Here is a 62,926-nt window from a genome sequence, read left to right on the forward strand (position 1 = left end):
TCGTTACACATTCTGGAGTAAATGAGCAAGGCATGGTGCTGGAAAGGGCTGGAAGGCAACCCACACCCTGACTAATCTGGTCAGAGTGGGGACTAGCAGGCTTGACTTTATGTCCCTGAAGTAAAGGCAGCATTTTGGCTGCTTTTGCATCAACCACCCATGATGCTTTGTTACTAATATTAATATTAATAAACTTTCCCTGGTTATACACTCAGCAGTAGGGGAAAGAAATGAAAAGTCATCACGTTGAGCAACTGGAAACATTCACCTTGTACAGTTTAAGTGATGAGGGGCTGTTCTAGCATGAGTGGAACGCTGGCTGTCTCATTCACTGGTCTGATCGGTCTAGATATTTTAGATGGTGAACTACAGATAGTTTGAACAGAAGACTCATCCAGGTCACAAAAGAAGCCAGAGAAAGCTCTGCAGACCTCAGTCGGAGTCAGAGTTCCTGATTCAACAATGAGACAGAAAATGGGCAAAACTGCATTCATGGGAGAGTTCCAGGACCAAGACCACCGCTGACCAAACTCAACACAAAGATTAGGCTGACCTTTTCCAAGAAAAACGTGATGATGCCCAGAATGTTTGGGAAATTAGCCTGTGGAGAGACACTTTTCAAACACTGGATGAATTCTGGGCCTCTCTTCTTTACACTTTTCAAGCATAAAGGGGCCTGATTCAAGTCCTACCTCAGCATCTAAATTGGGTTTAATTTCAAACTCCAAAAGCTTTATGTTTTTTTTTTTTTTTGTCTTTTTTAGCCAATTAAAAGTGGACTTGCTGGTGTGGTTCCTGATGCCTAATCTAAGTACACATGAGCTTAAGGTCATGAACTGATGGTCAGACATTCTCCTTCATGCATTTTGTGCTGGAGCAGAATTCATGGTTCCACCAGTTAGGACAGGTGTCAAACTCAAGGCCCGCGGGCCGAATCTGGCCCGTCAAGGCAATTTATCTGGCCCTCAAGGGACAAAAAAGGCGTTATGTCATAAAGTAGAGGGATATATCCTTTTAAAGTGTATAAAGTGGCAAACTGTGCCTCCTGTAGCGAATGCTGATTTTTTTTTTTTTAATTGTGTAGTAACACCACCACCAACACTCAGACCAGTGGCTGTTAGCTTCATGGAGCAATTCCTTTTTCAGATCGTCACATAGCTATATTCCCTTAATAAATGCCATCATAATCTGAAAGACTTTTGTATTTACTCAGGCCATCAATGTGTGACATAAAATTTGTTTGATGGTCAGAAACAATTAAGTGTGACTTAAAATAAATCTGTAAGGGGACAAATCCCATTTTATGCCATTGCATATATTTTATAAATGAGAATTACATTTTTTTTCATCTCTCATGTTTTCCTGAGGATTAGTTTAACGATACGATTCCCAACGAGTAATGACCAGAACCCCACACAACAGAAATGACAACACACCTCTGGACGTCTGGTTTTAATGGCAGTGATAGAAACACACAGTGTCGTGACACAACCACGGCTTTCTGACAACATCCTCCGTGACTTACGATGGGTGCGTGACAGGACGAACGTTTCCATTTCACTAGATGTTGCAGTTGAACTTGCAGAAAGAACGTCCAGATGATTTATTCTGGACAGGAAAACATCCCAGAACAACACTGTTTTACAAAACATGTCCTACACATAGGCTACACCTTATTCCATTCAAGCACACCCAGAACAGAATGTTCTTCATTGTAAACACATTATTCTGCCGTCTGATGGAGGTAATTTGATCCCATTCAATCGGACCGTCCGACTGAATGGGGAAAACCAGACCTGAGAAGCAAAACACAGATGAAAGAGTGGACAGGCGTTGAGCAACATGTCAAACGCACAACCTAAAATCATACAATTAAGTGTTTTTTTGTAGCTGTATGACATTAAAATCACATAAATATAAACCCATTTCTCTCAGATTCGTGCTGCCCTCGCTCCTCCCAGAACTCCGTATGGGTCGCTAGGTAGCAGCACTGACTTATTTTTAATATAGTGCATTTTCCTGATGTATGCGGGTTTGTCACCCAGGCAGCCGACAAAACCTTCAAGCTAAAACCTGACCTGACATCAGGATGGATTTTAATAACGCGGGCCTGACCCATTGCTAATCCAGGGAAGCCCAGAGTCACAGCTGAGGCTGTTTGAGAGCGCTCACCCTGGCTACACCAGCAGGAGTCAAAGACCCTTTTAACCCCCCCTCCCAATCGAACCACACTTACACACGCACACACCAACGAATGCCCTGGGATTCAAACCGGGGAATAAAGAAACTGCCCGCCCGTTCAGCTCAAGTCCGACAAGAGAAATAAAAAAACAGAAGTAAAAGAAACATTGCATAACGGTCCACGGGCCCCTTGTGTGTTCTCACCATCTTCCCGTTTGATCATTTCTTTACCAGTGTAGATATTTTCAGCATCACTTAATGGCACCACCAGTCTCTGGCCCTCAAACAAAAACAGATAGAGAACCACAGAAAGAAGAACAAACCTCCAACGCTGGCAGTCACTGCATAAATAAGCTCTGATTTAAAGTTAGCATGAGGCTAACACCTGGCCAGGTTCAGCTCCCTGTAATCAGACTAATTTGTTTGATGAATGACTCCAATATTGTTTCTTAAGTGGAACATGAAAACAAAAAAGGTGTTTCGGCGCAAAAATATACATATATATCTTTGAGATTTTCCTAATCTTGGCAGATTTTTTCTGATTCTTAACGCTATCGACGTAGTGTTAGACATGGCGATCATTTAAAACTCGCACCGGCTGTTCAGATCAGAGGTTCAGGCCAAAAGTGCTGCTTTTCCCTCCCCTAAAACCATCCTAGTGCGAAGTACACGAGAAATATTAAAGGAAATAATTAGTATTCCTGAAGTTTAAATGTGCTTGTATACATTTCATAGCGTTGCATACGTTTGATGGCTCAAACAAACTATGCTTACAGGTAGGTCTGAAAAGATGAGAATATTGTTAAAATGTTTAATGTTTATTGTCACTAATGTCAAAGTGAAACTCATATATGATAATGGACTCTGTACACAGAGAGTGGAACATTTCAAAGCCTTGGCTTTCTGTAATTTCGATGGTTATGGCTTACAGGAGGAAAACCCAACATTCAGCGTCTCAGAAAACTAAAATATTACTTAAGATCATTTAAAAAAAAAAAAAAGACATTTTGAACTGAGATGTTTGGGCCTTGCATGAATTACTGCCTTAATGCAGCGTGGGACGGAGGCGAGCTGAGGTTCTGCTGAGGTTCTGCTGAGGTTCTGCTGAGGTGTGACTGAAGCCCAGGCTTCTTCTTGACCACTCTACCCAGGTTCTCCATGGGGTTCTGTTCAGGCCAATCAAGAACAGGAACACCATGCTCACCGAACCAGCTTTTGGTACCTTTGGCAGTTTGGACTTCAGAGAAGCCAGTGGACCAGAACCAGCAAGTGACATGGCACCCCAAACCATCACTGGCTGTGGAAGCGTCCCACTACCAAGAACTGAAAGGTTTGAAACATTTCACTCTATATGCAATGAGTGAAATAACATTTGAGTTCCACTTTGTAAAGCAAGGGACAAAAAACACGACATTCCAGTTCGTTGAGATGTGCGCGTGCTGAAGCAGCGGCTGCGGGGGACGACACGATGAGACGAAAACATTCATCAGAACGTAGAATGGAGCGCAGTAAAGGTCGTCCTGTAGGCAGAACGGGCCCCGGGTCGAGCAGAACCACATTCCCCAGTCAGCTCCAGCTTTTGTTCAAACGTGCCTACAGGTTGAGCTCAGAAGGCTGAACATGAAAACTGCTTTCTGCTCTTCTGTTTTTTGTTTTTCTTGCTGCTTTGTCCCAATGAATAAAGACCCGATTGGGACGAATTCACTTTGCTCTAAAGTCTCTGAGTAATCACTCTAAGATCCTAAGTAGTCTTTTGATAGAAATAAATCTGTTGTTCTTTTGAGCTCTAATTGTGCCAAGATAAAGGATTATTTTTTTTCATTATAACATTCATCAAGGCACATAAAATTCTTAACGTCAAAAAAAAAAAAAATGATTTTTAGTCTTTAAGATGCCTAGTTGTTATTTTAATAAAATCCTCTAAGCTCTACCAATTGGTCAGCTTTTGTTAAAAAAATAAACACTGTATTTTAAAAAAAAATAAAATAAAATAGAATATTGTGGCTGGCTCTGGGCCACGTAATAACTACGACTGCAGGCATTGTTTCAGCTGCTGCAGGATCTCGGTGCCGCTGCTCCACACCACCACTTTGGCCGCGGCAGAGCTGTCGGCCTTCTGAGCCTTCAGCCTGGCCAGCAGTTTCTCCAGGGTGAAGCCCTTCCTGGGCATCACGGCGTCCTGCCCCCTCAGGCACAGAGAGGGGCACAGGTCGTTGCCGCCGTCTCCCACGTAGAAGACGCGCCCGTACTCCACGCCCGCCTCGGCCCTCTCGGACAGGTACCCCTCCAGGACCTTCCTCTTGCACATGTTCACGGGGCATTTGTGGCAGTTGTGAGAATGGTGGTGCTGCAGCTCCAGGTGGCCGGACTCGTTGATGCTGGCCGGGTTGGAGAACACCCGGTCCACGGCGGCCCGCAGGCCCGCCCCCTTCAGGACCCAGTCTATGAACAGGGTGTTGGAGTCGGAGACGACGATGCAGTCGACGGCGCTTTTGCTCTCCGCTATGAATGTGAGCAGGTCCCTCATGCCCGGGGTGAAGGGAATCGTCTCCATCACGCCGCGGATCCTGTCGGGCGAGATCCCCTGGTCTCCTGTTGGGTCCGAGGAAAAACATCAGTGGGATGAAACGCTAGAAAGCAGACCATGTGAAAACTCTGAGTTAGCTCATCCTGAGCTCTTGAAAAGAGAACTAAATCCAAGACTGAGTTCCATTTCCTAGGGCACCCTCGAACCCTAGCCTCGTCCCTTAGTGCGAGTAAAGCATCCTTCTGAGAAATGGGACACTCCTTCTAAAAGCTGATCGGTTCTTGCTGATTCCCACAACTCAGCACCCACCACTTCGTAGGGGGGGGGGGGGCAATCATTTCACCCGTCTGCCATGTTGGATTTTTGCAGTGCGGGTTATCGCCGGAGATTTTCAAGTAAAGAAAGAAAAAACAACTAAACTGTCGGCCAGGGGACGTTTTGCACCAACGATGGAAGCTTTCAGCCCCGCCAGCTGTCTGCTGTAAGGAAAGGTGGTTATGCGACTCCAGGAAATAACTACCAGCAGCAGATTCTAATGTCTTTCAGTGCAATCAGGGGTCACAATCTTCTATATTTGTTTAGCCAACAGGCCCAAATAAAGGACAGATCCAAATTATTGGGAATGGGGCTCAATGAGAGCTTTCAGAAAAATTTAAGATCGATGTGTGGATTGATCATTTCTATGACGGTTTATCTCTATATGTCAAGAAATGGGACGGCTTAAGTGTATGGGTGTGAACTGGCTTTACCAGTATGACACAGAACAGGGAGGGGCGGAATAGCAACGTGTGTGGGTGAAATGTGAATATGAATTGGTAAAAAAAAAAAAAAAAAAAAAAAAAAAAAAAAAAAAAATATGGAACCTTCTCTCATCTGTCAATCATAGAGCAGATATCAGTAAACCTGTTTTTTAAGCTCCTTGAGAAAATCCAAAAATCCAGCCCCAAACGCATCCTACTGACAAATAAATTCACCCCAAAATATATTGAAATTCATTGATTTTGGTTTTGAAGTATTAGCGATTTGATAACAAAAAGAAATATATCACTGGGTGCAAGTTGTTCCAAAATACTACATCAGAGGTATGCTAATCATTCCACTCATTTTCAAGTATGCTGATAATTGGTCTGCCTTCAGGGAGGCTTACAACTATACATGAAAATACATCAAACTAAACACATCAGTTTTTCTTACTCTGGCATTATACTGTCAACAGAGAAATAATAATCAGATTGGTTTGTTGTTGTGAAAGTAAAACATTTGACCTTTTCATGTTTAATAATGATTAACCATGGGATAAGAGCGATGTCAAACATACGTTACCTCTCAAATGTATTCATGCCACTTCAACTTTCACAGCTCCACATGCAGCAAAACAAATGAATGCTTAGCTGGGAAGTGGAAGGAAATATAAAAACGGGGCTTTCAAAAATGTTCATATAGAAAAAATCTGAAAAAAAGGAACCACTAAAATAGGCAACAATGATGCCATAAAAATTATAATTTCTATATTATCATCATTATATTGGATGTGAAACCAGAAACACAGGGTTTAACAGCTGGGGGTAAGTTAACTTGGAGTTTATGGAGAGTCAGTTTGTTGAAGCACCTCTTTGGAGGACCCTCTGAGCACAAGAAGGACAAGATGGGACATAAAAAAGTAGTAAATTCTAACCCATGTAGGCCATCACTCTGCCCATGTACTCAGTCCAGTGACCGTCTCTGTATGAGGCCTTGACGGAGGCGGGAAGAGTCTGATCTGGAAGGCAGCTAAAGGCAGGAATAATAAAGATCACCAGTTAATAAACAGCCACCTGCACTGATCATAAAACACTTTATGTTTATACCCTGATTCCCTACACATCATTTATACAAAAACTTTTATGACATACTTGAGGACCCAGATGTCGCTGTTGTCGTCCACCACAGTGTGGTCAAAATCAAAGACCATCAGCAGCTTCATTTTAACCAGCAACAACCTGCCTTGGGGAAAAACAGAACACGTTAAGGACGCGTTTATTGTTGCGGCTAATTTATTTTCGCCGATTGGAATAAACAGGGTGACTCGATCAAACACATTCATTGCTCTCTATGAATCACTGAAACGGTCGGGACCGATCGGACAACCACGTTTAAATAAATCATGCACATGTCTCGCATATTTTTGTTTTGTTTTGTTTTTGTTTTTTTACTCGCGAGTAAAAGCTCCGTTTGAGTTGTGCTATCTTTAATACTACCAGTTATTTACCCGGAAGGCTGACCTGTGTCGGAACTTTAAATCTGCCTTAGAAATACGTGAAATAAATGACACAAACCTGTGGGCCGAGCTGTGTTCTGGCCGACTTTACAGAAACGGTGACAGAAAATAAAAGTGAAAGGACATCGGAACGAACCCTTATCTTCCTGACATCAATCCGCCGGCCGGGGATCTGTCCGTGTTCAACTTGCTCGCGCTGTGCGGTAGTTCCTCGGTTTCCTGCTAATTACCGCCCCCTGGTGGTTCATCGAAAAGTTGAATACCCTCTGAACAGAAATTCTCTTTTGGCTTTAACCTTGTTGATGTATTTCAATAGTGTTGCTGTTTTAGAAAATCACACTTAAAATTATCACCTTCAATATAATATAGCTATACTACTACTACTACTACTACAAATAATAATAATAATAATAATAATAATAATAATAATAATAATAATAATAATAATAATAATAATAATAATAATAATAATAATAATAATAATAATAATAATAATAATGTGCTGATTAACATTTTAGATAACGGTAACAAGTCAACAAAACGCGTTGCAGCCATGTGGCCTCTGGGTGGCAGTATCGAGCGCTCAGCGCAAACGACGCAGGGAAGAAGAACCTTCCTGACGCGTTAGTTCCTGGTGGCATTAAAAACATTTATTTTTCACGGTTTGCCTTCGCAGTTAATCGCTCTCTGTCGCAATCCCGTTACGAGTTGGGTGTTCTTCGTTCTTCGGAGCAGTATGTTGAGAGGGTTCGGGACGTGGCTGGGTCTGGAGAAGACGCCAGAGGAGAGGGGCAGAGAAGAAGAAGAGCAGGAAGAGAAGGTGGTGGAAGCCCAAAACGAGGTAAACAAACAGCAAGCAGCTGAGCAGGAGGATGGGACAGCAGAGACGAAAGAGGAGACCCCTGACCACGGCCAAGGACTCGGTGGTGAGGAGCAGAGGGTCTGTTTGTTGTTTTCTTCTGGTTGAAGCTTCTGATCCATGTCAGCAGGTGTAGCTGCGGCGGCAGAGGGTTACATCCACTCTTCATGCTTATAAAAGATGGATGCCATGTTTACTGTGGGCTTTCAGTGATTTCTTTGAACGTTTTTGTCCAAGGGGGAAAATACACATGCAACTAAAACCATTTTGAAACCAGCGACTGTGTGCTGAAGGTTTAATCTTTTGGATGATTTCTTATCAAAGCAGATTGATAAGAAAAAGTGAACAGGAAAAGTGGACAGAAACTCAAGCCATTTTTAAAAGATCTGCTGAATCCAAGGCGATCAATGCAAAATCAGCCCTAGGTAAGCGCAAATTATTAAAATGTGTCACCAGTTTGCCACGACCTGATGGGAAGAGCTCCCCCTGGGATCAAAGGAAGTGGCTAAAGCAGGGATCCACACACTGGGAGCAGGAGGCGCTGGAGGCGGCCACATGGGGCAAACCAGGGGACTTCTGGGAAAACGGTGTAAACTTAGAGGGAACCAAAGGTTGAACTCAGACGAGAACGATGTTTGGCCAAGTTCAGATGAGCCTTTCAGACTAAAAGTAGTTTTGCCATCTGTCAGCACGGTGTCGGCAGCGTCATGCTTGGTGATGTCAGGGAAGCTGTTGCCGGGTGCATTCAAAAGAGGAAAGATCCCAAAACGCAGGTCCAACCCGGCTTTGGTCTGAATAAAGCAGGCTGAGGGTAAGCACCTCGGACAGCTTCCCCAGCTTCCTCTGGCTGGGGCCAGAATCAAAGGACACGTCTCAAGCAGTGATCATTTCTTTCATGCTTTTCAGTTCTACATAATTAAAACAACATTTTCATACAAATAAGATGATGGTCGAAACCCTTTTAAGGATCATTCCCTTTAGTTTTGACCCGTCGGATTATCGTAGATTACAATCTAGAGCTGACCAGGGGTTGTTCAGGGTCGGTTAAAAGCAGCGAAACAGGCCTTCGCTCGGCATCTCCGGAGTTTCAGGCGGCACGGCCAACGGGGGGATAAAGGCTTGCGGCAAATGTGGACGGCGTTAATAAAAAAAGCTGCTTGGGTGACGATCCGCCGGTCTATGAACCTTTTATAAGCTCACATTTTGCAGCTGCACAGGTAATTCAGCTGCTGGGGGGTCAGATTAAAGGCTGCTGGAGCATTAAGGAGACTTACAGCAACCAAAGTCTGCAGACGGGCTTGGAGGACCCTCCAAGTGCAAATCCACACAGAGGGTCATGATTAAGCCAATCGAGCCTTTCCAGAGGAGCTGTCGCTTACGTGTGCAGGAGAAAGGCTGGAGGCACGCAGGGAGGTGGAGGAGCCTCTGGTTAGGAACCGAGTGGGACGCTCACGCAACAAAATGAGAAATATCACAGCTAGACCACAAGGACCATTCAAATGAATCATTAAAAGTCCAAGATGAAGGGCCTTCCTGCCCATAGTGAGTGGATGTGACCTTTGACTGCCCGAATTCTCTTCTTTTATGTATTCAAAACTAACAAAAAAGCCATATGTCTTTGTTTCAGTCCGTTTAGGGAGGCGTGTCACTGTGGGGGTTCTGTTCTGCTGTAACCACTCTGTCCTCTCTTCTGCTGCGTCACCTTCCAGGCTTCATCTACAGTTTTGCCTCCAGCGCCACCAAGAAGCTGTCGGAGTCTGTGGCGGAGACGGCCCAGAGCATCAGGAAGAGCGTGGAGGAGGGGAAGATCGACGGCATCATAGACAAGGCACTCTGCCCTTCTCGGCTCATCGCAGCGTCTTCTTTAGCGTTCAGGACACGTTTCGTCTTCAAGGGCGGCGTTCAGCTTATCGTTTGTTCCGGCAGGGCTGACGGGCCCGCTGACGCGTTGCCCTTGAAGCGATCGGTCTGCTCCTGATTTAATTGTCGACTCGTTTGTGTGTGTGTTTTTTCTTTCGCAGACTATTCTGGGGGACTTTCAGAAGGAGCAACAGAGGTTTGTCCAGGAGAAGAAGGCCAAAAGATCAGGTAAAAAGATCTCAGCCAAATCCTGCAGACACTGTTCATCTCCTTCAGTTTGTTTTACTTTATTTAAGAAACCCCCTCAAAGGTTTAGCTTTTTTGTACAATGGAAGGAAAATGATGTATAAAATGCTTTTACAAATACCAATCTGAAAAGTGTGGAGTGCTCCTACCAGCCCGTCCGCCTAGAGACGGAAACTTTTTGCCCGTTTCTCTCAGCCAAGCAGCTTAGGCTCGGTCAGACGGGACTGAGAGCCTCTGTGAACATCCGTCTTCCTGTCTTGCCACTGCTCCTCAGTTGGACTTAGGCCTGGGCTTTGACTAGGCCATTCTAGCACATACATATACTTTGAAATCACTTTTCTCAATGTATGCAATATTGATCACACAGACCTGCTTGGAAGCAGTATTTATATTTTGAGGTGTAATGGTTGGATGGCCCCTCGGTGCCCTTGAGGGCCAAACCTCACATAACTCTAGGTGGCAGACACACTTGAGCCCACAGAGAATCGTGATGATGAAGGGAAAAAAAGATAAGCTTGAGGGAAATATTTGCCACTTTAAATCTCTCCATCGTGGGTCCGGGTTGATGCATGCTGGGGGTTTCCTCCAGGATTGTCCCACATTAAGCTCCCACTCATCCCGTCCACTCAGACTGCTTTCCTAGTCTATGCTAGGAAGAGAGCATCCCATGGTACGATGCTGCCACTACCGTGTTTTACCGCGGGGAGAATGAATTCACAATGATGTGCCATGTTAGTCGTCTTCCACACACAACGTTTTCTACCGGCTGATAAGTTCAAACTGCTAAATATCCGCTGAGTCCATCTAGGCGGCGCCCCGGCAGCCCATTGGTCGGTGCGTGCAGCAGAGACGAGGCTCCTGGGTGCTGACCGGGCGTGTTGCTGTCTGTGCAGAAGCAGCGGTGCCTCCCTGGGTGGGCTACAACGAGGAGGAGACCATCCAGCAGCAGATCCTGGCTCTGTCCGCTGTAAGTGGCTCCTCTCGCCGTTCCGGCACCGCGCCGTTATCAGTCCGGTCCGCACTGAATCTGACCCGCGGGTCCTCTGGTGTCCAGGACAAGCGGAACTTCCTGCGGGACCCTCCGGCCGGTGTCCAGTTCCACTTCGACATGGAGCAGATGTACCCCCTGGCTGCCACCATGCTGGAGGAGGACCAGCTTCTGAACCGCATGCGCTTCGACCTGGTCCCCAAGCAGTAAGAGCGCCTCCGGGGGGTTCTGGGCCGATCTGGCCAGACGAGCGGCTGTCGGGTCCGAGCAGCCGCCAGAGCATGTGAATACGTGCATGTAAGGTGGTGTGGCTGTTTTGACAGGGTGAAGGAGGAGGTGTTCTGGAGGAACTACTTCTACAGGGTGTCTCTGATCAAACAGTCGGCTCAGCTCACGGCGCTGGCCGCCCACCAGCAGCAGCAGCAGAAGGACGCCGAAGAGGGCGGGGCCAGCGTCTCCCCCGACGACAGCGTCTTAAAAGGTCCGAGTCTAGTTCCCTCACTACCTACGTGCTTGACTTTGTGTTTTTAATGACCAGAAATGTTTTAATCTTAACTTCCTGGTTAGTTAATGAAAGCCTGCAGGAGCCTGAGGGTTACTAGGCTGCCTGGAAAACTCTGGAACTGGCTTTAAGTGTTTTTCCAGGTCTGGATTAGTGTGAAACATCTTGAATAATATCTGCTTTTTTTCGTCTTTGTTCCCAAATCCACCCATCCATCCACAGATTTTTCTAGTTTCTGGGTTTGTAGGTTTACATTTTTAAATAGCTCTAAGAATCCAGCCAGAGTTCTGCCTGAGGCTCAGCCCGGGCTGTAAACACGTATCCAAACATTAGTGCGCTGTAAAGGATTTACGAACCAATGTGACTGTGGATTTGAAGTTTATGGAGAGCCGCAAGTGGCTCTTTGGACCTTCCACAGTGGCTCTTAATCTCTAATGCTACAAATTGTGGTATTTAAATGTAATAATGATAATAAATGCAGATTTTAGCAGTTTTTTTCTTGGAATAATTGCTTTTAATTTTTAAAACAGAATTATGCTAAAAGTGCTAGTAATATTTAATTTTAAATCGATGTTTTTTATTATGTTGGAAACTATGATTATTATTTTTTTTTACATCATTATCTACAAATATCAACCTCCCCGTCCATCCTATTTTGTCAAACCTCAAAATAGACATAAAGGACGTTTCTTTAACGATGACAACATATTTCCTACAGTAGATCTTTATAAAAAATTACAACTTGTCTTTTTTCAAAAGGCCAGGCAACATTTGCGGCTCTGAACGAGTTTAATTCAAGTGGACTGTAAGCAAAATGGCTCTTTAGACTGTAAAGGCTGCAGACCCCTGGTATAGAGGAACGGTGAGAGTGCTGCGGCGTCGCGGTTCAGAGTTGAACCCAAAAGCTGCAGACGGTCAGAAAGACTCCGAGTAATCCTGAGAAGCAGCTGAACCCAAACCTAATGTAGAAAGGGCTCCAAATGGGCCTGGGTACAACGCATAGAAAGTCAGGGGACTAAACGGTGACTCCGGTTTGTGATCCGGTAACCTGACCACGGCTGTGCTGCTTTGCAGACAACGTCAGACCCAAGACGCCTCCAGTCTCCATCGGCGACATGCAGAAGGTAAACGCGCCCCGCGGCCCTGAGCCCGTTTGAAAATGTAGCGAAGCGAGCGGCGGTTAAGTGTCTGCCGGCCCGTCTGCGCCCACCTCAGGCCCCTCAGGAGGAGGAGGAGGAGATTTCAACCAGCCCTGGAGTCTCGGAGTTCGTCAGCGACGCCTTCGACTCGACGGAGATCAACCACGAGGACCTGAGGAAAGAGATGGAGCAGCTGGTGCTGGACAAGAAGGACAGCCCCCCCTCTGCCGACGGTCAGCTTCCCCGTCACCTCTGTGTGTCGCGTGCGTCAAATGAAACTAGAAAGTTTGGTGTGTGTGCGGCTGCTGATGTCTCCCTCCTTGGCTTTTTTCCCCCGCAGATGAGCCAGCAGACTGGGAAAAAGAGCTGCAGCAGGAGCTCCAGGAGTACGAGGTGGTGACCGGGTCGGACAGCAAGGACGACCAGTGGGACCAGGAGATCGAGAAGATGCTGCAGGCGGAGGACAGCTAGGAGACGGCGCCGGACGCACTGTGGCGCAGAGGCAGGGAGCGGTGACGCGCCAGAGCCACAAAGTCCTCTCTCCTTACGCAGTCAAGCTGATCCAGCTGTAGCAGCAGCAGTGTGTCTGCTGGAGGCGGGGGGGGGGGGGGGGGGGGGGTATATTAATGAAGTACTACTTTCTCAATCAGTTTCATCTTCTCCTTTTCCTCCAGCCTCTGTCTTTCCATGGGTACATCCTCTAGGGGGAGCTGTCGTACAGCTTCCATCAGCCTCGTACAGCGGGCCCATTTCACGGCAGGCATTACCACTGAGAGTGGGACATGGAGCAACCGTACAGGGCCATGAATCACAGCCGCTCCCCGCTTACAGGAAGCCGTGCAGCTTTGCACGGCTGCAGAAGTAGAACAGAGTCGTCGTTATCAGACCCGCTCGTTCAAGTCCGAGTGTCTGCCGTGAAATCGGCCTGCTAGCTCGTACAGTCGTGTGTTGCACAGTAAAGGCGGTCTGATGTAAAATGAAAGGCTATGTATGTAAATAAAGACAGCTGGAACACTAGACTGCAAGTTAGCTTTTCTTGGTTGTGAAATAATGTTTTCTCGCCTCACAAGTTGCATTCAGTGTGTCTCTGTGGCTGGAAAACTGTACTTTCTGCTGTGATTTTTCTTACTTTCTTTGCATTCTTTAATAAACAGTAATGTTATTTTAGACCAAACCGCCTCAGACTTATGCTGGGGGAAAACAAATCTGCATTAGAACTTTTTGTGCTGACAATCCATAAATATCTGGACAGAGACAACTTGTTTTCTCGTTTTTGTTTCTGTGCGTCACATTTTACACGGAGCGACCCAGGTGCAGCTGAAGCGCAGACTTTCAGCTTTAATTTAGTGCATCGAACAAGAAGAATCCGAGGAACCAAAGCATTTTTTTTTTTTTTTTTTACACGAGACCTTCATCTTAAAGTAGTTGGACAAATGAAAGAACTGAAGATTTTTAATGCTTGGTTGAAAAAGCCTTTGCTGTCAAAACCATCCTGCAGTCTTGAACTCATGGACATCACCAGATGCTGGGTTTCCTCCTCTTCCTCGTTTATTTTTGGGTCTAAAGTTAATTTTAAGACGATTTTTTTTTTTTTTTATGGCAAAGTCCAGTCGATGCCTTGCTGGAGGCTTATGAGTGGTTTGCGCCTTGCAGTGAACCCTCATGCAGTCTTCCCTTTAGGGTAGACCTGGCTATCAACAGGCCTACCTCCTGGGGAGTGCTGTCCTGGTAGGCCGGTGTGAAGGGGGGGGGTTCTCTTCACCATGTGAATGATTTGGAGATCATTTTATTATTAATAAACATTTATTTATACAGGTAGTCTCATTGAGACACAGGTTCTCATTCACAAAGGGAGTCCTGCATCATCCACCACCGTCTTATTTATTTAGTTACTTGCATTGCTGAGTTCCCCAGTCCTCGCTGTTTTTCTCGGGATGCACCAAACTGCAGACGTTGCCACTCCTAATATCGGGACGATTTCTCGCATGGCTTTTTCTGTTTTCACGGCAACTTGCGTCTCTCCACAGCAGACTCTTCCAAATGCAAGCGCCACACCTCAGATCAACTCCTTTTATCTCTGTAATTGATGACGACGTAACGAAGGAGTTGTCCACATCTGCCCATGAAGTGGCCGGTGAATCAATTGTCCCATTACTTTTCTCCCTTTAAGAACAGGCTGGCAAATATCCTCGAGGCCCGGTGTCTTGCAACGTTTCCCTGGTCCGGTTAACCGAGTACCGGCTGAATTAGCTCCTCAGCATGCAGTCACGTCCCAGAGTCCTGCTGATGAACTGATCATTTGACCCAGGCGTGCTGGACCAGGGACACATCTACAGGTAGCAGGACACTGGCTTAGGGTGTCCTGCTACCTGTAGATGTGTCCCTGGTGGCTCAGGCCTGGAGTCTGACACCCTCAAACTCTTCATCCAGTTTGACTGTGGATGCCCTCAAATGAGAGCTGAGAGTCTGCACATTATGTCCACGTCCGTTATATAACTATATAATTGGAATATGTTTCAGTAAAAAAGCTAAACTTATGTCAGTTTCCAAATATATATGGACCAGACTGTATAAATGGCAGAACAGTGTTGTGAATGAGGCTAGCAGCTAATTGTCAGCTAACCTGTAGCGTGTGGCGTTCCTCCATCGTCAACCCTGCCACACAACAAGGGAAGTTACTTTACATATGAGCATCGTAAAGGTTTCCTCCCCGTTTAATTGTTTCCCAGTTTGTCACACCACCACAGTATGTTTCATTGGCGGTTTTATCTGATAGACTAACACAAAGTGGTCCATATTTCATGCTTTTCGAATCGTTTCTGTGACTAAAACATGTGAAAGGTGTGTGCCCTGCATTAATGGTGTGTTTTACAGCCAAAGGTAGCCAGAGAAACAAAAAAAAACATTTTTCGCACAAACCTGGCAGGGTTTTTTCTACGCCGTGTATGTATGTACAGATATATGTACATGCTTACAGATATGTATGAATGCAAAAATAACAACTCCCTCGTACACACTGGCCCTCATCTTACATTCTCACCGTAAAAAGGTTTTTTTTGGTTACAGATTGTTGTTCCGCTTGTCTGCCTGTTTTTGTTTGTTTGCTTGCTTTTTAACACAATGCGAGCGTCGGAAATCCAAAGTCCCTTGTTTTTACCCACAAACTCGACAGTTAATGTCAATTCTGATTTTGATTCTGGTTTTAATTCTGTGAACAGTGTTTGCAAAGCAGCCAGCGTTGTCTGCAGTCATTAGCAGACAACGCTGATTAGCATTAGCACATCTTGCCATTGGGTCTCCGTTGTAATGGCGTCTGGACTTTGACTGGGCCATTCTAACACGTCCATCTGCTGCGGCTGTATGATCTGGGCTGTTGTCCTGCTGACCTCCACACCAGTCTCAGTTGTACGTCCTCTCCCAGGTTTACTTCCAGGGATGCCCTGAAACCAGACCGGCCTAGCTTCCCCGTCGCCGCTGAGGAAAATCCTTCCCATGACGCTGCCGACCTGTTGTGGGCCGGTTTTCAGTGGACATGCTCGTCCGTGTTGGTTTTGCAGATGATGGATTTCACATTTCTCTGTCAGGTGTTCAAAGCGTGTTGCATTCAATTCTCCACAACTTGTGGTGTTCCTTGGTCTCCACGATATGCCTCTTTCACTACTCTCTGAGAAAACCTTAAGGCCTTTACAGAACACCTGTTTTTTCCCCTGAGGTTACACGTGTGGACTCTAGCTGCTGACTTCTGGAGGATAATGCTTGTGCTAGATTTTATTTTGGAGTAACAGAAAAACCGAAGCCACAAAAACAAAACAACAAACGCTCTTTCCAAATTACTGTCAAAAGTGTTTCAAATCAAATTTTCTTCTGCGATCATGTATTACTTTTTGTCGGCCCACAGCAAAAAAGTCCATTAAAACGTGTGAATGCCTTCGGAAGGCACAGCAGATAGCAATTTATGGTACAGGACGATGAAAGTATTTTGGGATGTCCTAACTCTAGTCTGTTTGTGTAAAAAGCTCAAATTAGAATTTCACACAAAACGCCTTTGTTATTCGAAAATGTGTCACCTCTGGTTTCATTCCTGGGGGAGATAAGAACTAATGGGGTAACATCCGAAGGCAAATCAAACACGTAATTCTTGACCAACAAGTTACACGCATCACGAAAAGGAAAGACTTATGACTAATATGAGAAGGGAAGCGACCACAAAGGGAACACAGACATGATTTATCTTTTTCAGCCGTCAGCAGTTATACCGCAAACACCCACAAGAGGATCAGGAGTCAAAGCCCTGCTTTTTTTAACCCTATGGTGGAAAATAGAGCATTTTAACACAATTATTCCTGGGACCTCTAACTGTTTAACAAAAGTAGGTCTTTCCTTAAAAACCTTCTTTGAGTGAGTTGCTAAATACATTTTATATATCCTTGATAAAAATGTGAAACACAAAAAAGAGAGCTCAGGGACCCTGATTCCACAAAACAGAACATTTGTGAAAACCAATGTTTCACTTTTTTTTCTTATATGAATCCAGCAAGAATCAATTGAACTTTATGCCAATCATTTGTCAGGACGTTTTAAAGAGCTGCACAGAGCATTGGACTTTAGCCAGCATTCGTAGTTATTCCTCGGCATCCCGTGTCACCACACGTCTGAGCCTGTTGGACTCTCGGCGCTCCATTCAACTCCACCGCTGAGAGGGAAGTCTTTGGAGCGAGGGAGTGAGTCAGCCGGCGGGGGAATGACAGAGCGCTTGTTTAGGTTGTAGAAAGTCTGTAATCGTGGTAAATGAGACCCACACAGCTCTGCTGGTCCCCTCCAAGCAGGCAGCCAGACCTGCCTCAGCATGTTCTTTGCATTCTACACGGGAAGGCCGGGAAAAAGATGCCATCTTGTCTCTCTGTGCTGCACAAAAAGTACAACGGAATGAAAGAAAGAAAAACGACAGGGGATCGAAATCTCATTTACAAGAAACGATCAATGCAGGGATCAATACGGCCCAGCCTGTGAGAGGTGAGCCATGCTCTCTCCTTCCTCCTGGGTTTGACGAGGATCAGACGCAGGTAGCTGGATGAATAGACGTTTGAACTGGGGGGGGGGTGGGGAACTCCCTCTTTGTGTTGTTCCTCATTCTTCTCCTGGCACAGTCTCCTGCTTCAGCATCACAGCCGGAGTCCACCAGCTGCTCTCCTGGAGAATGAGCGTTGGTCGCCATGGTGACAAAGCCCAGCAGACGAGGACCCATGTGTGTGCTTTTATTGCCTGGGTGTGATGTTGTTTTAACAGGGATTTAATAATGCATAGAGGCAGACCTGTGTGTGTGTGTGTGTGTGTGTGCTTGTGTGTGTGTCACAGTCTATTCCTACGTCTGCATTCCAGACAAAGAAACAGAATTAAAGAGGCACACGTCAGTGCTTTTCTCAGTAGATATGTCTGAAATTTACACCCTGTGTTGGTAATAATCCAAGTCATCCACAAAAACAATTCTAATCAAGTGTAATAAAGTGGAATTACAAAGGGAATCAGTGTTGAACATGTGAAGAAGAAGAAAAAAAAAGAAACAGAAAGGCATAAAAAGCTAGGAAACGAGTTGAGATTTCTCTGTGTTTAGAAAGCAGCCCCACCCTCTGTTAGTCTGACAATCTGCTTGTTCAGTCCTAAATAAGGGGGCTACAAAAAGGTCTGTCATTATCACCCAGGAAGCATCTCACTATGGATAAAACATAATAATACTTAGTAAGGAGCACATATGTAGTGCTTCCCTACCAACCACTAGTGCGCTCTCAAGCTCTCCCCATCCTTGTTGGTGCAAACCAAATGGGTGGTCCTGGTTGTGCTTTCTAAATGTCTGAGTGAGCACCATTTGTGCCCCGATCCATAAGTGCAAAGAACAGGAATTTTACCAGAAACTGATGGATCTCACAAAATCTCTGACAGAGGGATCAAGGGCTAAACCATAAGAGAGTGAAGAGGCAAGGAACCCTTCAAGCCTCAGAAAGTTCTGGAATAAGACTAAGTTGTTTTTCAATGAAAACAATAAGCAATGAACAGAAGCCTCCATCCCTGCTGACTGCCGTAGACTCCACTGCCAAAGAAAGTTCACGTTAAAGATTGCTGCAGAATATTCAGACAAGCCAGTGAAATGCAGGGTGCGTAGTCTGGTTATATGATGGATATCACTGCATTCACAATCTTTGTCAGAGGACTAAACATCAACCCAAAGATAGCACACTAGCAGCAAGAAATGTAACAGAATCTGAAGATGAAACCAGGGTGACTTTTTTTTAACAAGACAATGACCCAAACCACAGCCTAGATTTGAGAAAAAAAAAAAAAAAAAAAAAAGCTACGATAAGATCACTGGTTCTTCATACAGATAGTTATCAATCATTTATTGACCAGTTTGTATTTATGTTTCTACAGGTCTGAATTTCTTTGGTTTTAACTGAAATTCTGTGGACAGCAGTAACTATATATATATATATATATATATATATATATATATATATATATATATATATTTCTGCATTAGGTATATGTAATATGTTTTCTTTGGGCCGTGCTTGTGGTGCAGCAGGTAGAGCGACCTATATACAGAGGCCTTAGTCCTCGCCGTGGTCGACCCGGGTTCAAATCCGACCCGCGGTCCTTTGCCGCATGTCTCTCCCCCTCTTCCACCCCCCCTTCCTGTCAGCCTACTTTCATAAACAGCGAGCCACTAGAGCCGCAAAAAATCCCCCCCAAAAAAAATAATTAAAAAAAAGGGGGCCATTAGTTAGGACAACGGCTGGTTGCAACTTTGAAAGGTTGTTCTGCTGCAAACTAAGAATCACAGGTGCACAGAAAATAAAAGAGAAAAAGAGAAGATGACATGAAAGGCTTGAGGGATTTTATGAGTAAATATTTTTTTAAACTGAGGATGAGTCAGGAACAGGTCTAGGAACTTAATTGCAGATGAATGATGCCCATCCAGAGCCAGGTAAGAAACAATGTGTTTATCAATGTGATTTTAAAGTATAGCATCCGCTTGCTAGTGTAAGGGGGAAAACACGTTTTCTTTTACAGAAACACTTAAGCTTAGCGCCCAAAGAGCAGAAAGCAGAGAGATGGCAGAGGTCCAGGTACAATCTGAAAAACAGAGCGAGCAGGAGAGCCAGCTGAGACGGGGAGCTGGGGGGGGGGGGGGGGAAGGGGAACGCAGCGCGTTCAAACAAATTTTTGTTCTGTACGCACTCTGTGCATACAAAATGACAAATAAAGTTGTCTAGGTCTAAGTGTTTGAGGAGGAGACAGAGAGAGCCATCCCTAGCGATAACAGAGACAGTGCAGGTGGAGGGGCTTACTGCCTGATCGGATAGTCTGAGCATAGTGGATCAGAGACAGAACACAGCGTTAATTTCAATGATCCCGCGTTATGGCCAACAAAAATGAGTGATTCTGATTGAATGAATGTTTGCCTTTCTCAGAGATGGCAAATTAACCGCCAGCAGATTCAGAGGGCAGATAATTCCCAAAGTATCTAACATATTCTACCTCCTGCAATGAAAGGGAAACAATTGTTAGGGACTGGCTAATATACAGCAGGTAAGAAAAAAGCCATATTTTGGCTGCAGTGCTGCTTTTTCTCTTATGAAGAAAAGATTAACTAGTGCACTAAATTCAATAGATGGGTTGAAAATATCCAATATAAAATACACACTGAGCTATATAATACACTGGAGTGCTGATTTTGCCGAAAAACTGAAGTCACTGGCCGCCATCTTGCTACTCCCTACTCTCACAGAATCCCATATGATTTGGTTGCAACAACAAGCAGTTTTCTGGCTGTGTGAAAATGTTTCACAGGTAATTCTACAGTCAGTGGATGTACTAACACTATCAACTACTAGGAAATTAGGTGCTGAAATATTTTACATGTTATTCATATTAAATATATATATATGTATATATAAGTATGTGTATATGTATATATGTATATATATGTATACACATATGTAAATATATGTTTTTGTATATTGTTATTTATATATTTATAAATGTTAAACATATATATTTAAATGAATAAAATGCAAAATATTTCAGCACATGACTGTCTCAGTACTTGATATTTTTAGAACATAACATAAAACTATATGGCATTTGACATTTTAAAAGTTTTAAGCCCCCCCTGAACATGAGAAAATCCTCGTTATTCGATGCTGTAGCGCACATATTCCCTAGTTACTGAGGGGAAATAGGGAGTACCAATATGGCGGCTGGTGGCTTCAAAGCGACTCGTTCAAACAGATGGTGATTAGCACTCCAGTGTATAATATAGCTCAGTGAAAATACAGAGATTTCCAGGGCATGAAGTATACAGTTGACTTTTTTTGGTGTGTGTGTGTGGTGTGTTGTGGTGTGGTGGTGGTGGGGGGGGGGGGGGGGGGGGGGGGGGGGGGGGGGCAAAAAGACGTCGTCCCGGGCCCTAGCAAAGCTGACAGCTGGCAGCCGGCAAATGTATGTATTGGCAGGTTTACCACTTCCTGTAGGTTAACTAAGCTTGGTTTATTTAACCATCTTCTTAGTATACACCCCCTGGTCTAAATTCTGCCTGCACTTGGTTGTGTACAATTTTAAAGTACATAGCACTGACCTTACTTGGAGAAGGAAAACTGAAAGCTTACAAAAAGGTTATATTTTCTGTCTAAACTTGGTCTAAATGTCTCCTGCACTTGGTTGTTTATATTATTTTAAGTGAATTTGACCTTCAAAGTTTACCAAAATTCAAAAAATGTCATTCAAACTGCATTTGCTTTGTTTTACTTTTTACTTATACTTTTCATTACATTACTTGAGTACATCTATTTTAACAGTAATTTTAATACTTAAGTACAGGACATTTCAGATACTTTAAGACTTTTACTCAAGTAACACTTCAGTCAGTGACTTGGACTTTTACCAAAGTCATATTTTGGAGAGTTACCTATACTTTTACTTGACTCTGAGATTTCAGTACTTTGTACAACACTGATATATATACCAGTTAATACGGCCCTCTGGGTGTAAAAAAGGGAAACACGGGGGAGACTGGGAATGCCCAGAAATATTACAATGCAAAGTGCTGCGCAGTCAAGTGGAACTCATCCACACAATGAGGTTATGTTTGAGGCTTTGCATGGCTGCTAAAGGGTGACGAGAGCTTGCAAAGCACCAGTCTCTGTTTTTCTGAAGTCCAGTGACTGCTGAATGTTGCAGATATTTGTAACTGAAACGTGTCACCTTGTGAATCCATCACTTTCTGTGTTGTTTGAGCTGTGAATTCCCCCTCATGAAAATTCCCCCAAGTGTTTTTAAGCTCAGTCATTTCACTTTTTCCCACACCTCAGATAGTCAGACCCACTTAAGAAGGTGAGAAAAAAATAATAAATACACACACACAAACACACACACACACACACACACACACACACACACACACACACACATATATATATATATATATATATATATATATATATATATATATATATATATATATATATATATATATATATATTAATACTACTACTTAAGGCAACCAGCCTTAAGTAGTAGTATTAATAAAAAGCAACTGGAGCATAATTTCATCTCAACATGTAAAACAACTATTCTATGGAGGCCCATGGAGGTGCCGAGATCTGCAGCTCAGCTGAGTGAATCTTGTGAAAGGTGAAAGCTAACTCTGCTCATAGCCCTGAACATAGGAGCATGGTAAAGGCAGCATCATGTGGAGGGGATACTTTGCCTTAAGCTGGTCAGAGTTGATATAAAGATGCGTGGCAATTATGGAGAAGAATGGACAGACAGTTTAGTCTGTACATGAGTCTGTAGAAATCCATGCAGATGATGAATCACCTTAAAATCATCTATAATTTTCACTCCTCTTTCCTTTGAAATCTTCCTTAAATGATAAAAGCAGTTCTGACCTAGTGTTTTACCATGATATTCAAAAGATAAGGAACTGTCAAAAATGACACCCAGGTTTCAGAGACCACTTTTCACAGTTGGAGTTAAGGAAGCTCTATGCTGTCTGATTATATGAATTTTATCACCAGAGGAGTTATTAAGGGTTTCTTATTTGTTTTCATTTAGCTGGAGATAGTTGCTGTACAGCCACATTCTGATTACTGCGTTCAGACAGCTTGTTCATTTTAGATGGTGGAAAAGAGCAACACAACTGGATATCATCAGCATATAGATGGTAAGAAACATTTTTATGACTTTTCAGGAAGAGAATCAGACTCACAACTGAACCCCGAGGTACTCCACAAAACAGTGGAGCACTTTCTGAGTAAACCTCGTTCATAAAAAGAGTAAAAGGCCTTTCTGATAAGTATAAAGTGAACCAGTTTAACACAGTGCCAGCAATGCCAAACAAGTCTCTCAGTCTGTGAATAAGAACGGTGTCAAAAGCTGATGTCAAGTCCACTAAAACCAGCACAGAGTAGTGACCAGAGTCTGTTGCCATCAGCATGTCACTGCTCATTTTCCATAATCCCAACTCTGTAAAATGACATTTTCTAAAACCAGATTGGAAAGTATCAATAATGCCCTTTCCGTCCAAATAGCAGTTTAGTTGTTCTGCTACAACCTTTTCAAGGATCTTTGATAAAAATGGTAGCTTCAAGAGTGTGACTTTTTGAGCAGTGGGCAGACAACAGCTTTTTTGAAATCACTAGGCACAGACCCAGAAGAAAGAAGAAGAAGAAGAGTTCGTCAGTTTCACATCAATAGAGCCAATGAAGTTAAATGACGTCATACAAAAATGACGCTGGGAGGACATCAGGTGGGCTAGAAGACAGTTTCATTTGCCCCAGCAGAGCTGTTATGCCTTGCAGTGAAACTGGGGTAAAAGAGGCCCATGATGGAGGAGCATCCAGACATGGGGATGATACAGGATACTGGGAGGAGCTGGAACATTAAAATATGTGACAACATGTGAAGAGGTAACCTGACGCCGCCAGATAGATTTGCTTCGCATATCCATCTGGAAACCTTCCGTTGAAGTAATTTTGGGAAGGGGCGAAAATACTGGTTAGCTGATTGGCCTATGTTGGTGATAGACAAGCCAAATAAACCAATCAGATCAACGAAGCATATGACGTACTCGTCAACATGCTTTGTCGTCGCTCTGTTACGAGCGACAACGAAAACACAACCACAAGCCAAGCTACTCTTGCTGCTGCAGGTAAAGGCTCGTTAGCTCAGCAAAGAAATACTCTGTAATTCCGATAAAGCTTGCTCGATAGCCACGCTAACGCTAGTTTCATCGGCTGAAGCCGCCATGTTCTTTAGACTGAACTGTCGCGCTTCTGGTTGCGTCACACCTCAACCCGCCTCAAAGCCAACGCTGATTGGACGTTCGTTTGGTGAACGGCTCCAAATTTTCTTTAACGGAGAGTAGCCAGACTGATCTGCGAGTGAAACCTTGAAAGCTCGCGAGATCAGGATGGTCTCACGAGGCTAGTGGAGAGGTTCCTGCGGTAGAAGCACTTTTTCAAGACAATTTATAGTCGTTTATCTTTCTTTCTTTTAACCCTCATGACATCTACCTAAAATTCAGATTTTGAAATGAAACAGACCAATTTCATTTTGGGGAATGAAACCACTCTGCGTCTTTTTGATCTATTCCATTACATTCAGATGGATAAATATCCATCTCGGTTTCTTTATTATCTTGTGTTGCAGCTTTAGGTGTGGTGTTTCTACCAATTTCCTGTTTCATTTGCCTATTTTTGATTTAATTAGATCTTTTGTTCCTGTTTTATTTTTTCTTCCCACGACTGTTCCTCATCTGGTATTTCCCTTTCTGACATATAGCAGAAACCAGATATTTTCATGCTGTACACTGTGTAAAAAGAAACATTACCTTTTTGTTTCCATCTCATGGCTTACCTTAAATCAGACTAAACCTTCCCTGTTTTATGTCAGTTAGGACTACCGAAAGGATTTCAACTTTCTAAATGCCAAATCAATGAGATGCAGAATTTGTGGGAAACACTTTCTTTTCCAGAATTTCCTTTGGTATTTGGAATAAGTGTCTTTCTGCTTTGGTCAAAGGATTTGGCCATTCCATAATTTTCTAACAATAGTTTCCAGGAATTTTGGCCCTTGCATCCTGTCTAAACTGGTCTGATTGAGTCTTGGTTTGTGGGTTCTTTACACAGAAATGTTCTATGTGATCAACACTTCATGATGGCTACACCAAAACATTCACTGGTATTGTCCTTAAACTGCTAATCTGACAGTATGCTTGGGGTGGTGTTCATTTGGAAGACCAGATGAGGCGGTGCTCGGCCCTGTTCTCAGTTAGCTTGAGCAGTCTGCTCTCCTCCATCCTGGTGATCCCCATCATCACCAAGATGGAGGGGTCCAGGTACCAGGTACCCTAGATGAAGTAAATACCCCTCTGGGGTACCGGTACCTGGACCTGGGTGTATAGGATGTGTGTGGTGAGTGTAGGTGTGTGTACAGAGTCATATTCCCGTATATGATTATGAGCGTTTGCATGTGGTGGCATTGGGGTGGGATCGTGTGAATGTGACTGCATGCCTGTGATTATGTGACTGTCTTTTTGTCGGGTTGGGTTTTGGGCTGCCCCCTCTCCTAGGACATCTCAGGTCTCCACTAAGTGTAGAGCCCATCACCTGAGAGGGGGGAGGGGGATCCGGTCTCCCTGATGTCTGTCTCGGCGCTCTAAGTGGTCCCTCACGACCACTATTGAGCATTTTTCTTATTGATGAACCATACATATACAAGCACACTCTCACAAACACCAATAAGTGGTTGGATCCAGGCGCTCACAGGTTACAGCAGTAATGCAGTAATCAAAAGACGAAATGTGCTACCCTATGTGGACAATGGCGTGCCATCAGTTAACTTTACAAAGTATTGTTCTCTTGACAAATTACTAACAATGATATGATGAACGGAAGCTGGCCGCTTTTGTTGGCAAGGCAAAAAAAAGGATTGAGTCGACACTTTCGCCGGGCTTCATGAAGCAGTAGGTCAACAGGAAGGATTTTGGCTTCTCTTAATCTGAAGCGCTTTTCTCCACAGGCTTAAAATGATAAGGAGCATCACGCACCTCAGAGATGAGGGCACAAAATAGTTCACGACATTATGATTACAGGAAACTCAAACAGACTCGGCAGTCGGACAACCAGGGCGACTGGAATAGATGTTTGTGCGCATAAAGTTTATCACCTAAAACATTTTTTCACTTTTTCCGTACCGTTGACATTTCCTGCTCCCCTTTTCACTGTAAAATCTCTGGATATGTCCAAAGAGCTGCAAGTTAATTAAACAGTAAGTGTGATCTTCAAACTTCAAACCTCTTTCACATTTACCCTCAATAATTAGCAGCATGTTTCAAGCTCTATCTCAGTTTCTGAGGTAAATGAGCGACATTTGTCTGCAGCTGTGGTTTGATTATCTTGCAGTGGTTTAACTTCCCCTCCGTCTGCTACGCGTCTGGCACGCAACTTTTCAGGGCCAGAAAACATGCAGTTGTGAGAAACTCTTGGGGAGACGATAAAACAGACTTTCAGCTGTTTCAATTCACTACTACTATGTTGTCCGCAGTCTTTGCAAAGCTCGCTTACCCAAAGGATTCTGGTGACAGGTGGTAGGAGGGAGTTTGCCAAAAGACAAGCATATCGGAGAAACAACGCTGGAAACAAAGAACTGGTGCAGAAATGACAACATCTTCCTGACTGGTGTCATAATGTTAGTTTTTTTTTTTCTTAAATGACATTATTCAGTCACTTGCCTCTGTAACAAATTATAGCTTTTAACTCCCTGGGTAGGGTTCCTGCTTGTCAGGTCTCTAATCTACCGACTCTCAGTGGACATTTCTACTGATTTACTCCTTCTCACTGATCAAACCAGTATAAATCTTCATCTTATGAGCTCAAATTAGAGCTGAACACATTGCTGTCACTACTTTCTACTGGTTTAGCTAAAATGCTATGCGCTGATACCCAAGTTTGATGTTTTGAATTAAATGTCATCACTCTAAAGCACATTTTAGCTGTCTTTTTCCAGCTCCAAGCACAATTACTGAGGAAAAGTCTTAACAGTTGTTTAATATGCCTTTAAAAGAAGTATTTTCTTACTTCACATAATACAAAAATAAATAATATCAAGTAAAATGGTTTGTTCTTGAATGGTGACAGCATTTCTTTTTAATTATGAGGAACAAACATGATTCATAATTTTAAAAGAAACAATTTCCGACAAGTTAATAAAAACAATTTTTGACACAGTTGTGAAAAAAGTGATTTTCTTTTAACTGTCTTGTGTCCATAAGAAGGAGCCTTATTCGCTAAATAGTCTGATGCAAGGCCTGGTTATGTGGGCGACTCTGAACACATTTTGCACATTTCTTGAAGTTAAACTGGTCAACAACAGATTTAATCATGGTCATCTTGGTCAAACACTTTCATTTTAGACCACAGGGCATCTCTCCAAAAAATGAAAACATACGTCTTTATACCTGAATGAATTTGTACACTGTGAGCTGGCTTTTTTTTTTTGCTGATTTTTGTTATGACCTTTTCCTCTGAGTGGACTTTCGGCCCATCTCAGCGCAACAATTGTTTATTTGCGGCTAATGATTGATTTTTTTTTTTTTTTTAACGCGGCAAAACTCGTGTCCTTCCTGAGTGATACGACAGCTGAACGGTCCTCATCCTGTTTTTACTTGCGTATCATTCTCTGAACCGATGAAACTGTCATCGTCAGGTTTCTGGCAATTGTGACAAGATATGCTATTTTGATTGATTGCCATTTTTTTTTCACACGATAACTCACAAGGAAGCAGTGGGGTGAGGTGTGCCTTCTGATACATCTACAGGTGTGTCTCAGTTTTACAGGAACCTTACAAAGCCGTGAAATCTTCCTCCGGCCTTACCCTAATTCTTTAAAGGCACAGTCATCTTAATGGGAACTTCTGAATTTGAAGAGATTATGGATAAAACAATTGGGATTTATTCTGGAATTTAGTATACATAGATAACTGTCCTAGTCCGAACTGATCTAAAACAGGAAAAGGTTTCGTCTGATTTAATATCAGACAGTGAGAAGAAACGGTCATGTCTAACTTTTTATACGATGCAGGTAACCATCTGGTTTCACATACAGAAGTGTCAGGAAGAAGAAGCTACGTGCCAAAACAATGGTATGCCTTCTCCTTTCAATATCATTCATTTCTAACTATTGTAAAAAAAAAACTATTATTTTATATCTTGTTATATTTGACATTATACTTTAATAAGCCGCAGTTCATTGTAAAGTATTCACACATTGCGACCATAGACTTTGCTGTATTTTGTTAGGATTTTATTTGATGGATCAAAATTGTGAAAATGCAGCATTTGGATTCAAGCCCCTTTACTCTGATACCCCTCAATAGTATCCATTGACGTCTTCAGAAACCACACAGTTATAAGCTGAATGAATATTCTTGCAACGCACCGTAAACTGCTGTGTGAAGATTGAGCGAATCTGCTTGTTGGATAAGCAGCTGGTCGCGCTGTTGCCTTGCATCAAGCTGGTCCTGGGATCGACTCCCATGCTCAGGTAAGTCTGCTTGGCGTTTGCAGGTTTTCCCTGTGTGTGGGTGCCCTCCCGGTGCTCCGGCTTTCTCCCACAAAAGGTTAGGTTATTGGTTTCTCTAGATTGCTCTTGGGAGTGAAAGCATGCATAGACATGCTGTTTGTGTCTCTGTTATGCCCCTGGTGACCTGTCCAGGTTGTAGCCAGTCCTTTGCCCTAGGACTGCTGGAGACCAGTGGCTGAGTTTTTAGGGTTCCAATCCCGCAGAGTGGCTATGGTTGTTCAGACATCTAGCTATGTCAAAAAGGTCAACGTAAACTGCCAAAAGACAGATTTATATATTGTTTTTGGAAAAAACTGATTATCGATTAGCAATTATAATATCAATTTTGTTTCATAACACAATCATTTAATTTAGGGACACAATCAATGAAGCATATTATACATATTTGATATATGATGAACCATGTATTATTTACGAATAACTTTTATTTGGCTAAGTATTATGGACATGACCATAAACTACTTTTGATAGAAAAAGTACTTAATATATGTATTTGATTAAACAATAGAATTCCTTCTACCGTCATGGTCATCTGAAAATATTTTGGGAATTGTGAGATGAAATATGGATTTCTAATTATTTTTTGTCCACAGGTCATTATTGGCTTATATTGTATGAACACCATTTTATTTTATTTATTTATTGTTAAAAACTGATTAGATTCAGGGACACAATAAAAATGTTAAAAATGATTCCCCATACAGACATGTCTGAGAATAGTCTATTTTTTTTTTTTTTTTTTTTTTTTTTTTTTTTTTTTTTAGGGTTGAAATTTTGCAGCTGGCTCAGTACTTGTTGTTAACAATGTTTGGTTGGGGAAAGTACTTAATCCAGGTACTTGAAATATGACATATATCCTTCCCTCTACAGTGATGGTCATCAGATAATATTTTGGGAATTTTCTGATGAAATATGGATTTTAATACTTTTTTAATTAAAGGTCATTATTGGCTGTTGTATAAACAATACTTTGAAAAATCTTAAGATATAGGCACAAAACAAACAATGGACATGACTATCTGAGAATGATTTGGGAACATAATAAATTATGGATATTTGGTGAATTTCATAAACTCCCTAAGTACTTTGGAAGTCAATGGTTGACAGTTTTTGATCAGAAGTATTTCATCCAGGACTGTGTTAAAAAGCATATATATTTCCTCTTGCAGAATTTTTAACTATCAAAATTTGTAAGAACATTTTGATAATTTTATGATGAACCACATATGTTTTATGATTTTTTTTCTTTTAATTTGCCTATTAAAGTGGGTGGTATTGCAATTAAGAAAATGTTGTATAGTTTACATTGGCAATAGGTGTTGTGTTACCTGTGTTTTTTTAATTTTCAAAACTGAAAATTACATTTAGCCAGTATACATGATTTGTAATTAAATTCAATATGAAAACAATGAATAAGCAGTTTTGATTACGGTTTAAAAAGTAATTATCATTTGCTTATGCTCTTTCTTGAGCAGCAGGGTTGAAAACCACTGCTCCAAGCTGGACTAGCAGTAGCGCAACATGAACGTGCCTGTTTATAGAGACAACGAGAAAAGATTCTTGTAAACTGCTCTGCGTCTTCAGTAGATGTATGGACTTCCCCCTTCTTTTGATACTACAATCCCTTCTAAAAACAGGTGCGTTCCTGGTGGTTAAACTATACAGTTTTCTGATGGCGTATATAGCCACTTGTGAAACTTCTCATCACTATTTCTTTTTTTTCTTCTCACGGGAATATGCTTTTTTTGCACGTGTTGATTAAAAAAAACAACGAAAGAGTCTAAGATGTAGTGTGAAAGGCCTGTTAGCAAGCCTATTAGCAGTAGCTATGATTTCACCATGTATGGATGCAATGCAACCACATTAGGCATCAGGACAAGGCCAAAAAAGTATTAAAAGTTAAAAGCGAAGTTGAAAGGCCAAGATACAATAAACTAGGGTGAAACTTATTTGGAATTGCAAGCCATGTGACAGATGTGGGCTGTTAAAGAACTGTGGCTAAAATGACAAACCACTGATAATGATTTTCAGAAGAAACCGACTCTTGTGATGCAACAGCCAGCAGGCAAATATCACCCACACAGCCCAGGAGCGACACTACTCCACATACCTGAGGTAAACGGGATGGTTCAGTGAGTGTTTGTTGCCCACAGCCTTGCCGGTGAATTTAAAACTTCTTCACGTTGTGTCATATATTCAATATGTAGAAATATATCAATTGTTTGTAGCATGAACGAGTGATTTTGAGATGCCATACTTCACTGAAGACAGGTGGGAGCTTCTAATGTGCACCTATTACATATAAGAAATTGACTGGATTTTAGAACGGAGCTCAGATTTCTGACTTTCCATGAGGCTTTTGACCATATTTGGTGATTTTCACAGGTAAAACCCAACAAAGGGGCCAGTGAATGTAATGGGACAGGTTACGATTTGCTGATGACAAACATGAGGAAACATCCTCTGCTCTGAGCCTCACCCTGTTATTGCCAAGCCCCTCATAGATCATCCATTAAGAGTTCATACTCGCGATGTGTTTTCAGGTCTCTCGTTGAGCTGGATGATAAGATAACAAACATCTGTAGATGTGAGACTGGTTGCTTTGTCTCCTATGGCTGTAGCTTATCTGTTCTGCTTCTCATGTTCACTGTTCTCTGAAAGCGAGAGAATAGTGAACATGACTGTTTCATAGTACAATCTGAAACTTCGGCGGGTTTTATTTGAATTTATGAAAGAGACCAACACAATGTTGCTCATCATTTCCAAATGGAGGGGAAATTATATTTTGCAGATGACAATCTGAAAAATGTTACATGTGTACATACTAAGGGCACCTATGAGTCAATAATATGTTGTATATCCCATTTTTACTGCAGTTCCATCTCATTAGAGACGTTTTAGGATAAGGGAATTTGTGTCCATTTTTTCGCTGTCCAAAACAGCTCAAACTCAGTCAGATTGAACAGAAGCTGTCTGTTACCTTCTAGTCCCAGAGATCCTCAATTTTATTTAGGTTTAGCCTTTGACTGGACAACTCTAACACACGAATAAGCTTTGATATATATATATATATATATATATATATATATATATATATATATATATATATATATATATATATATATATATATATATATGATTTTATCTTTCCTAAGATTGCGCTTATCTTGTCTGAGATGTCTGATGTTTCTCCAGGCATCTGTTGGAGCCACTTCTCCAGAGTGGGGGTTACCACCCTGAGTGCTCCGTTGCCAATGGGCACTACTGTTGTCTTCACCTTTCAGGCTCTTTCTAGATCTTTTCTGAGCCCTTGGTATTTCTCCAGTTTGTTGTGCTCTTTTTTCCTGATGTTTCCATCACTCAGGATGGCCACATTGATCACAACAGCTGTCCTCTGCTGCTTACCAGTGCTCATAATATCTGGTTGGTTGGCCATTACCATTTTGTCTGAGTGTATCTGGAAGTCCCATAGAATCTTAGCTCTATCATTCTCCACCACCTTGGGAGGTGACCTTCATCTTGACCTGGGATCTCCAGTTTGTATTCTGAACAGATGTTTCTGTACACTATACCAACCACTTGGTTATGGCGTTCCATGTATTCCTTCCCTGCTAGTATCTAACACCCTGCTGTGAGATGCTGGATGGTTTCTGGGGCCTCTCTGCATAGCCTGCACCTGGAATCTTGCCTGGTATGGTAGATCTGGGCCTCTATTACTGTGGTGCTCAAGACCTGCTCCTGTGCTGCTATGATCAGTGCTTCAGTGCTGTCCTTCAGCACAGCCCTCTCTAGCCATTGGTAGGATTTGGTCATATCAGCCACTTCAGCTATCTGTCAGTGGTACATCCCATGCAGGGGTTTTTCCTCCCACGATGGTTTGTCTGAGACATTCACTGAGCACTTTATCCCTTGGGGCCGTCTTCCTGATATATTCTTGGAGCTTGGATGCTTCATCTTCGATTGTGGCTCTGATGCTCACTAGGCCTTTGCCTCCTTCTTTGCACTTAGTTTATAGCCTGTGGATAAAGGATTTGTGGTGGAATCCAACATGCATGGAGGACCACTTAACATCGGTGGTCTGGAATTTCTCCTTTGGCCAACTTATTATCCCAGCAGGGTTATAGCTAGGGTTGGGAATTGATAGGATTTTCACAATTCCGATTCCCTTATCGCTTCTGTGAAACGATTCGATTCCTTATCGATTCTCTTATCGATTCCAATTTGGGGAAAATTTTTTAACCTCTTAAACAAAAATAGACATGGTATTAAGCGTTTAAATTTAAAGTAATACTAATTTAACATTTTAGAGACATAAAAAGACAACAAATAAACATTAGAGTACGATTTATAGGTTGGGTTCTGCAATGTTATAAGATGAGTATAAAACTCATCTTTAGAACCAATCTCTGCTCAAAATGGTGATCAGCACCGCCTAATCTACTGCCAGCAGTTATCATCAGTAGTGTTGCACCGATACCGATACCAGTATCGGCTGGGGCCCCGATACCGCACTAAAATGGTGGTATCGGTATCGGCGAGTACCAACAAATAGGGCACCGATACCATTTTGATGTTTATATGTCACTTGAACGCAGCTCTCTTTCTCCCTACACTCACTAGTTCTACTGGATTCACTTTGTATTAGTCTTTTTCCTGCTTTAATAAGGTATCAGCTTGAAAAAGCCATGATAGCAATTATTTTACATCCAAGTAGTATGCTGTTCTTGATATATACACACACACATAAATTTCAAAGTAATGGTATCGGTATCGGTATCGGCCGATACTGCACAGCCAGGTATCGGGTATCGGTATCGGGGCCAAAAAATGGCATTGGCGCAACACTAATCATCAGTTATTGCAACCGTAAACTGCAGAAAATACGGGCAGAGGTTCTCCTTCTGAGTTTACTCTGCTCCTGTCAGGATGAGCTGCAGTGCGTTACGAGTCGGAGGGATATTTCAGCGTCACTTAGTTTAGAGCCCAAACAAGCCACTTCACTTTCAGAAACAAGCCCAAAAAACTACAACCCCACAAGTCATGAAATTTACAAGCGACTTTAGAAAAAAGAAGACCAAAGTCGCATAAAATAGGTGGGCTTCACAACAGTGAGCATACTATCTGTCATATCACTCTGCCCCTCTGGTCGGTAAACAAATGTTACGGCAAATCCTGCATTATAAAAAAGAAAAACCTACCGAAAAATCTCGTTCTCATGTCATCTTGAAGACATTCTTCTTCGAAATGTTGGCTACAGACGACGTGTTTTCTCTCTGGCCAGAAGTTGGACTCGGAAAGGTGAAAAAAAAAATTTTTTTTCACTTTTACCCGATGTATTGGAACATCCCACTGCCATGCATGCGGACATTGTTGCTTCAACAATAGCTCTCGTGAATTTCAATAGTGAAGTCCTCTGGAAATCTGAAACAATTGTTGTTGTAGAGCGCAGGGCCTTACCGCGACATTACGTCACAGGATGTGATGTCGGGCAATAATGGCCGCCCCCATACACAGTGATCGAGACAATTTATGCTTTTATTTTCTTATTGATTAACGCTAAACTCATTAAATTACCACGAACGTATTCACTTTAGGTATAGCTAATGATCCACTGATTTTTCCTTGTTGACCGGACATTCGATCGCTTTACCCGATGGGGCGCCATTTTTTTGTTTTGCTTTTCTATACTTACGCCTGGTCACGTCGTACTTGCTTACTGAATGCCGTGTGCGTAACTTGGGTAAAAAAAACCTGACGTAAGTCGTGCTGCCCGGCCCTGGTGCTTCTTGGAATCGATAAGTGAATCTTTAAGCGAGCTGCCAAACGGTGACATGGAATTGGAACACACGGAACCGGTTCTGAACAGACACCGGTTATCGATTCCCATCCCTACCTATAGCTGTTAATTGCCCGGACCTTGTTCTTTCCGTTGAGCTGACTTCTCAGAACTTGTCTTACTCGTTGCAGGTATTTGGCTGTTGCTGCTTTCCTTGTGGCCTCTCCATAGTTGCCATTTGCTTGTGGTATTTCAAGGTACTGATAGTTCTCTTCAACATCTGCTGCGCTCCCTTCTGGGAGTGCAATCCCTTCTGTGTGGGGGATTACCTTCCCTCTCTTTGTCACCATCCAGCCACATTTCTCAAGCCTGAATGACATTCCAATGTCCCTGCCGTAGATCCCTGTGGTGTGGATCAGCGAGTCAATGTCTTGTTCACTCTTAACGTACAGCTTGATGTCATCCATGTACAGGAAGTGGCTGATTGTGGCCCCATTTCTGAGTCGGTAGCCATAGCCAGACTTGTTGATTACTTGGCTGAGAGGGTTCAGGCCTATGCAGAACAGCAGAGTGGACAGAGCATCTCCTCGGTATATTCCACATTTGATGGAGATTTGTGCAAGTGGCTTGAAGTTGACTTGAAGGGTGGCTTTCCATAGCCTCATGGAGTTGGCAGTGAAGGCTCTCATAGTGCTGTTGACCTGGTACAGCTTCAGGCATTCCAGGATCCATATGTGTGTGGCATTGAATCATAGGCTTTCTTGTATGCACTGAGATTTTTGGTTGGACCGTGCAAAAAGCCAAAGAGCAGGTCCTTCCATTTCTTTCTAGCCGTTCCCTTCTTGTATGTTTGTTAATGTGTGAGTGTGACTCTTAGCACACCTGTCATCACACGGGCAGTTGAATCTTTACTGCTGTTTGCAATCTAACCGACATGCCCTGAACACACACACACACACACACACACACACACACACACACAGAAAGAAAGATAGAGAACCACACACTTCCTTGTAGACAATAAACCACTCGTGTTGACTGTTGAAGTGTAGACAGAAAGGCAGCCAGGTGCTGAGGAGAGATACTTCCCTCTTTCTCTCTTCTCCTCTAACTGCCTCCTCTTAATTTTTGTTGTCTGAGGTTAGTAACAACAATCAAAGAACTTAGTAATCTAATAAGAATATGGACTTCTGTGCATGGCTGAATACAAACAGGAATCAAGATTGCTCAAGCAGCATTTTCAATTCATGTTTTTTTTTTTTCTTTCTTTTGCTATTTTGCCACCAAATAGTCATAGCAAGAATGCAGCGCAATATGTTAAGGTCATGGCACAGTGAAAAAAGAGAAAAGAAAATCTTCTATCAGCCGCTTGCCTTAGGGGTTGCCACAGTGGATCACACTGAAAGGCAGAGAGCGGAAATCTTAGATGGAGCTGGTGGCAAGTCTGTATTATCACGGCTAAGCATAAATATCACACAGAGGATCTGCTTTAGTACTGCTCAGAAATATACAGAGATAATGACTGAAATCTGTCTGAGCATCAGCTGTGTGGAAGCCATGAAGCTTTACCACTTCAGCACATATCTGTCTCTGTATTATTTTATTGTTGTTTGTGAGCATAATGTGAATTCATTTTCCCCACAGAGGGATGGCATGTCCCTTAGGAGAGCCCCAAAGGAGCATTTGAACACCGTTTGGCAATTCCCATGAGCTGACCTCCACGCCGGGCTGGAGAAGAATAACAAGGAGTGATGTAAAATCTATAGAAATCAAATTAAACAGATTGGAAGGTGTGATAGCACAACCTAATGTGATAAAGGACCAACGGCATGATGTTCCCGCTTAAAAAAATGAAATAAAAAATAAAAGCCAGGCGACGCTGAGGTTTTGATGCTGCATATTTTAGGTTCCTCAGAAAGGTAAATGACTCATTGTACTCTGGCCTTTTACCACTCATCCCCCTTCCTGTGCTCGCGCTTTCAGTCTGTGGTTCACACCTGACAATCAATGTAGACAAAAAAAGAGTAGCCATAACCGGAAATAAGGATTGCTTTAGAAAATAAGAGCTCAAATTTGGCTACGAGCTGAGTTGCGAGATGAGTTGGGAGGCTTTTGTAGGTAACATAGATTCTCATGTATTGTGGGAGATGGGTGCGTGTGTGCTCAAACCTTTTAAAGAACTGACCCAGTTCACCCATCATAAATATTTAAATATCATAAATATTTAAATATCTCACAAAATAGGAATTTGTGATCTAAACTTGTTTTCAAGATCTTCCAAACTCCACTGATGTTGCTCTGTTGCGGCTGATCTTCCATCTTCTTCCTTTCCATCTCTCATCTTCCTCTCTGGTTCTTTCTGCTCAGCTCCACGTAAACTGCTACCGTCCTGGAGGACACAGGTTTTAAAGAGTCGTCTCTGTATTTCAAAATGCATTTCAAATTATTTTTGGGAAAACTGCATGATACACCGTCGAGCATTATTTCCCTGTTTTCTAGTTTGATAGCAGCTATTTTCAGAACACCTTATTCGCGAGACTCCGGTAGATGCGCTGTACACTGTGACGCAGAGCTTTTATTTTGAAGGTCTTAAAGGAAGCAACGCGTTCTCGTTGTGCACCTTGACGCCGCCCCTTTCTGCTCCTTTGACCGTCTCGTGCTCGAGTCGAGAGGCACTGTGGGTCCTCGCGACGTCTTAAATGAACTTTCACGCCCGCGCTGTTTCTCGAGTCGTTTTGTATTTTACTTTTTAATTCTATTTGAGCATTTTTAATATTTTTTTATTAATATTTTTTTTTTTACTTCGAATATAATATAGTCCACCTCTTTATTTAACAAGTAAAAAACTAATTAGGCCCCCCCTGTGAATGAGTGAATTCGTCCTTTCACGCCGCTTCTGCTTCACTCCCGCCCGGGTTCGTTGGGTTTTGGAACGCCGGCTGGAGAGTTGTTTTTTATTTTTTTTTACCTGGAGACTCCGAGCTTCGTACGTCCAGGTGAAGCCTCGCACGGTTCCGCTACAAGGCGGGGGAGCCGCTGAAAGGTGAGCCTGCTCGCTGGTACCGTCCAGCAGGTCGACACAGGTCGAGCCGTGACAACAGTCTTTGCTGTCCAAAGGTGCCTTTTTAATTGTGCTGCGTTTTGTTCATTAGTGAGAGATACGGAGCGCTGCTGTCTGTCTGGAGTATATAACACACCACCCGTTCAGTCCACTGTAAAAAGTTGGCACCTTGAATTGTCTTGTTGCTGAAAAGTGCTTTAGAAATAAACTTTGCCTTGCCTTGCCTTGCCTTGCAAGAACGCGGCTTTTACTTAAAACTGAAAAATAATTATTGCCGCTGTTGTTTGACTAATATAACTATTGGACTACAACAGCCATGATATTCTAGAGCTTTTTCTTATTTATTTATTTGAATACAAAGAAATAAAACAATATGATATAATAGTTTTAGGCTCACATTGTGCAGTAATGTTACACGTCTGATGTTGTCCTGTTCCTTTTAGTCCATCTAGGTGTTAAGTGGCTATCTAGCTAGTCTGTACTGTAGTGGTCCCCTTTAAAGACATCACACCTCAGGGCTGCTGGTCATTTTCTCTTTTCCTTTTCACGCCATAGCTGTCCAGAACCTTTCAGTCAGCTGACCAGCTGTGTGCAGCGGCAGGTGGGGCAGGGGCAGATATATACGATGAGAAACTTTCACATATACATAAAATAAGGGGAAAAAAAACAAGGATAGTTTGATAATGTTGGACGCAATTGGCTAAAGCCACGATTATGAGAAGTCCTTTAAATGAGGCGACAGAAAGTGCCGGGGTGAGGCTGCGCACTGCCAGTCAGCGGGCTGTGGAAAGCAGATGAGGTGTTAATCAGCTAATATTATATTTAAAGAGGAAAAACAGTAAGAAATAGTACTGAATTTAACTGGGGCTTGTTCTGTGCTTTGGGTAAGTTTGCGCCAAAACCGAAATAAGAAACGTAAAGATCAACACGGCTGCATTTATCAGTGCGTGAAACCATGTTAGCTCGTGGAGAAAGTGAGGGCCCCCCCCCCCCCCAAAAAAAAAAAGACGTTAGCACGCACAATACAGTGCGGCAGACAGGCTGCAGTTTAAAAGGCAGGTAGCCGGGCATTTACAGTTCGAGCCTCCTCTCTGCGTTCAGCTGGAGGATGTGGTTTCTGCCTGTTCTGAGGTGTAGAATCAAAAGACTTCACTCACAGGAACAACAACAACAACAAAAAAAAAAAAAAGGGGGTGAAAATGAAGAGAGCGCAACTGGGGCATCACCTCGGATTAAAGGCTCCTAAACTGGCACAGGCAGATCAAAGTCGGCGCTTGAAACTGAAAGTCGACAAATGTTTTAAAAAAAGAAAAACTACCCATCTTTGGAAATGCAAATATTGCTGCAGCGTCTCATTGACTCATAGCGGAGAAGCCCTTTCTCTTTGTGCTCATTTTTTTTTTTTTTTTTTTTTTTTTTTTTTTTTGTAGAATGAGGAAAAGAAAGCGCTTGATGGCAAACTAAAAAAACCCTTGTGGTCCGATCCCGTGTTCACGCTGGGGAAGGGATCGGGGCTTAACAGTTCGCAGGCTGTTGTCTGTGGGCGACGTACTTATTGATTTATCCTCTGCCCCCCGGAAGGACTTATCTGCAGCATTCCACCTGCTCCTTCAATTTCCTCACCGAGGCCGAGGGGCCGCTCAGAGAAACGTGCACGGTGCACCGCTGTGGTGCTCTGGCGGAGAATGCAACCCGAACGTAGCCCAGGGAGCATTCCACATCAGCCGGGTTGGCTTCAGAACCCTACAGATGAACTGCTCTGTTAAAAAAAAAAAAAAAAAAATATATATATATATATATATATATATATATATATATATATATATATATATATATATATATATATATATAATTCTCATCTGTGCGTTGGCAGGATTGGACCTGTTTGTGTGCTGCATGGGGAGAGATGAGGGGCAGACAGTGAGGGAGGGTCTCACTTTCAGAAAGCCTGTGCACAAACTAAACTAAATGAGTTTAGCTCTCGCTTTCACACTCGACTCTACAGCAGCCGCAACAGGACAGAAAGTTGAGCTTCTCTGACGGCGCCGCGCGCAGACTGCTCTCCTTCAGGAGACGCTGTGAGAGGAGAGCGTTTTCTGGCAAACGGAGCGGCGCTCCGCTCTGCAAAGTGCTGCCGGCTTGGTTGTGCTCTTTGCTCTGAGCACGGCTAGAGAGAGAGAGAAAAACTGACGCAGAGTCTCAAGAGACCACTAACCTGTATAAATAAAGGGTTAATAATGATAAAACACGAGGGAGGATCCATTTTAAATGAATCTTTAGCAGTACTTGCCCACCTTTCTGCTTTGCGGACACCTTGTGCAGTGTTGGGGGGGGGGGGGGGGGATTCTGCTGGTTCACTGTGTGTGTCTTTTTAAACAGGCTCTGAATCAGCCAGCGCTCTTTGACCCTTATTCACGCTCGCTGTCACTTCGGCTCCAATGCCTGACAACAAAGAGCAGCTTTTGTTCCTCGGATTCCTCTTCCCCGCACATTCTTCCCTGCTCCGCTGTGCTGCTCGCGAAAGGGGGTGGTGGGGGGGGTAGTAGAGTGCTGCAGGACAGTGATCCAGGCCCAGTCTCTCTGCTGTAAATTAGGGCCGGGCGACATGGCGGTCTTGGATGGAGAAGGCTTAGAAAATGTTGACGAGCCGTCCAGGCAGAGAGGCTGGGAGATCTGTTCTCGCTTAGATGCGTAGCTTTTGTTGTTAGCCTTCTCTTTCAGCACCACTTATTAAACGGTTACCGGTTTTAATAGTTACCTTGGTAGTAGTACAGCAGTAGTATACTTGTTTGAAAATAGTATTTGGATTAAATATGTACTCAGTGAATATTTTGGGTCAGATTTTGCACAAGGCAGAGATGTTTAAACATCCACAAAGCACCAAGTGTTATATGTGGTTCTACTTTCTGAAACCGTTTAACAAAGTATTTATTTATTTATTTATTTATTTATTTTTTTAACAAAAACTTGTCCAGCTTTGTTGTTTGCTGGTGGCTAGCCACTAGATACGTCAACAGATTATAGGGGTGTAAATCACCGTCTTTATCACAATACGATCTATCCATGTGTTTGGATGACGATGCGATATTTGCCAATATCACAAAGTCGGCTAGGATTTCCGATCGATATGATGCAATATTATCCGCCCGTCTGACGAGATGATTTACATTGATATTAACTCGCAACAAAAACCCAAATATGATTTGACCATTTTATGTTTGAATCAAAAACATTATTCTAATTTTCAAATAATGATAATATTAGATCACCTGTTCACCGTAGTCTCATGCCATGTGAATTTCAAAATAAAGGTCATCTTGCATCAATTGGGTCGTCAATTGGGTTGAAAAATATGAGGGTCTGATTACACTCTGCAGTGCAGCCACTATATACAATATACAATATGAGGATCTATTGCTGCCGTTTACAGCGTCAGGACAACAAACTTTCACAATAAAAGCCTTTTCCAGGTTTTAAAGATCTTCAGATAGCACGACGCTAATTAAAACACAACAGTGTTAATGCAAAGCCTCTGACGTTAGTGTGATAGCTGACCAATTGGAAAGGACGATCAGAAAACCAAAGGATTGTACTGTTGCTTTCCAGAGTGAGCTATGCCTGTGAAATGTTTTGTTTTGAAATGGAAAACGGCAGCGTGTTTCGTACAGCTCAGTTGTGCTTAACACATGGTGGCAAAAGCTGATTAGAACGCTCTTTGCTCCTAAGTTTCAATACGTGACTGTTTTAAGAGCTGTTACTTTGTGCAGATCAAGATGGCGATCTTACTATAAAAAGGATGATAGAGATCATGGTGTTCACCCTTACTAACTCACCGCACACTACGGTACCCGGCATTGCATCTCACGCTTACACTACCAAGCGCCCCGCTCCTCAGGAAAACAAAAACAAAAATGGCTTCTTGGCTTTTCAGGGTGTCCAATGTGATACTGTCCAAATCCCCTGAAGCTGGAGCAGTGATCAACTCCCCCGTTGGTTCAAATGTACTTCTGGGAGCGTCACATGCCTCACCGTAACATTTAGATGGAACTGCCACAATGTGTACAAATTCAAACATCGCTTGAGAAATGTTGAAAACTTGCCTAAAAGCCAACCACAATAGCCATTAAGCAGAAGTGACCATGTTGGCAAGTCACCGGGGAGCCCGTCACCAGTCATGTTTTGCTTCTGATAGAAATACCAACTCATATGGTCCTGAAGCCGCAGACTCCCTTACGACTTAAGTCACGTCTTCAGCCGAGTGTCTTGAAAATACCACTTCCTGTCAGTCGTAGCAGTCTGAGAAGGCTGACGCCGGCCCTGAAGGATGTGCTGAAAAGTTTCCATCAGACTCCCTCGCATGCTGCACCACATTTTAGGTTCAAGATCAGGCGATGACCGAGCTGAACTGATGAACTACAAACATAATTTACACCTAGTGTCTTAGCTTATGGAGGTCTTCGCCTAGACAAGAACTTTACGCAAAGTTTTATGGTGCTCTTATGCATTTCAAGTGCAAATAAAGCATGGTGGCACTCTGTCTGTCTGTCTGTCTGTCTGTCTGTCTGTCTGTCTGTCTGTCTGTCTGGTTCTCCCCCTCTCTCCAGAACCTCTCAATTGCTTGTCTTTTATACCTTTCCCCACCAAGGTAGACAAAATGGCCTCTGATGGACTCTCCCACACAGGCACCCCCAAACAATTGATACATTTCCTATCATTGTTAAAATCAATACAATTCAGCACTATATCTGACCAATGAAACAATGCAACAATTGAAATACAAACAGCATTAAATTACACTATGCCCAAAACTTAATCTGGATGGATTACTGCTTCCCCCTCTTCAGATGGTCTCTTCCTGTGCCAATCCTCCAACAGGAAGGCCTAATTTCCAGCAAGTAAAGTAACACGTCAGGTAAATTCACTGAAATAAAACACACAAGATAAATGAAAAAACAATTACAAACAAACTGAATGATTTAAACCACAATGTTATAGTAAATAATCATTAGAAATGCAAAACATAAACAAACCCTGGATAGTATATATTTGCAAACTAAAGACTAAATACAATATGGCTAAATCAAAACAAACCAGAATGTTACCACATGTATGTAACAGACAAATGGTGTTCTCACCCACTTTGTCACAGTATATGTGTATTTATATGTCCCTCGTTTGTAGTTACCTGCTATGAACTATCTTCAGACTTTAGACCGTATTGGTCTGCCAAACTTCAAAAGCTTTTATAGCCGAGATAATATGACAGGGACGCTTTGCTTTGTTTTGAAAGTGTACGCCAGACAGGCAACTGCAGACCAGAGCCACACATGACTGACACATGTTGGTCTTACTATCCATACCCGTTTCATTTCTATGGCCTAACCCGGACCCTAAACCTAATTAGCACTTCAATCCTAAACCTAACGCTTAACCCACAAAAAAGGTCCTCACGGTACTCGTAGAATGCGCAAAAATGTTCTCACTCAGCTACAAGTACGTGTGTACACACACACACACACACACACACACACTTGTTTTAAATACTTACTGAGAACCATGCCTTGACTTTCACCCGTTTCAACCCCCTCTATTGCCTAACCCTGACCCTAAACCTAATTGACACCTTAGTCAAAAAACAAGAGCCGCGCTTCACTCGTAAAATGCGAGAAAAGAAATTCCCCTTGTGCAACTACAAATGTATACACGCACAGATGCACAGATGTACAAACGTAGCTCTGCCGACTGAAGCGAGCGGATACTTCTCATGCACAGCAGCTCAGAGGAAGACGGTTCAAAACCAACGTTGAGAAAATCAAAATAAAATATGAAGTGAAAATCATTTTCTCGAGCGAGATCGTTAATGTCAACAGACGTCTATTGTTTGTCGTGAACTACGCTGACGAGTCATGGCAGCCCTAAAAGACAGAGAGTCTTGATCGTTCTATCTCTCTAACGATCTCCTTTGACAGAAACCACATATCAGCATGGCACCCAGCTTTGAGTCGTCTACAAAGGCGTTCGCCCTCTCCTCCTCAGCACCTCCTGGTGCCTGTGCCCTGCTGCGCACTGCGCTCAGCTCCAGCGTCGGCATGTTGTGCTAATGACTCCAAAGGCCGTCGTTTTATTTTTTATTTTATTTGACGATTAGGGCCACACCATGATTCAAAATCATGCCGCGGTGATCGGTGACTACAACAGTGGTTGCATTAGATCCATTCTTTCACCACTCCTCAAATTTGCTGTCTGTACTCCGTGTTGTTATGGCTGGTCTTCCACGGCGTGACATTCAGATAGACTCATGATGCCGCTAGCGATGTGAGTAAGGCCCCCTGTGTGATGACGGAAGAAGCGCGGCTTTACTGGAAAGCCCAGACGATCACAGATGGGGATGTGGGGGTGTTGGGGTGACTGCGAGGCAGCAGGAGGGATTCACACAGACGCCGATCTCTATCCTGGCGCCTTGATGTGTGCTGGAACGCAGGCGAGGTGTTACCGTTTCAAGATCAGCGAGCGTGCCGCAAGTCAGACTGTGTTCCGATATTGCAGAGTTTCGCGTATGCGCGGCACATCCACGGCGAGGCCCGCTCGTTTTCACAAGCGAGACCTGGGAAGTGAAAGAAAAGGGGAAATTCTTGCTCTGAATAAATGCCTGGCCGCCCTTCAGGAACAATAGAGTGGGTGTGGGAGCAGACAGAGTACACAAATGATGCCAGGTCAGAAATCTGAAATAACCTGAACATGCTTTAGGACGCTATGGTCAGAGAGAGTAAGGGCTCTCTGTGTTCAAGGCAGTGGCGGTACCGCACGCCGTGATGAAGGGCCTTCTTGTGCAGGAGTCCGAAGACGTGCAACAAGTCCTTTTTTTTTTTTTCTTTTTTTCATCCAGTTTTGTGAAACTAGGTATGTAAGAACTGTGGGTTGACACTTGTGAGAAGCTGTCTGTGGGTGGAGTGACACCTCTATATTGCTTGCTTACTGTGCAAGCCCAGTTCAGCGCTGCTCATATTGTGGAGCTCAGAGAGATCCGGTAAGCGGTGCGTGACCACTGCTGATGCAACGTAGCAGAAGTTGCTCACAGACTGCAGGCTGAGCAGGTAGCTCCTCCATCTGCAGCAGGGCCAGCTGAAGGGGGGGGGGACTAACGCTGCCGGGATAAAAGCTGTGACTAGAATCGATTATTTAGATTCTGCAGCTCTCCTCCATAACTTAAAGTGACGGCACCGCCACTGGAAAAGAGTGACTGTAGCACAGTGCGGCGGGACTAAACGGTTTCTTCTTATCACAGCAGACGCACAACAAGCAGAGGAAGTGACAATGGAAGTTTTCCCATAAATAAAAGGCTCCATATAGCGTGTTAAAGCCAGCGCCGTGTATCTTTGGGCCTAAATTTAGACGGCTGCTGTCAGCGAGGCATGCCGGCACTCAGACATAGACAGAACCACGCACGCTGTGCGCGATTCGCTGCTTGATGGTGTCTGCACCGTTCAACGCCACAACGGATCTGCTCAGCCCCCCTGGAGTGGGAACGTGCCGTGATCTCTCTAGTCGGACCTTAGGCGTGATGTAACGGGCTGTTGTTATTCAGGAGCCGTTCATGCGCTCCTTTGGGAAGTCCTCAGCTCGGCCCATATTCGCTCTGCCGTCTGAAACCGCTGCAGAGCTCCCTCAGGAGTTTTTCTTTTTTTCTTTTTTTGTCGACCTCTGCGGGTTTAGAACCCAGTCGTTTCACAATCGTTAACCACCTAAAGTCCCGACACATTGCGTCACCGTTTAAAAAGAGGAAATAACAACAAACAGAAAGGTAGAGGCGCGGAACGCTACATACGGGGAAATGACAACTGCGCGTTGGTTTGTCAGCGTAGGATGAAGAGTAATAATTACATATGACTCTCACATAAAATGCCGCTGTTTAATTAGATTTGTGAGGATGGCGATCATGATTCATCGCTACCATCCAGACAGCTGGGTAAACGGCGAGCGACGTTCCTGATTTTCCCGTTCCTTTGGACGGCTGAATGGTTCCAGGAAGAAAATGAACGCTTCTGGCCGTAGTCTGAAAATCTTTTACTGTGTGTGTGTTGCTGAGTGTTAGACCTGGCCTTAGGTTCTTCTCAGCTATCAGGTGTGCAGTCCTATTGTTTGTGTACATATATACGGTAGCTGTCTGCCCCCCCCAAACCCCTCCATCATGTCAGGCTAACCCGGAGATCTTTGTCTTTCTGCTGCTTTGCCTTTCTGCACCGTCTGTGGTTCCACCAGTTCCTGTCTGTCCTGTAATGTTTTGGAGATCTGTAACTGTTCAGCTTCCCCTCCAAAAATCATCTGCGTCTGCATCTTTTTTTCCACAAGCGCTGCGCGTCAGCCACAACGCACAGAAACCCCGCGCGCTCTCAGACAGCCGAGTCAAACCGGCAGCTGTTAGCGAAGCCCCAGCTAATGGGTCTGTAGAGTGTTGCATGCAGAGCTTAGGCCCGGCTGAGTCGCCGTCTTTGGTTGAAACTAAGAACGTTTCTGTCTGATAGGTTGTTTTGCAAGTCGCTTTCATAAGAATCGATTCATGGTCCATAAATATGTCTTAAACGGGTGTATTTTTTCTCTGAGGCCCTCTTAATACCTTCTTTCTGGTTCTTGAAGGAGACATTGTTTCAGGCCAATTTTCAGATGGTCATCATTTATTTTTAAGTCCATTATTATCACACCCAACAGTAAAGTACCAAAGCCCTGTTCTATAGCTATTAATTTTTTTTAATGAAATACACAGAGACACCTTTATTTTTAGCAGCCCTGTGTGTAATAGGGCTGCTAAGTATTTCTCTATTTTGTCAACAGTTTTTTTTTAATCCACAACTGCTTTGTTAATGGCTCGGTCTCCTTTCTCAGTGTCAGCTCATGGTTTACTGGACCTTCCTGAGTCAAACCAGAACTGATTCAAAATCTAAAATACCGAAATCCATCCATCCATCAATGAGGTATTGTTGGAGGTTCGTAAATATAGACATTTTTATGATTCGTCGATCATCGTTAGTAATTCCTGGACAGAAATCGCTGTCTTTCTTGGAAGAAGGTAGGAGGCTTTAAAATGTGGGAAAGAACTATGATTTCCACTTCTAAGTTGAGTGGGTACGGTTTGAGTAGGAGCACCACTCCTCGCCCTCTAGAGTCTAGGAGAATAGTGCTGCTTGGGAGGAAAACAAATGCTGCAGACACACGTCTCATTTCCACGCGTGGAACATACATGCGTCGACTATTGACCAGAATTAATTCAGCATTAATTCTGTTTCGGTTGAGTTGTGTTTGCATTTTAGATTCTGAGCTAGAGCTGATCAAACGCCGTCTAGATTATCTAAGCAGCAAATCAGAAGTGGGACATGACCCATTCATTCTGCTCTTGTTGTATTAATCATAATCAAACCAGCACAATCAGATCAATACAAGATGATTAAAACCATTATTAATAGCATTTTAAAAAGGTTCTCATGAACTTGAGTTGTGCTGCTGCCAAAGGAGACCTTGCTTTGCGCCTTCTGCGGTCAACTTTTTCTGTGAAACGATGTCATACTTAAGAAGGTCTTGGTTTTGACACATGTACCACCCAACCCCACCCTGTCCACTTTATCTCCATCTCCCTGTTCTGTGTTCTGCTCTGTTGTTAGCACTGCTGTCAGACTGTGGAGACGGCTCTCCCCCACAACTTCCTGCTGTGTTCTGTAGTTATCTTTTTTAGGTTTATTTTACAAATGGAATAAATAATACATGTAGAGACTTGTATTATTAAAGTAAAGACTTACAAGACTTGTAAAATTCAAGTCACTTCCAGGAAGAGCACTACAACTATTGCTTTTTTAACTATGCTAAAGTGAAAGAAGAACTGCAGTAGCCGATATGTTCAGAAAATGCATTTATTTAAAAGAAATCAGTCATGGTGGCGAGGGAACCAGAGACGGACCACATGCTTGTTGTCAGCGCAGCAAAGTTATCTGCTAGGAGCTCCTGGCTAACGTCTGGACGGACTTTTGTTGTACAGATCTGCTATTGCGGTTTTTGAAGAATATTTTGGTCCAGTAAGACCGCATTGCTCATCGAAGGTTATCAACAACCCAATAAAGGACTCCTTTTCCACGTTGTAAAATGACATAATTTCCTTCGAGAGATCTTTAGGTACAGCCAACATGCAGCTGTGTCCATCGGGGGCTTTCCACTTCGTATTTAATCGTTTTAGTAAAAGCACTTTGAATTTTCTGCCGGTGAAAAGCTGTTCCAGAGCCGGCTGACGGAGCCGCCGCACCTGTTGACGGCGTGGCACACTCCGCCGCATGGCGAACACGTAAATGCTTGTACAGGTTTGTGGCTTTTGAGTCCTTTGCTGGCACTAAACGTCTGTGCAAGTGGTTGCATCCTGTGGTTTACCTCTCTCATCCGCTTTAAAGCCAAAATAATCCCAAATAGGCACCTTTGTGTTTGTCTTTGCAACCAGTTCCTTCGTTGTTTTTTGACATTTCTGTTCTGAAGTGGCAGATCTGTCTGCGCATGGTTACATTGCTCCGCCCACAAAGTCCAAACGTCACCTGCAGGAATATATCGGCCATCGGCCATTTGTTGGACCAACGAATATCGGTTGGAAAACTGGTACATATCACCCAGCCTTAGGTTACTCCCTAGTTTTGACATTGACTTCTGAATAAAGTCTCCATACTGCTTCGCCAGAGGAAGAGAAATACGAAGCACATTAGCACACTGGAATAATAATGGTAGTGTACATATTTCACTGTAACTACTATGCTGTGAGATGTCTCATCAGAAAAACGCCGGGCCTGGAAACAAATCAGTTGTTCTAAAAAGTCCAAATGGCACATCGCAGCACCTTACAGGACATTTATTAAAAACAGGTCCACCCTAATAAAACACTGCGGCGCAGTATTCCACAGATCTTATATACTAGGGCTTCATTATCCTGTGTTTACGCTGGGCCTAATACTATTCACAGTCAAACATGTGGCCTATGTTTACTTCAAAAATAAATATTTGTCTGCTTCTGACAAGAGTGCTTCCAGCGATCATTAGAAAATGAGAGTTTTCATTGTCAGGCTGGGAAGGTCAAACCTGAAAAACCATCCCAAGTCCGATTTTCTTGGAGTGAAATTCACAACATCTCAGGAGGATGTTCAGCTCACAGCAAAGCCCAAAATGAAAACAATGAGCACGTCCGATCTCCAGACAGACAGACGAATACCTAAAGCTGGGACCTGTGCAGTGTTGGTGTTTTTTCTCAAACGTTATGTCCATTATTAACTCTGCTGTAATGTATTTACTGGACTGCTTGAGGCGGCGTCAGCGTCCTGCGTTAAATAAGTGAAAGCCTCTTCCTACGGGGTGGTGGAGCGGAGGACCTGCTGCTGCATGAGCGCACATGGCCGTTTAAAGGAAGGCCTGTTTCCATTGATAAGAGCACATCAACGTCCTTATGTGTGTTTTGAGCCTGAGCTCATTTGTATTCAGTGACCCAGAGGTACAGATAGGCGACCCGGCAGCTGGAGAACAAGCGTAGCATTAAGAAAGTGTTAGATTATGTCAAATCTGAGCAACCTCAGGACACATTTTGTTTTATTCAGGAAGTGTGTCTGAACATGAGGGCGCTAAAGGCTATTTTTGTGTTAGATTAGCCCTTTTCTGCTCTTTTTCTTCCATTTAACCCTGTAGTTGATGAGCAGCCCCTTTTTATTTGCCGAATACCTTGTCTACTTTGCTCGCCCAGAAACAAAGGCTGAACCGTTCCTCTTTTCTCACTGCATTTCTCTGTTTTTGCTTCTCCTTGACAGTCGTCGGCAATGATGGCGCGAGTGACCGCTTCCCTGAGGGCTGCGATTCTTGTCGTCACCCTCCTGTCAGCTGGTAAGATACCCACTTCTGCTCTTGTCCAGTCCCAGCGTCAGCTTGCTATGGGCCGTAATGAATCCAGGCTACGCTGCTTTTTGCCATTAGTGAGTCCATCACCCTGAGACGCCCGAGGAAAAGGATAGTGATTCTAATTTTCTCTGTATTCAGGACAACAAATTAACAAGTTCCTCTCATATTTTTATTCAAGCTCATCTCATCAAAGTTGTTCTTAGTAAATCAGTTTAAAAAGGGAAACGTGTATTCACCACATGCAGACTGATGCATTTAGGCATTTCTTGTTAGTTTTGATGCGTGTGACCTACAGCTTTTAAACAAAAGAGCATTTTAAAAAGCTTAGCTGCCAAAGGCCTTTGCTGTTAACTGTGTGCTTTTTTTTTTTTTTTTTTCAAGCCTGCTAATAAAAATTTAAGTCACTTTAAGAGAGCATTGTGGAGCAAAGACCATTCTAAATTTCAGCGAAGATCCACAAGGAGTGGACTGCAGCCTGAGTTGAGGCTTCAGGAGCCATGACACCCATCCTGAAGCACAAACATTATCAGAAGAGTCTTAACAGGACCAAGGAGAAAATCCACACAAAAATGTTGCTCAGTTGCCCAAATTCTTCTCTTCGGATGTCCGTGAACTTAGTATTTAATTTGGAAGTGAAGGTGCCAGTGTCTGTAGGAAGGGTGGAGAGACCCAGAATCCACATGGATGGATGACTTGGGCAGCATTGTCGTCTCCTGGTGTAGCTGCACCGCGTTTTCTGGGGTCTGAGACATCAACCAGAACATTTCAGAGCCCTTGGTGCCTCCCTCTGCTGAGAAGCTTTATGGAGATGCAGATTTCATTTCCCAGCAGGACCTGGTCCCTGCCCACACTACCAGAAGTACCAACACCTACCTGAACGACGGCGGTACCGCTGTGCTTGATTTGCCAGCAAACTGACCTGACCCGAAACCGCCCAGAGAATCGGTGGCACGACTCCACAGAACCAAAGCTGCTCTTAAAGCGCCGGCAGCTTCCTGATGATCTCAGCAGAGTCCCAGGCTGACCTCCTTCATGCCCTGTTGCACCGAGGCAGGAATTATTATGGAGGAGCTCCTGCCATCTACTGTAAAACTCCTTTTTCATTGGTCTGTGTAAAATTTAAAATAAACAAACTATGTCAACAAAAGAAGGATTTACCAGAGCACGGTCTTGCTTTATTATGGTCCTCAGTAATAGGTGTGGTTGTTTTCTAAATCCTTTGCTGACACATGAGGCCTCTGCTTGACCTCGCTGCTCTTTCACTTGTGTAATATTAGTATTTTAAGATTCAGCACCAGATCGGCAACTGCAAAGTAAACTCCTTATCCTGTGCAGAAATAAGAGTTCAGTCACCACAGAGAGCTGCCGAAACAACTCTGACTAACTCACGTGTGCACATGCTAAATGTTTTGTTGCCAGGACAACCCTAATATCTGAACTGAAATTGTAAAGTTGAGCTTCCGTGTGTTACGGTCTGAATGTTTTAATTTGTTATTTATCAGCCTGAGCAAAACATGGTGCGTCTGCAGGCCGTAAAATAAACATCTGGTTTATCTCAGCAGGTTCCAGTGAACATGACCTTTTCCTGGAGTTTTGTGGCCAATGGCGCCACGGCAAGGGCCCCCTGAGCCTGGACATCAGCGTCTCTCAAGGCTGTGCTGGGATCAGTGTAACGGCCAACGAGAGCTCTCTGTCCGTCAAAGGAAGCATCACGGCCAAGTGTCAAAGGACCGATGTGATTCCTCTGGACAGATCCGGGTTTGGTTCGCAGGGGGACACGGACTTCTGTTTGCTCTGGGAGCCTCTGCTGGACCAGATAATGCTTAAGGTGAATCATCTAGAGGAGACCCTGGTTGCTGGTATAAGCTAAAGATGCTAGAGCTCCAACTCACTGTTGTCATGTGTTATCTTGCTCATGGGCACGGAAGTAACAGGAAGCTGCTTGTTTGGTTTTCTTTCACTTTATTTTATTTTATGTTTTTTTTTTTTTTGCAAAGGTTGGTGGAAGAACCCTCATTCTTTGCCCTCCTTCAAGTCCTGCCGAAAAGTGTTGCACCGACCTGAGTCAGGGCCTAAATTATCCCGAAGCAAGCTACGGCATCGTCAACGGAAGAATCCGCACTGATCACATCTCACACAAAACCATGATGGGCTACAACTTCACTGGACTGACCACCGGCTGCAGTAAGCACAGCTAGATATCAATGGTGGAAATAAGCCGGATTTAGTAAGGAAAGTTTTAATGATGAGATGAGAAAGATTTAGTGATGAGACGAATGTTTTAATAATCAAATATTTTGTCTTCTGCACATAATATTTCACTCTAAGAGGTTTATGTGAGCAAAGTAACTCTCTCTTCTAACTTGTTCTCTGCAGAGGTGCTGTGTGACCAAGCCAACGAGACCTATGTGGAAGGGTGCGTTTTTTTTTTTCCTCCTTCCTCCACGTTTCATAACAGAGTGTTTTTGACAACACCCTTCCTCATCTAGCCGCTTGTTGTGATCCCTAATTTCACTGTTGGGAATGTTAACGTAATCCAGTGCGCATCAACAAGCAGGAAGCTAAACTCTAAACGTCCCGTGCACACGCCAGACAGCGGCGGTTCCTTTGAGCTTTAACGAGCGTGTTTCTGCCTCTGCTCCTGGAACAGGTTTCAGGGCACTAAACATCCCTGCGCTCTGAGGTCAGAAGGAGCGATGAGCAGAAGTTTCACGGGTCAGACCTTCACAAATGTCAAATGGGACAAACAAGAGGTAATTGTATTATTTCCATTTATACACACAAACATTGCTCACCCAACTTAATAAACATAGTCCCACTGTAAGGCAGGGTCAGCTTATTTGTGAAGTACATTTCAGTAAGAACACAATTCAAAGAGCTGTACACGCACAGAACATTAGAAAAGAAAGCCTTTTGGAGGAAAGCACGTTGCAGCGCACTGTGTAGAAATACAAGCTGGTGACGCTACGCGGAGCATGGTGGAGGCAGCATCACGCTGTGGGGATGCAGTTCTTTGGAAGGGTTTGCAGTTTAGTGCATAGGTGTAATATAGAAGAAGAAAAATGAGCCGTGTCTGCCTATTCCTGCTGATATAATGTTATATTCATCTTGAGAAGCATTGAAGTAGAAGGTGGCGTTCATGTTCGCAAAAACAAGACTCCTACTAGTCTCATAGCAGCGGCCCTAAGAGCCGTGGGTTAGGCAGTAAAAGCTTGAGCCTTTTGCCAGCAGCTCTCATAGAGGGAGGACACACTAAAGCTGAATAACTCCAACGTTCACGATCTTCAGCTCTTCTTCCTATCCAAGTTTAATTCAGGTCTTCAAACACTGTGCTGAGTGTGTTTTGCAGGTACTGATTTTCTCATAGGCCTCCTCTGCATCTAAAAACAAGTAAAATGTTCTTAAAGTTGGTCTATTTGTCCTTGATTTGTGCCAGTAAATAAGATTATCTGTCACTGGAATGAGTATCTTTACCCCTAAAATAAGATAATTAGACAACCTGCACTTGAAATAAGATGATGGAGATGAATTGTTCCTATTTTAAGTGGAAAAATCTTATTTCATTGGCAAATCATCTTATTTACAAGGACAAATACACTCATTTAAGGAAAATTTTACTTATTTTTAGTTCTATTTTTGAAGTGTGATGCTTCTCTCTCAGTCTGCAGATTGAATCACCTCTGTGAAACTATTGTTGTGCAGACATGTCTGTTCATCTCTTAAATCTTGGGAAACACAGTTCCTATTGTCTCCTAACACAAACATGTTTGGCAGTTCACTCATGAGAAATGTGAAGTGTGGGAAAAAAGTAGTTTGATGATTAGAAGTCGGCGCCTAAACCATAAACGTAGCAGCTTTAGTCCACATTTAGCTCCTTGGCAGAGTTTGGCTTCTGAAAGACAACACCAACCAAACAGGTGGGGACCTAAAGCCGGTTTGTAGGTCGCTCCCCCACTCTCTGTTTTCACGTTGAGCCCACCGCAGGACTTTCTCGCTTTGATACTGGATGACGTCGGTGTGTCCTTGCATAATTACCGTAAGTTCCTGTGCAATTATATTCCTGCAGCTGCTCCGCCGCGCGAAGGAATCGGGTTCAAACGAAGTCATCAGGTGCAGCGTCGCGTCGCAGCACAGGCTCCTAACTTTGCAGCAGGTCCTAAACATCGAAGCAGAGAGCAGCCGTGACGGGGGAGCGGTTAGCCACATGAAAGCCAGGAGTAGCAGCTCCTTACTGACAAAGTAGAGGATGCTTCTAGAAAGCTGACATTTTTCCTGCAAAGCGTCTTAAAATAAAGCCGTTGAAAGAAGCACCCAGCAATCAGCCGACAGATCTACTCATTATGACTGTATACAGCAGGGCTGGGGGATGAGGTGCGCTCACCCAAACACAGCTGCAGGGTGGTACATGTTGCGTCTGATGGACTTTCTTTGCTAAGTAGTTCCCCTTTTACCTGGCGGGTTTTGACTTGTGTGTCTGTGACCATTTTCCGCTTCTAGTCCAGTACAACCGTCTACATCCCTCCTAGTATGGGGCTAGCCACCAAGAGAGCCAGCGCAGTGTCCGTAACGTTCTACAAGAACAACTCCCTGTTCGAGGTAAGCCGCCGTCCTCTCTGTGAGGAGGTCCCAGGAGCTCCTCGTTGTCCTTTCTTTCCCATAAGGCCACGTTTTCTGCTGCGTCACTCCTGCTTCTCCTTGCTTATCTCCTTGCTTATTGCTGGAAGGTAAACGCGTGTCTGTGTGTTCCTTTCAGGCGGGCTACAACGAGGTCAAGCTTCTCAGAGACGTGGTGGAAATCACAGTGGGCAATGAGGTCATCGCCAATCTGTCTGAGCCAATAAAGATCGTCTTCAAACACGATGTCATATCTGTACGTTTGTATGTTTTTCTTTCTTTTTAAATGTTTGATGAACTATCGACTGGAATAGAGCATGTTTCCGTGTGTGTGTGTATTTCTAGGAATGTAGTGAATTCGGTTATCAGGGTTGCTCTGGTCGTGTCATGTTCACTCGTCTCCAGTGACCAAACGGATGCGGTATTTGTGTAGCTCGGAAACCAAATCTGAGAGTGTAGATGATGGAAGATCATTTTCTTCTTTCCTCTCTATCGTCTATGACCTTCAGCATCTTTCTCTGGGTCCTTTGTGAGCATCTGCTGCTGTGAGAGAGGCTGAATATCACGTTAGCGTGGAACACTTTCAGACATGAAAGCTGCACACACTGATACTGCCGTGATGTTCTGTTGGTGAAATACCAGCTCTGCACTTCTAGAAATGGAAATGTATGGAAACTGCTAAACTGTCCAAGCTGGGTTAGACTGGAGGAAGGGCGCCGGGGAACAGCAGCTGTGAGTCTATCGCAAAATGCTCCATTCCATTTAGGACCGGAATTTGACTAGGCCATTCTACTACATGAATATCATTGGATCTAGACCCTTAAGGCTGATTCATACTCGTGGGTTGGGTTGTCGCGCTGGTTTGTGTGCGCGGGACCATACAAGTACTGTAGACGTTTAAACTTGTTAAGGATATAGTTGCAGTACTCCCCAAAAACACAGAGTGGCAGTACTCAACAAAATACGCAGAAATGCAGTAAAAGAAGAAGGAAATGGCCACACTTCCAAAATGGCACACACACAGCATTGTATATTCAAGAAGAATATAGGATTATTGAAGAATAGTAGGCTCATATGGATCTTTTTTTTTTAAATAGAAGAAGAAAAAAGCGTTGTTTACTTATTAAAAGCTGAATGCTTTACATACTGTGGGGAGTTGGTTTAGACTTTATTTACACTGCAGGTGATGGAAACAGAAACCAAAATCCTTGTTTGTTCCCAGAGGCTTGGCCAGTAAAGTCAGCGCTGAAAGGCTGCCAGTACTACAGTGAATGCTGTTTTCAGTCACATGATAAACTGTAACAACAGAGCATTTAACAAAACTGCTGCTTGATTTGATGTCACTACAGGCAAAGTTGTTCAGCGAGGGCTGCTGGATCTGTGGAATGCATAACTAACGGAGCTTCAAGAGATGTTTTAAAGCTTGTTTCTGCTTTAAATCCTCCACAGAACATTTATACTTATGTTATTGGAGAGTAAATGACTTACAGATGAACTGAATTGAGCAATTAGCATACTTGTGAAGCCACTCTGTTGAACTGGCTCCTATTAGGGAGTCAAAGGGCAAGTGGAGGCTGGTTACATTTGCTTATAACACTTCATGTTCTGGTTTGTACGTGGGTGTAGCTGCACATACAGGTGATTTCTAAACCTGTTCACAAAAAACAATTCCCCTTATTTCATTTCAACTGCATCTTGTTTATTACTCTGAGCGCTGGGCGAGAACACACAGAAACCACCAGCAGCTTTATGTCCTGCGCTCTTGTGAAACCAAGATGCGACGGCTTGACTTCTGGTAATGTGACGACCCGTTGCTCGTTCCCTGCAGGCCTCACGGCGCCTCGCTGGGGTGCCGTCTTCACCTGAGTGTGCATGCTTTGGAAGAAACGGGATGTTTTTGTAGCTCCGTTTGCAGCTGTCTGGGTTTAAGTCAAAGGTCCAAAAGGTTCTCTGTGTGAATAAATGTTCCTTTTTGTTTCAGCGGAAACATAAAAGGAGGTGTGTTTCCTGGGACACTCGGAAAGGTTGGAACTCTTTAAAACAACCAGTTACACACTCATCATGTGACGCTGCGTTTTATTCAGCGCGATGATTGCTTATGGTTCCATCTCCTTGGTGCAGATCCTCTGAAGGTGAACTGGTTGGTGGATGGATGTGAGACGGTCAAGAATGGAGACCAAAACACGCAGTGCCTCTGTGACCACCTGACTTATTTCTCCGTGCTGGTGGTGAGACCTGCTGCTCATCCTGCTCTTTAAAACAAGAAAACTGTGACGTGGATTCACTGAACAGGATCATTTCATCTTTTGCTGCACATCATTTGCTCTCCTCACACTGTTTCCTTGCAGCAACTGGAGCCTGGACCAGTGCGCCATCTGCTGCCACTCACTGTCATTACATCTGTAGGCTGTGCTGCGTCGTTCTTCAGCTGTATCGCCGTCATGGCCTTTTTCTGCAGGAACAGGTTAACACACTCTTTGAGCATATTGACATAAACAATGTTTCTTTAGTCATGTTTAGGGCTTTTTAAAAGTACCAGGATCATTTCAGTTCAGAAACTACATTCATTTCCAAAAACTAACTTCAGGAAGTGAAGTATTTAACTATACAGTATAACTAAGTTGCTGTTTAAGCCTTTTTCAGAGTCAGTGGAAACCCTGAATTAGAAAGTGCAGGAGCGAACTCTGATGGCGCAGGGCTAGTGAGCACGACCCACGTATGGAGGCCTTCAGGCCTGGACGCGGCTGACCCGGGTTCAATTCCAGCCTTTGCTGCATATATATATATATATATATATATATATATATATATATATATATATATATATATATATATATATATATATATATATAAAAATCTCTAAAAAAAAAAAAAAAATACCCATTCATGTCAGCGTACTTTGTAAAAAAACAGTCACTAGTGCCACAAAACACCAGAAAAGGAATAAAAAAAGAATAAGTTCAGTAGGGAAAGCAAGCATTGAGCACGTCAATGTTTTCCTCACTAAATACATTTCCACACATCAAATTCACACCAACCCACATATATCCACAAATACAGAGAAACAAAAAAACAGCTCGTAAATTAACTCGGAGTATGACGAACAAATAATGTTACTGATATTCGTTGAATACTGAGAAGAAAGTGTGGAATGACAACTCCTTTGTGTAAAAGTTAGTCCCATATAGTCCAGTGTGATTTTTACCTGTTCTTCCTCACAAGCTCTTTAATCCATAAAGGTTCTGCTCCTTTTTTGACTCTGGGTTGGATTCCTGTCAGCTGATTGGCCTATTCTAACTACTTTATTTTCCTGATGTTGTGCAGTTTTGGCTGTGTTTTTGTGCCAGTAGCCCCATTAGAAATATTTAAACTGAGCAAAACGTTGACGTGCTTAACACTTTGTTCCTTGGGTGCCTGTAATAACTATTTAGCCGCGTCTTTCCTTTGGTAACCTGCTCCTGTCCCTTCCTCTGTCCCCTCAGGAGACGATCAAAGGAGCAGTCGGTAGCCTATCCACCTCGGCTTGGCTTTGTCCCTGGCCTTCCTCAGTCTGCTCTTCTTCTTCACCGGGGTGCTGGTCAGTGCGGAAGGGAATGTGTGCACCTGGGTGGGGGCCATGCTCCACTACGCCCTGCTCAGCTCCCTTACCTGGATGGGGATAGAAGTGTTTAACACCTTCTGGTTGGTCTACATGGTGTTCAGACCCTCGCCACGGCCCGCTGTGTGGTACCTGATCGGTTTCGGTGAGCGCGTAGAGCATCGATTCCCAAAATGCGTTTAGTCGTCAAGGCGATGCTCAGTTCCTGATTGACCTTTTTTCAAAATTCTCTCCCAGCTTTCCCTGTTGTTCCTGTCGTTGTCCTGGCTGCTGTGGGAGATATTTATGGCGTTCTAGAGATTGCGAACGCTGACGATGTCTCCGAGCCTTATCACATGTAAGCTTTCTCACATCTGAGCTGACGTTTTCAGAGCAGAACCTGTGATTGGCCGAACAAGCAGTGACTAACGGGTGGACTTCTTTGATTTCTGTCTTGTTTGTGCTTTTTGCAGGTGCTGGATGAAAATAACTGAGCCGAAGGCCTTACTGGCTCACTGTTTGACCACCATGACACTCCTAGCCGTCCTGGTGCTTTCTGGGATCATCATGCTCTTCCTCGTCTACCGGCAGATCCGCTGCAGGGATGAATGGAAGCAGAACCGAGTGGCTTTTTTCAGCATCTGGGGTCTGAGCTGCCTCTTTGGAACAACTTGGGGTCTGACCTTCCTGAAATTTGACCCACTGGCAGACTTTATTCTCTTCCTCTCCTGCTTCCTCAACTCTTTTCAAGGTTTGTGTTGGTGGGGAACATCCTGTCCTGATTGCACTCTTTAGTCTTGGTTTTGCGAACGCAGAGTTTACCCTCTCATGGGATTGACTTTAGATTCTTTTGTAATTTCTAAAAGAGAAATAGAAAGCTCTCTAAGCACAGAGAAACCCTTCGGAGGGGTTCACAGCTTTAATCTGTTGATGGACAGGGACATTTCCATTGTCCTCACACAGATAAGTGGCCATGTATTTGTTGGGAAAGGTCCATTGTATCAGTGTGGGAATGATAGTGTGGCCATGGCTAATCAAGGTCTCTGTTACTGAGGCCTGACATAAATAAAGCTCTTTCCTCTCACATGCAACGCACAAGGTTTTATTCACATCTAAAGGTTATTTTCTGCCCCTTTTTATTTATTTATCCTAAAAAGCTTTTCATTGTCCATAGAGTTCAATGATGATTAGGGTTAAGCTACTAAAAACTCAAATTGCAGAATTATGAAGTAACATATTCTTCTTGTTTTGTCCGGTTCCCAGGTTTCTTCCTGATGCTGAGGTTCTGCATGTTGGACTGGATCCGGAAACAGGCCGACAGGTCGGTTCTAAGCAGAACCAGCTCCGGATCTGCCAAGCAACACATGCTGCAGCCCAGCGAGAAGAGTTGACCGCTCCAAGTAAAAGCTGTGATGTCGAAAACTGCAACCAAATCCAAGCAGTCAACTCGTGTATGAAAAAAATAATAATCCAGTCTACTACTGGACCATATCGTTCTAAATAAAAAATTGACTCCAGTGTTATCAGGTCAGGTGGAGGTATGTGAGAGATTGTTATGCTGTGATGTTGTCACAGGACACATTGGCAACCAGCTGGATTGGTTGGAAGAAGCACACTGAGCTTCTAAAGACTGATGGAATCACACTGAGACAGAGTTAAGTGGTAAAACCACAGATTTGGTGTCAGAATTGTGATGAAATCATGTCATAGCCTTAACAAACTACTGATTGTATCTCATTTAACTTAAAAGGGATTATTATATAGAATAGAATGTTATTCAAACGCGTCTATATCAGGTTTTCTTCAACATCTTTGTAATCAGCAAACCTGAATCTAATATATCAGCCGTAATAATATGACTCATAAGAATTAGATCAGCTTTCTGCCTCAGGAAGAGGTCTGACCCGTCTGGACTTTGGTAAAGAACAGGCTGTTCCCTGCAAGGGTCTGGTACACATATGTCAGCAATAAGACTCTTTGGGTTGTGAGGGATGATTGTTTTTGATGGACTTCCATCCCACAGATCTCATCAGATGTAGAGCTTGGAGGTTTTCAGAACAAATCCAAGGCAACTTTTTGATACCAGTCAGGTGAAAGTGACATTTCTAGGGGAGTCCATCTAACTTCTAGCATAAAGGGCTACCATTGGTCAGTAATAACGGTCAAATGTTATAGAGCTACTAGGAGAAATCGGCTGTTGACCAGAATCTGACAGCTTTCAGCTTGAAGGGCCCTGACCTGTGGCTGGCCTGTCGGGAAGTCAAAAACCTTTTAGCAGTCAGTTAATACACCATAACTAAGCTCTACAAGGTCACACTCACCGCACTCTTCGGCGTGGACGCTGTTACCGAGTGAAAAAGACTTCAACTGATTTGTTTTCAGTATCGGTGAGGTGTCTGAAAAAAAAATATTTTCAATGAAGCACAAAAGGTGTGAGAAGCTGTTTTCTTTTCTTTGACATGTTGATACATATGTGTGGTTTAATCAGGCTGTGAGAGAGAGCAAAACCTAGAGCAGATAACAGGAAGGCTTAACATGCTCCAGCAAAGTTGCTTTGCTTGATCCTTCTGAACTTCCAGCCTGTTTGTTTTGGAACATGAAAACGTTGGCATCCTTGTGGACGTCTAAGTTCCCAAGCAGACTGCTAGCAATGCTAATTTCTAAGCTGCTGAAGAGCACAATGATTTTGTTTTAAAACAGGAAAACAGTGTTTTACCGTGACTACTCTCTCACATGTAGTATGCTGTTGCCGCTCATCAGAATATGGATCATCCATGGTCGTTCCTGCAGGAACACTATGAAAATTATTCAGAATACTATAATTACATTGGCCTATAGTACCGCTTTTGAAAAGCAATCAATCAGCTAAAATCTGCCTCAACAGAGCAAAGCTTTAAAGAAAGGGAAAATAGCAAGTTGGCCAGAAAATATGAATCAGTGAATCTGTAGTGACAAGTGGTAAAAAGTAATATCTGGATTACTGTAGTATAGTGAGGTTACCTTATCTGTGGATGATAATGTGACGTCTAGTGAAATATTTTGGTCACCCTGGGGCCTGATCTTCTAAAGATCTATACTGTTGATTGGATTTTTTTGAAGGAAGATAATATTCTAGATTTTCTTTTTCTCATTTGTTTTTTATAGCTATCATAGGGCACTGATTCCTATTTTATCCTCAGTGGTGGGTCAGTTGCTGTGAGCCTACAGGCTAATGCTTCTTTGTTCCCTTTTAGTAGGGTTGGTTCTGTTTGGGATTCCAGAACTGAAACGATCATATTAGGCGGGTTTCTTTTTTTTTTTTCTGCTTGATTAGTGTCAGTTTCACTCTGAGTATAAGAACACTTCCTTATCTGATCTGTTCAGCTGACATAGGTTGATATTTGTGAATAAAATGGGGAATTGAGTTTGTGCAAATAATTTCACGTCAAATAAAAATATTAAAAGAGAATATGAAGGAGTTTAACGCTTCGGTTGTAAACTCCACCGGTCAAATCCGATTGAGAGGAGTTCTTGATCCTTCTGTCCTGGGTTTGGATGAAAGAACTCCACCCCCCCACCTTACTCAGGAAGTTCAAACTCAGGCCTGGAGCCTGCGTCTCTAGAACCCTCTAGAATGGACTGTTTTTAGTTGAGCTTCTGAATTCTTTGGGAATGACATTAAGCTTTATTAGCAGACAGAGAAATGTGAAGCTCAACGTTTATGTTCTACTCTGCTCTGATTCTGTTGTATAAAAAGAATACGTGATTATCGAAGAGTTCCTTAATATAAGCTTTTATATTTGAAAAGTTTTTTTTTTTTTTATTTCAACCTGTACTTTTTATATCTAGTTGATACGCCATGTGAAATAGCACTTTAGACTGCTGTTGTGTTGTTTAGGCTCAGTTAGCTGCCGCTTGTTGTACTACCTGTGATGTATAGTCGGTGGGCATTAGTCTATAAATGGAATGTTTGGTTGCAGAAAATGTGATATTCTTTTGTGTTTTCAGGAAAAGAAATTAATCTGAGATTAATCCAAACTGTGTTCAATTTAAATTGAATTTAACTGCTGCAGAATGTGTCAAATCTCCATGTTGTTTATGAATAAGTAATTTCCTGTCCAGAAGAACACACATTTTTAGATGCTGTGATGTTTGCACTGTTTTATTTGGGGAACTTTTCAGTCAAATTCTTGTGTATATCTGACCTTCTGTATGGGATATTAATAAAATATGTTTTAGGTAAAGAAGTATTTGTTTTCTTATTCATTTTTTTATTTTTTAAAGAAGCATCTCTTCAGATACAACATAAGCTGATTGAATGATTCTTATTATGTTTTTTTTTTTTTGTTTTGTTTTTTTTAAATCGGCTCCTGTCTGTCAATGTCAAAAACCAGAATGAGGGAACTTCTGCAAAACGTCAAAATCAGAATCGGCTTCATTTGCCAGGTTTGTGTACATGTACCAAGAATTTGACTCTGCAATGTACAAAGGTCACAATGTTCTTAATTCTACAATAAAGTAGGCTACAGTATAGCAAACATATTTACACACAATAAGCAAAATGGACAGATTAAGACAATAAAGCAATGAACAGAGTGCAAATGTTGATGGAGTAAATGATTACCATTATTTTTACGTACATGTTGGAGGTGGAAAGTGATGTTCACATAGACATATACATAAGCAGCACTGAAATGGGGAATAATAGATAAATAAATGATGGGTGGTAGCCAGTAAACTGGTGGCTGAATAGAGGTGGAATTACTGGGTTGTTGCTCAGGAGTTTTTCCTGACAGTCATGAGTGATGACGTGTAAGAAGAAACTTTTCCTGAGTATGTTGGTTTAAAAACTAGCTTATTTCCCCGCTTGGATCCCACTCCAAGTCCTGCTCGGGGTCCCGTCCTGTCCCGCAGCTCTCCCTCCAGCACTACTCTGATCCCGCTCCGAGGCTCAGCTGCCAGCCTTGGGTTCTGTCCCGGGCTCACCTGCAATCCTCCTGCTTCCTCCCGTCTGCCTGTTCCTGCACTCAGCATTCATCTGCTTCTGCCCGGTAAAGACTCTGGTCCTCATCCTCCACAAACCATTCCTCTTCTATAAAACTCACAAAACGAAGCTGTGTGTGTGTGTGTGTGTGTGTTCGGGTTCATCAGGACAACTTGTGACAGAGACAATGCCAAAAACAGGAATGGTTCTATAGGTGGAGAACACGGGTAATGTTTTCCTTCCTCACAGGCCCGTATTAAGACAATGTGGTGCCCCTGGGCAATATACCTCAAAGCCCCCCCCCCCCCCCCCTTACCCGTGCTGTCCTCCGGTCAAAAACATCAGACATAATCAAGGGGATTTCTGTAATGTAATTTACTATTTACTAACTTACACAACTACATGTAGGCATATGAGCAGTGAGCAATATTCAAATATCTCATTTTAAAATGTTGAAATCAAAAAAGTCTTGATTTATTTATCATTTATTATTATTGTGACATCAGTGTTCACAAAACGAATAATGCATGGTCTTTCAACAATTTCAAGTAAATAATATAACAATTTATGAAAAATATATTTTAAAGCATGTGTCTTGTTAAGTGTATGATCTCCTCTGCCATCATCTGCTGGGGTAGCAGCAACAGAACAGTTAAAGAAGCTCAACAAGCTGATGAAGAAGGCTGACTTTGTTCTGGGGACTTCTCTGGAACCCCTGGAGATGACTCTGCAAAGAAGGACTCTTCATAAAATGAAGAACATTATAGACAACCCTGATCATCCACTTCATCAGACTTCATCAGTCAGAGATTCCTCTCCAGATCCGCTATAAG

At 43.1% G+C, this 62,926-nt stretch overlaps 3 protein-coding genes across 6 annotated transcripts; 2 read left to right on the plus strand and 1 right to left on the minus strand.

The window, feature by feature from the left end:
- Positions 1-1,436: 1,436 nt before the first annotated feature.
- On the minus strand, positions 1,437-7,215 carry phospho2 (phosphatase, orphan 2). 4 transcript variants are annotated; one of them, XM_036136287.1, is made up of 4 exons: positions 7,102-7,215; positions 6,601-6,691; positions 6,384-6,478; positions 1,437-4,773 (listed from the first exon to the last, which is right to left on the minus strand). In XM_036136287.1, the coding sequence occupies exons 2-4, from the start codon at positions 6,669-6,671 to the stop codon at positions 4,208-4,210; spliced, it is 732 nt and encodes a 243-aa protein (XP_035992180.1). In that variant the 5' UTR covers positions 6,672-6,691; positions 7,102-7,215; the 3' UTR covers positions 1,437-4,207. The 4 variants fall into 4 exon arrangements, with proteins under 4 accessions (XP_035992180.1, XP_012707983.2, XP_012707982.2 ...); XM_012852529.3 differs by having other exon boundaries at positions 6,601-6,687; positions 7,024-7,215; XM_012852528.3 differs by having other exon boundaries at positions 7,024-7,215.
- A 333-nt stretch (positions 7,216-7,548) lies between these two features.
- On the plus strand, positions 7,549-13,814 carry syap1 (synapse associated protein 1). Its single transcript, XM_012852533.3, has 9 exons — positions 7,549-7,891; positions 9,534-9,652; positions 9,846-9,912; positions 10,824-10,897; positions 10,985-11,124; positions 11,242-11,399; positions 12,495-12,544; positions 12,636-12,792; positions 12,900-13,814. Exons 1-9 carry the CDS (start codon positions 7,702-7,704, stop codon positions 13,028-13,030), a joined length of 1,086 nt encoding a protein of 361 aa, XP_012707987.2. The 5' UTR covers positions 7,549-7,701; the 3' UTR covers positions 13,031-13,814.
- Positions 13,815-36,626: 22,812 nt separating this feature from the next.
- Positions 36,627-59,521, plus strand: LOC105917653 (adhesion G-protein coupled receptor G5). Its single transcript, XM_021310613.2, is given in 16 exon segments — positions 36,627-37,017; positions 48,852-48,924; positions 50,502-50,767; positions 50,937-51,123; positions 51,316-51,355; positions 51,590-51,692; positions 53,437-53,535; positions 53,693-53,809; positions 55,535-55,577; positions 55,675-55,781; positions 55,902-56,017; positions 57,036-57,063; positions 57,065-57,296; positions 57,389-57,488; positions 57,604-57,881; positions 58,394-59,521. Coding segments are annotated over 15 exon segments (1,908 nt in total). The 5' UTR covers positions 36,627-37,017; positions 48,852-48,860; the 3' UTR covers positions 58,522-59,521.
- Positions 59,522-62,926: the final 3,405 nt, after the last annotated feature.

Source organism: Fundulus heteroclitus, chromosome 4, assembly GCF_011125445.2.
Source record: "Fundulus heteroclitus isolate FHET01 chromosome 4, MU-UCD_Fhet_4.1, whole genome shotgun sequence".
Classification (NCBI taxonomy): domain Eukaryota; kingdom Metazoa; phylum Chordata; class Actinopteri; order Cyprinodontiformes; family Fundulidae; genus Fundulus; species Fundulus heteroclitus.

Excerpts from the sequence above, each read along its gene's own strand:
- phospho2 (XM_036136287.1), bottom strand. The coding sequence starts at position 6,671 with ATGAAGCTGCTGATGGTCTTTGATTTTGACCACACTGTGGTGGACGAC. Across the intron at positions 6,479-6,600 it reads AGCGACATCTGGGTCCTCAA|CTGCCTTCCAGATCAGACTC; the intron begins GTATGTCATAAA and ends TCCTGCCTTTAG. Across the intron at positions 4,774-6,383 it reads CAGAGTGATGGCCTACATGG|GAGACCAGGGGATCTCGCCC; the intron begins GTTAGAATTTAC and ends CGGACCCAACAG.
- syap1 (XM_012852533.3), top strand. The coding sequence starts at position 7,702 with ATGTTGAGAGGGTTCGGGACGTGGCTGGGTCTGGAGAAGACGCCAGAG. Across the intron at positions 9,913-10,823 it reads GAAGAAGGCCAAAAGATCAG|AAGCAGCGGTGCCTCCCTGG; the intron begins GTAAAAAGATCT and ends CTGTCTGTGCAG. Across the intron at positions 10,898-10,984 it reads AGATCCTGGCTCTGTCCGCT|GACAAGCGGAACTTCCTGCG; the intron begins GTAAGTGGCTCC and ends TCTGGTGTCCAG.